The 72,089-nt window shown below is 34.8% G+C and overlaps 1 pseudogene; it reads right to left on the reverse strand.

Moving 5' to 3' along the window:
• Positions 1-34,972: 34,972 nt before the first annotated feature.
• LOC112923729 (U6 spliceosomal RNA) lies at positions 34,973-35,066 on the reverse strand (annotated as a pseudogene).
• Between the last annotated feature and the right edge of the window lie 37,023 nt (positions 35,067-72,089).

The raw sequence follows: 72,089 nt of genomic DNA on the forward strand, positions 1-72,089 counted from the left end.
CAAGCAAGAAGTCAGGAATATTTAGATAAGATCCTTTCTCATGGAAAACAGAAAAATATCGAATAAATCTCCCAACTTCAACCCCAAATATTTTATCCCTCTTGAACTCTATATAATCTTTGCAGGAATAAAACATGCAGTTGTTATATAACAATCATACATTGCTGTCAGTCACTTTGTCAGTTCCTTTCCAGGGTGGTCCTTGCTGATGCCCAGCAAGCAAACTGCAACTTTTGTAGTGTGTTTGTACCAGCAGCCAGACACCATTCTCTGTCTGGTTCTAAAACGCTGCTCCTACTCTTGTTCCATGAATCTCACCTTCTGTCCTACTGCATTCAGCTTTCCTGACTCCTCTCTTGTCATGGTGCCACCCATATTGGGGGATGTCTTCTCATCTGGTGTATTTAACAGCTAAAAAAGCTTTGGGAAGCAGGGAGAACATGAGCTCACTGGAGATAGAATTTCTATCATGAGAAAGGCATTGCCAGGGAAAATGGGAAAGAAACTGGAAGATGAGAGGAGAGAGATTCTGCTGCAAGCTCCTACTTAATTATTTGGCCTCATGGCCAATTTTTATGACATTAAATTATTTTGATTTGAAATCCAGATAGATGAGAACCCCATGAAAAAATTAAGAAGTGTGATGATAAGGATAACATGAATATGCTTCATTCTAGGTATCAGTTATTGTGAATAATGGACAGTCAATAACTGTGAACAAAATGGTTTAATATGAAAATATGCATACTTAGCAGATATATCTATATCTATATCTATCTATCTATATCATCTATATTTATATCTATATATTTATCGTTTTCTTTTTTCAAATGTAAGTAGGCTGAGAAGATCCATGAGCCTATTTACCTAACATAGAATTCTGGAATAATACACTTTTCAACTTTTTTCTTCTAATGTCATTAAAATGATTATGTATTTTGTTCTCTGTGATACTATTAATGACTTGAGCAGTACGATATTTATATAAAGAAGTGAACACAGCTAGAGAGAAAGAGAGTGGGAGAGAAAGGAAATGTTGAGGGAAACTGCTTGTTTTTTTTTTTTAATATTTGAGCTGAAAGTATTCTATATGTTACAGCTTTCTCTATCATATACAAATGCAGACTGTCCTACATTTGCAAACTCATCTCCCCCTCTTGGAGGTTTGGCTGGTATTTTCATTTCATTTTAGCTGGGCATTAGCTTGAGCCATCTGCTGCCAGGGTTTCCCAGTGGTCTACAGCCATGACAATGTTTGAAGTTATGCTTCAGGGATTCTTTAAAAACATTTTGCTTCTAATCTCTGTTTGTAGGTACCCTACTTTGCTCCTCATCCATACGCTGTTTGGATATCCTGTGCACATCTATCCTGTGCACTGCTTCAACTCAGTAGATCAACAAAGTAGTCCATGTAGATTGAGCTCCAATTAAGTGCAAAACACAGAGCGGTGGCTATATTGTATTTAGTCTCAAGGTAGGTTGACTGGGTGCATTCCAGATCTTCCTTCTTGCTAATTCTAACTTGCCATTTAACAGTAGGTAGAACTTTTAGATGTTGCTAATGAACAGTTCAAAACAGAATGGTTTATCTAGAAGAGATATATGAAAATTATAGAAAATAATTAAACATAAGATTTTTCTTTCCCTAGAAAAAGCAGAAGAGTGTTTTGATGAGAGTCAGAATTATCAAAACTATTACAGTAGTGAAGTGAACTTAATCCTTTTCCATTTCAAGTTTCTCCAAATAATGTTAAGGCTAGATAATTATGATGAAGCTTATGGCTTAAGTATGCAAAAAGCACATCATAATTATGATTTGAGGTATAAAGATAAATAATAAACATTTAAATAGCCTACTATTAGGATGTGTTTTCTTAAAGTTTTGTATGAGTTAACTTCCTGGGGTGTTACAGACAGATCAATAATTAAAGATGTTTTGATATCTTTTATTGATCTCAAATTTCATCTATATGGCATAGAGTTAAAATCATGGATGTCAGAACCTGACACATATGCATTGATACTGCCTCTAATACTCAATAGCCTTGGCAAAGTCACTTCAAGTTTCTAAACCTTATCTGTAAAATGGGAATAATAATACCATCACCTCATTCAATTGTTTTGAAGCTTTCATCAGACAATATAAGTGCTTCATATAGTTCTTGACACATAAATGTTAGGTACTGTCCCTATGGATATTATTCTTACCTTTTTAAAAAATTACCATAAAAACAATAATAGGTATATAAGCACATCATGCCAAGTAGTCAAAGTGAACAGATTAAAAAATAAGCACTATTCATTACAAAATGACTGATAATCTTCAGATGAGGGTCAGATAATGCCTGAAGCTGTTAGTGACAATAAGAGTGGTGATAAAAGACACCTGGGTGGTTAAGTCAGTTAAGGGACTGTCTTTGCCCCAGGTCATGATCTCAGGGTCCTGGAATCAAGCCCCATGTCAGGCTTCCTGCTCAGCAGAGAGTCTGCTTCTTCTTCTCCCTCTATTCTTACCCCACCCCATGTTCTCTCTCTCTCTCTCAAATAAATAAGGTCTTTAAAAAAAAAAAAAGAAAAAAAAAAGAGTGGAAATGAAAAGAGCAAATTCTCTGCTCTTGGAAAGGTTATTAAGCCTTGGTCGCCTCAATTTTTCATGTGAGACTAATTATAGCTTTATCTCATATATTTATATGACAATGCGGCGGCTAATACATGTAAATCAGTTATGGATGTCATAATGTTTGGCACATGGTAGGTCTCAGAACATGCGGCATCACCATGATCATTACTGGCGTCATTATCACCAGGCTAAATCTTGTGAATGAGGCATCTTTTTAATTGACTTAAACTTTGATAGGACACTCGATAGAGATTTTGAAGTGCCCCTCATGCTTCTCCTTCTATATTCTGAGCCAGTTGAAGCGGATGATCGAAACAACAGCTTTATAACTAATAAAGCTAGGTTGGATGATCCTACTTAAACGTGCAACTGAAATCAGGATTTCTGCTCTTTGCCCAGCTGAATCGACCTCTCCACTCTACAGTCCAGATTTCTCTCCTTTGTAGGCAGAGCCTACTCTAATAGACTTATCATGTGGAGCAGAGCAGAGTGTTTGTATACAGAGGCAAGCTAGAGGGGAGAGTGCATCAAGAGGAGTTTGAGCTACACCTCAAGAGCTTCTGAGCTTTTTCTCAGTCTCATCCCTAAAATGAACCATTCTTCTTCTCCAGTAAAAAGATGAATGAGAGAATGTGGATCTCTTTCCCCTAAATCCATTCCCTCTTGGGGAGGGCAGTGTAAATTCCTCCTTCTCAGTGAGATTGCAAGATGTAAGGAGGTAAAGCCACACCTATCAATCTGGACTGACATGACACACTTTAGACCCAGCAAGCCTCTCCTAACCCTACTTTTTTTCTGGATCATTAAATAAGACTTAAATTTCTTGTGCTTGAAAATTTACTATCTGGAAAATGGGGTTTTGATGGACAGCACTTCTCTCTTGCCGCAATAGTTTGAAGATTAAGGAATATAACTGCCTTGGAGATGCTCCAGGAACTTCACATAAAAGGGGCCATTATGTTCAGGTATCATGGACTAGATTATGGGTCTTGTAGAATGCTAACAATTTTAATAGCTAGTTTGTTTTTCTTTAGCAATGATTCCTTCTGATATTTTCCATTTTTAATCAGGCAGAATGTTATCTCCAAATTTCCTTTGTTTGTCAGAACCTTGCTTTCTCCAAAAAACGTTGAGGCATCTTTCAAGATTAGAAAAATATAGTCTTTAAGATTTTCTTGACATTTATACCAAAATAGCAATGTAGTGAAATCAAATGGGAACACTTGGAAAGCTAAAATGATAATTGCAAAAAAAGAAAAGGGAGGGAACGAAACAATTTTCATTGCTTTTGTTAAAAAGTTTATACTTGTCATACTATGCTACATCTTATTTTTGAAATGCATTGAAAGTTGTCGCTGGTTTGATCTCAGATAGTGTGGCTGCCAATTCCCTCCCCAGCACTCTGCCACTTGGCTTCTTTCCAACGATGCCATGTGTGGTTTTCCCTTCCCTCCTCCCTTTTCTAAACAGAGAGGAAAACAAGTCCATTCGGCATTAGCCTGCAAGCTGTATAATTGGAATTAAAATTCAAGACATGAATATCTTTTTAACTCAGAGGGCCAACTGCATTCACAATTCCTCAAGTTTCCATTTTGAAAAATATAACTTTATCTTTAAATGCAATAGTCATAAAGTTTACAAACGAATGTGGTCTGAGGCCAAGCCAAAATTGGAGTGATTTTTCTTTATCAATTTTTGGCATATTATTTTATTTTTTCTTAGATGTTTTAAAAGTGAGATGTTATTGCACTCTTCACTGGTTTCTAATTTGTCAAGTTCCCTTTTTTTAAAAAAATATTTTATCGACTTACCACATGATCTTTATATATTGTATTTTATAAAAGTTATTTTCTAGTATGTGAAACTTAGAGAGGGAACTCAGATTTTCTGTGTCTTGATAGCATCCACATAAATCTTTCCTCCAGTGAACAGAGCATTGATTACTAGGATATTAGGAGACAAGAGTGTTTCATATTATTTTTCTTCTAACCTTGTCATTTATTCTTCATGTTAGTGAGCAATCCATCTAATCTATGTGTCAATAGCTATATCCACATATTAAGGGTTGGGTCATTAGCGACCTGCTAACTTCTAAGGAAAATTAATGTACTTATTTCACAGGTTCTTCCTTCTAAGGAACTTGAATTGATCTATACATATGTCATTGGTCCTCCCCAAAGCTTGGAGGGAGAGTTGGCAGATGTCTTTATGTTACAAATGGTTCCTCATATGGCCTCACTCTGTTCACCTGGAAAGCTTGCAGTGGACACAGTGGATCTGTCACCAAGACAGGTGGCACTGTCTATAAACCTTTGGGGATGGTGGAGTGCTATGTACACAATGGGGACACATTTTCCCTGGGTCTTGCAATCCTTTTGTGGCATCTGTTCTTATTTAATGAACTGTGACCACTGATACACTCACTAATGTTCATTATAGGAAGAATTTTTGAGAAAAGAGGTATAAGCAGCTTCTGGCCTTTTCCTCTCTCATTTCTTATTTGCCTCCTCCTCCCTAAGGGTAAAGGCAAAGAGAGTGAGCAAAGTAAATGGACATTCAGTCTCGGACACTGTAGAATGTACAAGAGCAACGACAATGGCGGAGGTTTAGATCTGTAAGGAGTTAGCCTTTTTCTTTTTAATGCTTTCTTTATATTGATTCCAGTATAAATTCATGTATTACTTGTGCTAATCTTAAGTGCAGTGAGTCAGAGTACATAACACATCTCCTTGAGCATGAAGATGTCAGAAATTCAGTCCACAGTAGCTGATCTAATAGGCTGATGATCAATAAGCATATTAGCCAAGTAGACTCATCCTAGACAGTTCATATCGGAGACTGGATGCTCCTGCTGCCACTCGTTGAATAAGTTTATGGATGTTTTGGCTCCAAATTTTTGAAAATAAACCTCTCTGGATGCCAGAATTGCTGGTCTGCCCCTGCATGTTACAGGTAGGAGACAGGCTGTCTATAGATGTAAGTGAATTTGAGAAGCAGTGAAGTGGAAGGGACTCAAGGACTGTACCAGCTTGCTGCTTGGAAAGTCTCCAACACAGTGTCAAAACGGCAGGGATTCTCTGTGCACCTGCCCAAGCTGCACTTAAAATTAATGATTATTTGTGGGAACAGACAAGGAGGAAAATCTACTTCGTTCACAAGTTTGTGGTGTGGATTAGCTTCATTGGTATCTAATGGCTGACTGCCACTGAGCTGATCTTTTTTTGTACTTTCTGGCTCCTTCCTCAGGATGCCAGAAGCTCTTTGTTTAGCTAGTGCTTTATCTAATTCCGGCACAATCAATTCCAGCTCATTCTCTCTCAGAACAATTGGCAGGACACTATTGTTTATAGGGAAGGTATTTTCCCTCTAATTTAATACCTGGAATCTTTCTATGTTCCTTCCATTAAAAAAAAAATCTTTCTTTGTCCCTTTCCTATGTTCTTTTTTTTCCCCTCTCTCTCCTCTTTCAAGCTGTATAACAATCTATCATGTAACTGTATTCCCAACTCTATTATTCTTTACTTTTTAGGTCTATCTTCTTACTTATTTTTCAAGGTAAAATTTAAAAAAAAATCTCTCATCTCAATAAGTTTCTTTTGCTTTAAAATGCACTGTGAAACAGTGATTTATTCATAAGCATACAGATTTTTTTCATTGTATGGCAATAAATACCTACCTATATTGTATAATGAGGCTGGTGTATAGAACATTTTAGTGATAGAAATTAAAGGCCCCATAGTAAGTAAGTATAAAGGTATTTATTAAAATGTCCTATAAACATACATTTATTGCAAGTCCAATGGGATTCCTGCTCATCATTGTCATTTTCAGAATTATGTTTGTGTTTAGTGAGTACCTGTGTGATTCAGAAGACCAGATAATAATCTGTCTCAGTAACCTGTAGGGCAATTGCCTCCAAAAGCCTTGGCTTACAGTATCCCTTCAGTTAGTTTTGAAAGTATGCCTCCTACCAGTCAGAATGGCTAAAATTAACAACACAGGAAACAACAGATGTTGACAAGGATGCGGAGAAAAGGGGAACCCTTTTACACTGTTGGTGGGAACGCAAACTTGTGCAGCCACTCTGGAAAATGAAATGAAAGTTTCTCAAAAATTTAAAAGTAAAATTACTATACAATCTAACAATTGCACTACTTGGGTATTTACCCAAAGGTTACAAATGTACTAGTTTGAAGGGATACATGCACCCCAATGTTTATAGCAGCGTTATCTGCAATAGCCAAGTTATGGAAAGAACCCAGATGTCCATCAAGTGCTGAATGGATGAAGAAGATGTGGTGTGTGTATGTACTTTATGTGTGTGTCTATGTGGAATGGAATATTACTCAGCCACAAAAAAGAACAAAATCTTGCATTTGCAGTGACATAGATAGAGCTAGAAAGTATTATGCTAAGCAAAATTATTTAATTGGAGAAAGACAAATATGATTTCACTCATATGTAAAACTTAAGAAACAAATCAAATGATCACAGGGGTAAAAAGAGAGGCAAACCAAGCAACAGACACTTAACTTTGGAGAACAAACTGATGGTTACCAGAGCAGAGATGGGTAGATGGGCCAGTTAAATAGGTTTCCCTTATAAAAATGGGAAATTTTGATACAGAAGCAAACATATACACAGACACCATGTGAAGATTGCAAATAAGTTACTGCAAACCAAGGAACTACCAGAACACATTTTTCTCTACCACCCTCAGAAGGAACATGCTTTACTGCCACCTTGATCTTGGATGTTTAGCTTCCAAAATTGCGAGACAGTAAACTTTTGGTGTTTGAACTACCTAGTTGTGCTACTTTGTTATGGTAGCCCAGGGAAACTGATGCAGAAGGGAAAGAACCATTTGCTGCCAAACCAACCAAAATAGCTCAAACCAAAATAGGCCAAGAATGTCTAACTGCTTTACTCTCTAGATTTTTCTATTCTTTTTCATGTCTCTTTCCAATATGAAAACATGAGAGAGTATGTACTTTTAGGATGAATATTATAAGTTTAAAATATTCTAATCTAATTGTGCCTTAAGGAAACAAAATATAAATTATATTTCAGCATAAAAGGAAACATGCACAACCTCAAAAATGTAAGAAGAAATAAAAATGAAAAAAGAAAAAAAAATGAAAAAAGAAAAGCACCTATACCAATACAACCACATTTGGTATATTCCCATAACCTCTTCTTTTTATGTAATATTTTAAAAATCTATTGAAGAACTTAATCAGCATAGCATATTTTATATGGGGGGGATAGATTTAAATGATGTTATCTCTCTTCCTATATTTAAAAAAAAAGTCTTTGACTTTGACTAAGCATATCTATCTATGCTACCTGAGTGTAATAGAAAAGAAAATAAATCCACATGGGCAAAATGAATGAGAGACGATAACAGCAGAAAAAAAAAAAAAAAAACGTGTCCATAAGATAGTAGAAGGGACAAAGTAAAGACCAAATGATAACTGACTTAACAGATCAGAGGAAAGGGAAATATGACTATACCTTCACTAGAGGAGTACCGTGCAATGAAGTGAGTCATTTCCTTCTGAGAACACCTTGAAACACCATGAATTGGAGCCAGCAGGTGCTTCTAAAATTGGAAGGGCTTAAAATGGGAAAATACATTGAAAATTCCTATTCTTTCCAGATTCCACATAGGTAAAGTAATACTCTCATTTTTTTTTTTAAAGGCACTGGTTCTGACAAAATGAAATCCTGACTTAACTGAAGTAATTCATAATCAGGGCAGTCGAATATCTTAGAAAATGCCCATAATTTTTTCCTGATTCTAGTTCTCCCTGCTTTTAAAGTTAATTTTTGCCCCTTCATCTGTTGAAATGTATTAATATGCAGTGATTTTATAATAATTTTCCTCTTAGATGTTAAAGAAAGAAATGCAGATGAAATTTCATTTTATCAGAAAGAACTTTTATAAAAAATAAAATAATAAAATATTTTTATAGGATAAACTGTGCCTCAAAACCCTGAAATGTACTTGTTAGAATAATTGAATGCAAAGTACAATATGACCTATCTATGTGAGTTTGGTAAACTTAATTCTGTCCTAAAAATAGTATTACTCCTATTACCTTTATTTAGAATAAGGTAATAAGGCTTTTAGGTAAATAATGACCTATTAAACAAAGGATGTTTATATGTGCACATTAAAATATCTTAATGCCAGTATTTAACAATAATTCAATACAGATAATGCTCAGTTGGTTTTTGTCACTCTTGATTTAACCTAAAGACATTCTTTGGGAGAATGGTATTTTGGTCATTATAATTTCAATTCTGTGTTAGAATCATTAATTCACAGATCTTGGGTGAAATTCCTCCAGTTTTTTCTATCTGATCTTACAGAGATGGGGTTGCAGTACCATCTATCATATTCAAGGATATAGTTAATATGCTTATAATGATTATTATTTGTCATTAAAAAGTTTGGAATGGGATTTTATTTTATTTTTTTAAGATTTTATGTATTTATTTGACAGAGAGAGAGAGAGAGAGCACAAGCAGAGGGAGCATCAGGCAGTGGGAGAGGGAGAAGCAAGCTCTTCATTGACTAGGGAGCCCAACATGGGGCTCAATCCAGAACCCTAGAATCATGACCTGAGTAGAAAGCAGACATTTAATTGACTGAGACACCAAGGCGCCCCTGGATTGGGATTTAAAAAAAAATGAATCTACATGATTCAGTGTATCCAAAGTTCAACTACTCCTTAGAGGTAGAGACTCCATTAATTCTGAATTTAACAAATATTTTTTTAGCATCAAATATGTACAGTGCTTTTCTAAGAGCCTTGGGGTGTCTAGGAGTGACCTGCATAACGTGTAATGAATGTCAAAGAGTGAATTAAACCAACTAACACTATGAGCTTACTTTCAAATAATTCAATTCAAAAGAAATGGATGATCTTGTATTTCCCTGATAGTCTTTTTCTTTTTTTTAAGAGAGAGAGAGTGTGTGTGTGTGTGCAAACTTGGGGGGAGGGGTAGGGGAGAGGGAGAGAGAATCTCAAGCAGTTTCCATACCCAGTGCAAAGCCCCATGCAAGGTTTGATCTTGCAACCTTAGATCATGACCTGAGCCAACATCAAGAGTCAGAGCCCTAACAGACTGAGCTGCCCAAGTGCCCCTATTTCCTTGGTATTCTTAATGATCTTTTAGAGCAGGGCTATCGGAAGCTGATGAATTTTTAAATTGTTGAGTATCTGAGTTACAGATGAGAACTTAAGCAGGCAATGATTATGAAATATAAATGGCTTCTCCTATGGATTATATGGGTTTTGGATTCCTCAAATGACTAAAATTGTTGGAGATATCACAAATGACATCGGAATTTGCCTAGAGGAAATATCTGTTACAAAAAGTAAGAATCCATCATTTCCTTAGAAATACTAGCTCCTCTTCCTTTTTATTTAAAATTAATTTTTTTTTCAAAAAATGATCAGGGATGTCTGCTTAGATTAATTTTGTATTGATACACCTCTCTTTTATACTTCTGTTGTAGCATTCAAGATCTTTTAATGGGTAACTGATTCCTAGCAAAAAATCATTGATATTTGGCACCATTCTTATTTTAAGATACTTTGTGACCTGTAATTTTCTGTCCTTTCCTTTTTTCTTACTCATCATCTAGATAAAATATGTATATTATTACATCAGAATTCAAGCAGGTTTGCAGCTTTTTAGTAAAAACTCAATGCTTTTATTTAAGAAAGTATACTAATTTCATTGTTTTCTTCTATTCAAAGAATGCACTAAAAAACATGGTCCTGGTTATTGTAGTCCTAAGATATTTTAAGTGGATTATTTGGAAAGCACAATATAAGAAAAATGATTGATCAAATAGTAGAACCAAATTTTATATTTGAGTGTAGTTTGCACATATTTTATAATTTCAATGAATTAAAATTATTGGGGGAAGAGTACATGGTTAAAAGGAGCTATTTAAACCTTCTCAAAGCCAATTGCCTTGAACCTTTTCACCAAGTATGCCATTTATCATTCATACTGAGTGAGTAGAAGGGTAGAAAATTGTTACATTGGTGCCAGCACTGAAGGGAGAAGTTAAAACAATTATTCAGCAAAGAAAATCTAAGATGGCAGGTTAATACATAAACATATTCAAAGAGAGAGAATAGGTTTCTAAATATTGAAAATTCATTTAAAAATATTTAGTTATTGGGATGCCTGGGTAGCTCAGTGGTTGAGCATCTGCCTTTGGCTCAGGGTGTGATCCGGGGTCCTGGGATGGAGTCCCGTGTCAAGCTCCCTATTCAGCAGAGAGCCTGCTTCTCCCTCTGCCTATGTCTCTGCCTCTATGTGTCTCTCATGAATAAATAAATAAAATCTTAAAAAAAATTAGTTATGACCATTCAGGGCTATTCTGCTGTGGCTCAAAAATGAACAAAATAGACGTGATATCTGGCCTTTTGTCGTATTCTAGTGAGAGAAACAGACAATAAAACAGGGAAACAAAAAAAATTAATGAATTGCAAATTGTAATCAAGCACTATTAAAAAAAACAGGTGAGGTGAATGTTAACAGGGAGGATTTTTTTATTCTTCCTTTCTTAAAACTTGACCTTCACTTTAAATAAGGGCAAGGAAGATAGATCTTTGATAGTGGCATTTCAAAGACTGACTCATGAAATGGAACTAGATATGTGAAGAGAAGGGGGAAGTATTTTCAGCAGAAGGAGCATTCTGTCCAAAGACTCCAAGTCTGGAAAGATCTTGGTGGAGAGAAGAAGCACATAGCTGTAGTTGAAAGAGAAATGTGATGTTCTAGGGGATTGAAAACTGAGGACAAGTTAGTGGTTAGAACAGATGGATCCTATAGGCCAAAAAGGAGGCCTTGGATTTTATTCTAAACTCAAAGAAAAAAAATTGAAAGGAGTGACATTATCTAATATTAGTTTTAAGAACACTCTTTCTGCTTTTTGGAAAACAAATTTGTGGGGAATAAGAATGGAAGTACGGATTTTTTTTTTTTTTTAAATTAATTTTTATTGGTGTTCAATTTACCAACATACAGAAAAACACCCAGTGCTCATCCCGTCAAGTGTCCACCTCAGTGCCCGTCACCCATTCCCCTCCAACACCCGCCCTCCTCCCCCCTTCCACCACCCCTAGTTCGTTTCCCCGAGTTACGGATTTAATTGAGAGTCGTTTGCTGAAGTTTGGCCAGAGCTTTTGGTAATCTGGATTAGGGAGGTGTGATTGGAAATAAAGAGAAGAAAATAAAACAGAGACATGTTTTAGAGTTATAATCATATACAGAAATCATTGATGTGCTTGGTGTGACACAAAGGGGATGAAGTAAAAAAGAGGAACCAAGGGTGATTTATGCTTCAGACTTGTCAAATTAAAGTTTGATGATGTGAATTTCTAAATTTGGAAAATATTGAGAGGCAGGTTTTAAGGAGGGAAGAATAAAAAAAATCCATTTGGAGCATGCCATGTTTGAGATATATGAAACCTTTGAATAGAAATTCAAGGAAGATGGTGAATATGCACATCTGGATCTCAGTGATGGGTTTGTCTCAAAGTCTTGTGAATTAATGCATTTGCTTAAGGAAGTCGATAGCAGGAGAAGATAAGAAAGTCTAGGATCAAGGACTTTCTCAATATTTTAAGATTGTGAAGAGGAGAAGGAGAGAGCAAATGGACTGAACTGGAGTAGGCAGTGCAGGAGAAGAACCCTTGGAGAAGAGATTATCCAAGAAGGAAGTGGCAGCCATTTCTGATGAGAAGACTGAAGATAGAACAAGGAGATAAAGAGTATTTGGCTACATCAAAGTAATTTTGACAAGAGCTGTTCTGGTGCCATATATTTTTGCCATTCCACCAAGTCAGCTTTAGTCATCACCTTACTAAAAATGATAGTAAATAGTAACCTCAAGTGAGCATATAGAAATGCCATGGGAAGCTACAGATTTGTGTGAAAGAGAAATAGACTTTATTTAAACATAACTAATTTGATTTCAGAAAGATGGATGGAAACAACTTATGAGACTTTAACTCAATTGCTTGTTTGCTAAAATATTTGAGATTGTTACTAATACCATGTTGATTCCTCTTTTAGATATAGAGATGGCAAAGAGTCAAGAAATAGTCGATGCTTGGTTGGCTTATGTTTGTGTCCTATATCTGTTCAATTGGTTGCAATGAGAAGTAGAATTTATCCCAAATAGTTCAAATCAAGATAGCTTTAGTGACAAAATTATTTGCAGGAAACACATATTAATAGCAAGATACACAAAGACCTACAAGAATGGGAAATTTTTCTACCTCTAGACCTCATGGGACAAGAAGAGGAAAAGTGTTATTGGTACCCAGAGAGCTGGTACTGTGGACAAAGACAGCTCAGTGGAAACAACAGTTCTGGAAAGCTGAACTGCCAGGGACATTGCCATGAAAAGGAGGGGGATCCAGGAAAGAAATAGCCCCTCCTGCCTCATTCTCTAATCTCCCAACTATGCCCTCTCTTTGACCAAACCCAAGCAGAGACAAAGGTGATATAGTCTGTGGAGATCAGCCACTTAGAATTCAGCTCAAAAGAGAAAAAAATAAAGAAGGAATGTGGGTGGCTTCCAGTTTCTGGTCAGCATGTAAGGTCTGTGGAAGTCACCACGCCATCCTAACAATAAGTGAGCAGCAGAGCAAACTGATAATTAACAACTCTTCTTAGATCCAACGGAAAATTGAGGTCACAGGGCAAGCCCCTGGTCCAAAAATTGTAAACGCATATAGATATAGAGAATAATAAGTTACCAAAGCAGAGACCCATGAGCAGAAATCTATGTGGGAACCTCTGCTGGGGTGGGAAAGTGTCAACTGTAATGGACAAATTGTTGGACACTCAGTAGGGACACATCGGAGAGTTAAAACTCCAGGAGGGCAAGTCTTAGGAGGGAACACCTACACTTTTTGTGAGTTTTATTTCCAGGATGTCTGGCTGGTTACAACAATGAAGACTGGAGAAAAGTCCTCTTGGGCTTCCAGCAGAGGAAGGGGAAAGTAACCATTTGAAATATGTCAGACCAGTCTTTTCTGAACAAAGCCAGCATTCAAGATAGCTATTCTGCCAGAGCCCAACCTATTGGGATTTAATCAGAGCCTGACTGACCAAAGGAAAGGGAAATATTCAACTCTAGCTCCTCTGGCCATCCTGTTTCATGTTAAGGAGTGGCTGAAAACTGAGAAGCACTTTGAAGTACAGTCCAGGAGTATAGGCTCTCTACATGTCTGAGACCTAATCAAAGCGTTATAGGATCCTTCCCTCCTCCACACCTCACCAGCATACTGCTATTTACCACAATGCCTTTCACCCACTATGTCTTGTCGTTTTCAAAAATAAAATACAAGCCATGTTAAAAGGCAAAAATCATACTTTGAAGAGACAAATGAACCATCTGAACTAAACTCCAATATGAAAGGAATGTTAAAATGACTAGACTATAAAACAAGTATGATTTATATACTAATAGCTCTAGTGGGAAAAGTAGGCAACTTGCAAGACAGTTGGATAATGTAAAGAGAGAGATGGAAATTCTTTAAGAAGAATCAAAAAGAAATACTAGAGATAAAAAAATACTGTGACAGAAATGAAGGAAGCTTTTGATGGGCTAATTAGTAGACTGGACATGGCTGAGGAAAGGGTCTCTGAACTTGAGGCCATGTCAACAGAAACTACCAAAACTGAAAAGTAAAGAAAAAAAAAAAAAGCTTAAAAAAAAATAAAACAATATCTAAGAACTATGAGACAGCTATGAAAGGTATAACATACACACAATGGGAGTATGAGAAGGCAAAGAAAGAAAGAAAACAGAAGAAACGTTTGAAAAAAGAATTTTTGGATGGGAGGGCAGCAAATTGAGAATAACCAGAATACTGGGTTATTTTACTCGTAGTTTTTCATAAAAGAAAAATAGTAAAAATGGATTCTGCCTTTGACTGCTTGTGGCTTGTGGGGGAAAATAAAAGGAAATCAATACAATTTCTGTATGATATAAGGTAGAGAATTATTTGCTACACTTGGTGGTAGTAGAGAAATGGAAAGAAAGAGAAAGGGCAATAAAAGTAATGTGATAGTGAAGGATGGGGCAATGTCCTATGTCATCTTTTGCCATATCCCCTTAAATCATCAATAAAAATATGAAATTCTGGAAGGTTTTGGTGTTAGGGGGTCATTTCTGTATAACTATGACAAGATTGAGCCATGCACCTGGGTTAGCACTAGGTAAACACAATTTGTAAATGCAGACTTTAAGAGAACTGGAACCATAAGAAAGTTAGATATAGGGAATGAACCAAAATCATGGATCAGTCTGGAATCCTTCAGTTGGCAAATTGCAGGTTAGAATTTCATTTACCTAACACAATTACTTAAGTGTTACAACTTTTCTAGATCCTATTCCCCTCTATAAATTGAGTATTTACAAGCATATTTGTTTGTTTATCTTAAATAAGAAGTTAAGAATCCATGGAGAATTAGGAAATTAAGTTGGGTCCTGGTACCATATAATCAATGGGAAACATTTTAATCCAAAAAAACAAAAAAACAAGAAAACAAAAAAACAAACAAAAAAATGGTTTGGTGAAGCTGATTATTATTGATATTTTTGTGAATCTATATCAGTAGATTCTCAAACCTTTGATTAAACTTTGACTAGAAAAATATTCAGGTTTTTTTTTCATAATTACTTTGTTCTTTCATATTGGTTTGGTGGGTTGGGGTGAGGAGGAAGGAATATTATTCAGCTGAGTTTTATCATTCCGGTCTTACAAGTTTTACTTTGTGCTTCCCAATATTTATATTAATTATATGGCTGTAAATACAGCATTCATTCTTGGCAGTCACTTCGAACAACCCATTTACGAGATTGCCTATCTGTATTTATTATGTAATTGTACCATTGCATTAGCTTCTTAAGGACAGTTCTGGCACTTTGTGCTCATTCATCTAGATACTCTTTCCATAAATATTTATTACATCCCTACAGTGTCTGAGGCACAATTTTCATGGCCATATTGCCATGGCAATATATGCCAGATTCATCCCTATATCACAATACAAAAATTAAAGGGAAGTACTGGAAGACATGTCAGGGACGCCTGGGTGGCTCAGTGGTTGAGCGTCTGCCTTTGGCTCAGGGTGTGATCCTGGAGTCCTGGGATCGAGTCCCGCATCGGGCTCCGTGCAGGGAGCCTGCTTCTCCTCCCTCAGCCTGTGTCTCTGCCTCTCTCTCTCTGTGTCTCATGAATGAATAAATAAATAAAACTAAAAAAAAAAAAAAAAAAAAAAAGAATGGAAGACATGTCAGTGAAAGAGAAAGGAAAAAAAAAAAGGGATTAATGAATTTCTCATCTATTTTCCTGTGAAGTTGACTCCTAAAGAAATTTCCAAATTGTGTTTGTGTTAATTCAATTTTTTATTTACAGTGAGGTTATTGATGACTTGCATTTGTCTAACTAAATTATGGTCTTTAATATTAATGGCTATATTTATTTTTTCTGATCTACATAAAATAATAAATTCATTATAAGAAGATACAAACATTAAGAAAATACATAAATCAAATGCAGCAGTTCACATATTCTCCCTTTGTAGATTTAACATTTAGCTAAATGGAATTTTAATAATACATCAGTTAGTAACACATTGAATATTTGAGTTAAATTATTGTGGTATAGTTTTATTATTAGCTTTTTTTCTTTTGTTTCTATGATAGTAATGGTGTTGCAGACTTCTAATTCTCCAAGGATATGTGTTTATGCTGCTGGATACTTGCTTTTCTGCAGAGAACAGAGGCTTGTTGACAATGTTAAAATTTCAGTGAGTACTTTGAGACTGGACCTGGCCTATATACTTTATCTCCTTTAGGGCTTTTACTGCTAAGATTTGGCATGCCAGTCCACGGTAATAATGCTCAATTCACGTCTAGTTGGCAAATTAACATATCAACTAATTACACCAGGGCTTTGGGCTACAGCTCATGTTGCAAATTTATACAGATTTTCATGATCTCAAATGGTAAGATAGGGACAGACACGATTAGGGGCACCAAGGTCATCTCCTATTTGATGCTTGGAAACATGAGAAATTATGATTTACTTCTGTCAATTGATTTCTCCAGAGTAACTCACGTATGCAAATTTTCCTTTATTAACCATTCGTTCTATAGTTTGAAAAAGGTCATTTAAAATTTCTTTTTTATTTTTTTTTACATTCTCTAAATTAATCTAACACAGTGCTATATTTGCTTAATGGTCTATCATCTTCTCTCTTTTAAAATGTTAAATAAATGAAAAACACGAAGTGAATTCTTCTCCCTAAAGTAATTCATATACATGCAGTTTTTACCTATGTTGTTAGCACCCCTCAATATTTCTATGATTTAGAACTTATAATATTATTGTTCAGTTGAGAATTACTTATTTTCCTAATACCCTCTTTATTTCTAGAGAATGTTATAAAATATAAATATGTAAAAATAAAAATAAAATATAAAAATAACAATAAATAGGTATATATATTATATAAATAAATAATTACTGAGAGGGCTTAAATATCAAGTTATAATTCCAAAATCAATTTTTTTCTTTAATTAGCTTTGAAATTTCTGGATTTCTGTTGAGAGAAATCATGGCATCTTATGCTTTTTTTTGTCTGTACTCACTTCAAATAAATTTCTTAAACTTGTATTTCAGACTGTATGTTAGACTATGAGTTCTGTGGAATCAGAAACTATATTTTATTCTTCATATCTTCCCCAGAATTTTGGTCAGTGTCTGCACATGGCTTAATATTGGAAAGCATAAGAAGTATACCTAAGCCTAATCATGGAGTTGTTTCTACTATACTTACTTACTTACTTACTTAATTAATTAATTAAAAAAGTACTCTTAAGCTAGACTGGATTTGAAATGCATCAGAAAAGATGCCCTGAAGTAGGCCACACTAGAATTACTCTTAATTAATGAGTTAATTCAAAGAAAGAGAATGTGGGAGGAGATTTTAGGCACTTAGGACAAATTATTTGAAAATATTGATGTAAAGGAAGTATTCTGTGAAAATGTGAATAGATGAGGCTTGAAATATTTGTTGAAGAAAGTTTACAGACAGCTTGTATGCCATGCTCATAGAATTTGATTTTTATCCTGAAAGCAATGTACAATCACTATTTGATTTTAAGCAGATTGGTGATAATCAATATTCATTCCTCCTTCCCTCCTTCCTTCCTTCCTTCCTTCCTTCCTTCCTTCCTTCCTTCCTTCCTCTCTCTTTTTTTTTAATGATCAATGTCAAGCTAGGGTGTATATATTAGAGCTGTATAAGATTGAAGGAGATAAATAAGGAAGATAAATAAGGAAGATAAATAAGGAAAGATAAATAAGGAGATAAATAAGGAAATAAATAAAGAAGATAAATAAGGAAAGATAAATAAGGAGATAAATAAGGAGATAAGGAAGATAAATAAGGGGTTAAAGGAAGCCTTTACAGATGACCAACTTCTGCAATTCATGAGATAATGATTAGAACCTAAAATAAGATATAGATCATGGTATTACAGAAAAATTGGCATATTTACGATTGTTGTTAAGGAGTTAAAATTGAAAGATTTTGGTGAAAAGATACGGAGAGTAAGGGAAAGGGTAAAATCTAAAATGATACTTGAGCATTTTTTTTCCCAGTGTGGATGCTAGCACTTCATTTTGATATCAGGAATATTAAAGCTAGATAGCTGGAGAGTGTGAGTTTGGTTTTGTGCATTTTTAATTTTAGTTGCTTATGGAACATCCAGATATAGAGGCCCAATAAATAGATATTTAATTGAAACTTGGATTGGAGTACCTGGAGTATATTAAAGGATTATTATTTCATTGGTAAATATTTGATTTATGAATTTTAAAGTGTTTAAGTAATTTATTTGGGAATTAACCTCAGGAAGCACTGATAGAGAAGTGAGAAGAAAAGGAAGTAAATTAATAGAGTGTGCTATTAGCAAGTTCCCCGTGTGCCACAACTGAGATTTTGTAGCACTGGAATCCTATTGTGTAGAATATGCCTCAGAGTGGTTCCACCTGAAAGGGGAGGCTGCTGGATTATTTATCTAATAACTCTGGTCTGTGTCTGACAGAAGCTGTTTCCTGGGGAGCTAGCTTATGTATAGCTTGCCACACTTGTGTCCTATCTTGCATGCAGAATTCTAGCACACTCCTACAAATAAAGTACTCCCTTAGACAGAGCCACAGGTCCCGGTATTAAGCTATCCAAAGGTATTCAGCTGTTGGAGGCATCAACAGCTCATCCTTATGGGGAGGTAGATCTTGTCTGGAAAGATGGTTCTGAAAGCCATCAGCATTAATAATGAAAGCTAATACAATATCATAAGACTGATCAGAGAAGAGGGTCTAGAATGGAAGCCTGAAGAACACTAAAATTTAAGGGAGAACATAGGGAAAGATAAATCTATGAAAGAGAATGTCTACTATCTTTATGTGGTTAATATGTCCAAGAGACTTGCCTTGAATATACTTAAAAAAACAGGATAAGCAAACCAAAAACTAGTGGAGTCATCATTTATTCACTTATTTTTTTTTTTTGGATTGACCTACCGACAAATTCATTTGTTTTGTAGTAGCAGTGTCCACATTTAATTCATCAATTCATCTTTAGTACCTTGTATGTATCTTTAGTCCTTGACATAGAATATATACCAAGCATTTTTTCTTATAAACAAGTTATTTAGGGGTACCAAATTTTTGTAATACATATTTTAAAATAAGATGAGAAAATGTCATTTAGGAAATGTTTGTATTATCAAAACCTAAATATTTTAAAAAGAATATTTTAACTCTGTATCTCCTTGCTTGTGTTCTCCCTCTTTCTCTCCTCCTTACTCTTTATCTCTTAAATAAATAAATAAAATCTTAAAAAAAAAGTACAGAGGATTTCCATATACCTGCTGTCTCCAACGCACATAACCTCTACTACTATGGCCATCCTATACTTCAGTGGTACATTTGCTACAATTAATGTGTCTGGATTGACACACCAGTATTATCCAGATTCTATAGTTTACAATTGAGGTTTAATTTTGGAGTTTTACATTCTATGGGTTTGCACAAATGTATAATGACAAACCACCCTTATAATATTATACAGAATAGTTATATTGCCTAAAAATCTTCCTTGCTTTATTCATCCCTCCATTCCCCCTTCAATTACTTTTCAGAAGACAGAAACTGATGAGCAGAAACTTATAGGGATTTATTCACCTATTCCCCTTCCATAGATTTATTTCATGGTCTTGAGGATTTGTTCCAAACTGAGAGCACAAAAATGAAGACATAAGAAGAAAACATATGTTTAACCTGTAATGAAGTGTTGGTTTCCTCAGTTCACTTTTATGTTTTTGATATAATTTGATTCAAGATATTTCTCCAAGCCAACATATGTAAGTCAAAAAACTGCAGAGAATGTTTCCAAATATTTCTGGAACAATTTATTATGGCTTTTCTGCCAAAATGTTTCTTTTCCTTAGTTGTGTATCCTTTGTCTCATTTCTCTTGCATTCTACTTCAAGTCAAGTTGTATTTATGTGTAAGGTCTTTCTGCTGATTTGCTTAGTAGCAATTGGTGAAAAGGAAATCCCTAATGATGATTTCTGTTATAATTTTTTAAAATGACTCAGAAAAGAAAAATATGTACTGGTACAAGACATGATTCAAATTAATTCTTTCTTTTTCTTTTTCTTTTCTTTTCTTTTCTTTTTTTTTTTTTTTTAAGAGCTTCTCATAATTGTTGTTACATTATCAGCACACTTGCAAATATGTTCCATTCAGGGGGAGAATTGGCTGTGGGATATCAGCAAATGTAGGCAGAAAATTTAGAAGAGGATTGCAGTTTTGAAAGGAATTACATCTTAATTTTTATTGAGGGTGAAATGAAAAGTGACATTGATAGATTGGAGCAAAAATCATTTTTGAATGTTTGTGGCATTTTTAGATGCACTGGACATTCGGTGTCCCCATTTTCTTTGTTCCTATTCTGAGTGTTCTTTATAGTGTACTCTTATGTATTCTAGATACATCTTTTTAAAGGAACAATTAATCTGCACCTGCTGTTTGACAAAACAAACAAACAAACAAAAAAACCCCCAAAACTTAAAAGTTTTTGAGTTTTTTCTTTTACCTAACAGACTTGTTGGGTATTCTCATTTCATTATCTTTTACCTTTCACTAAGAATGAAGATGATCATGTTAAGCAAGCATTATTCCTATTGGCTTCTAATGAGGCAGTTTGATTCTTAATTTCTCTACTGTCCTTCACAATGGTGTACCATTAGGTTGACACTTGACTACAAAAATTTAACAATCCCAAAAAATTCTTCTGAGAGCATATTAGCATTAGCAAAGAAAAATTCTTTTTCTTCTTCTCCTATTCTTCTAACATGCTTGATCTAGATCAATAGTTCTCAAACTTTAATGTCAATCTAAATCACATAAAGAGCTTATGAACACACAGATTGCTGAACCCTGCCCAGAGAGTTACTGATCTAGTAGGTAGGGGGTTCACTTGAAGGTGTTTCTTTTTAAGAAGTTCAGTCTTGTTGAGTGAAGAAACAAAACTTTGAGAGCCACTGACCTTGAAAAATAATGCAACTGTAGTGAATTAGAGCTTTGTGGCTGTCAATAGTTTTTTCTGTGGTTATCTCCAATAAATATTGTCACTTTATATTTTAAAAATGTGTGCCCGTGTACTATAAAATATTAACTTGTCTATTTATAAATCACTCTCCCAGTGTCCCAATTTACATAGACAATAGTGTCAAGGTTGCTTTTCTGAAGTTACGCAATATATTGGTGAATGTCAGATTTCAGATCAAGTTATTTATTTATTTATTTATTTTTAAGATTTGATTTATTTATTCATGAGACACACACACACACACACACACACACACAGAGGCAGAGACATAGGCAGAGAGAGAAGCAGGCTCCATGCAAGGAGCCTGATGTGGGACTCAATCCCTAGACTCCAGGACCACACCCTGGGCCGAAGGCAGGCACTAAACCACTGAGCCATCCAGGGGATCTCCCTGGTCAAGTAATTAAAAAAAAAAGTCTTTCCTCAGTTGGGCATGTCTGAGACAAAATGAGAATGGTGGAGTCTATTTGTTTTGAGTGAACAAGAAGACTGAAGACTGCCTGAAACTCGAAAAATCTGTTATCTGTGTTTCATTATGATGTAAGGGGACTTGCTTAACACTGTAGGTATTGTTACTATACTTGGATATAACTTAGAGAATATTTATTTGGATTGAATGATACTTGTATTTTCATTTTATCTGCCAGATTTATCTTCTTTGTGACCTATCATGTCATTGGTTAAAAGGATGTAGATAACAAATTTACCACCATAACTAGCAAAAAGGAAAGATCTCCTCTTTAAAATCTCCTCCACATTTAATCAGAAATATCCTGAGTCATGAGTTAATAAAACCCTTCACTCTTTATATTCAGCCAACAACATTTCCGAGTGTCCAAAATCTAAATGCATGTAGTACATGACATATACACAGTGCAGCTGCAAATAAGAATAATTCCTGAAGAAAAAATAGGTATCTAAAATATGAGTTTTAACTTGTTTCTTTGATATCTTCTGAGTCAGCTTTTATGTGGTGTCAATGCAATCTCAAGCTACATATTAAAATATGGTTATAGTTACAAAATAGCATTTAAAACTATCACAATGTGGCTGTGGGACAGATTTTCCCACATCAGGGACAGATTTTCAGAATTCCTGTTTTCTCTATACTTACACTGGGTGATCTCATACTATTCTATCATTTTGGATACCGTGTATAGGTTAAATCCATATGTATGGCTTGGATTAGATCGTGGTCCTAAAATCCAGATTCTCAGAACTGTGTACTCAGCATTTCCAATTGATAATTTAAAAGGAATCTCAATATAACATGCCATAATCTGCTCTTTCTGAATACTTTCCCAGACACTTAATGGTAGCTACTTTATTTAAACCATTCAAATTACAAACAATGACTGCCACCTTTGTCTGTGTATTTTTCTTCTACCCTACATCATCTCCACAAATATCAGTTCTGCTTCAAACATGTAACCAGAATCTATGTCACTCATCCATTGTTACCACCTGAGTCCAAGCCTCATCATCTCTCACCTAGATTATTATAATAACCTCTCCACTTATCTGTATTTTTATATCATGTCCTCCATATTATAACTTCCCAAGAGCTGTAGAGTGAATGTTTGAAAACATATGGCAGATCATGTACTTCTCTTCTCAAAACCCTACAGTTGATTTCCATCTTTCTCAGAGTAAAAGTTAATATTTTTATAAAGGCTTACACATAATTGAGGCCACCACTAAATATGTGAGCTCAGCTCCAGATACTATGATAGTCTAGAAGTTCTGATATAAAAATCATATAAAGACATTACAGAAAAAGGTAACTGTGGAACACTATACAACAGCACACAGATGCAAATATTTTAAACCAAATTTTAGGAAATAAAATCCAATAATATATGAAAGGATATTAACTGATGACCAAGTAGAATTTATCCCTCAAATGCAAAGTCATTTTAATAGTTAAAATAACCAATCAATATAACTTAACCGGTCAATAAAAGAGAAGAACATATTATCACCTCAATAGGTGCAGAATAATATTTGACCAAATATAACATCCATTCCTGACAAAAACACTCAGCAAACCAGAAATAGAAGGAAACCTCCTATACTGGTAAAAGGCAGTAATGAAAAACCTATAGCTAAAAAATACTTAATGGTAAAAGACTGAGTGCTTTCCCCCTAAAATTAAGAAAGATATTTCTGATCTTACCACTTCTATTCAACATTGTACAGTCATTCAAGTAAAAGGATGAAAAAACACCTAGATTGGAAAGAAAGAAATAAAAACTGTCTTTATCTGGAGATGACATGATTGTGTATAGAAAAAAGTGAATGGAATATACAAAGAGGCTATAACTGATAATTGAGTTTGCAAGGTTGCAGGATATGTAATCAATATACAAAATTAACTGTATCTATCTACGAGTAATGAACAATTAGAAACTGAAATAATAAAATAATGTCATTTACCATAGCATCAAAAATAAATACTTAGTGATAAATCTGAAAAGATGTGGAATCCATGTGCACTGAAAACTTTAAGTTAATCTTGAGAAAAACTAGTGAAGACCTATATAAAAAGAGAGGCATATCCCGTTCATGGGTTAGATGATCTTTAGATTTAATACAATCTCAGTAAAAATTCCAGAAGTCGTTATTTGGAGGGTAACAATTCGTAAGTTGATTTTAAAATCATATCAGAATGCAAAGCATGTGGAATGCCAAAAGGCCTTCGAAAACAGACCTTAAAGCTGGAATAAGATTCTTCGATTTCAGGACTCATTATAAAGGTACATTAATCAAGACAGTATGAGATTGGCATGAAGGCAAGCTGATAGATCAGTAGATCAGGGAAGAGAATCCAGAAATATACATATACGGACAATTGATTACTGACAAATATAAAAGCAATTCTGTGGAGGTGATAGTTTTTTCAAGTGATTCAGACAACTCGCATATCTATATGTGAAACAAAGAAGCACACTTCCTGCCTCACACTATAAGCAAAAATTGACCAGAATTACATTATACACTTTAATGTAGAACCTAAAACTAAAAGGTTCCAGAAGAAAATCTTTGTGATCTTTATTTAGTCTAAGATTTCTTAGATACCATATAACAATATATAGCAGTAAAAATTGATACGTTGAACTTCATCAAAACTGAAAATGTCTCCTCTTTGAAAGACACTGTTAGGAGAGTGAAAACACAAGTCGTGGACTCAGAGAAAACATTTGCAAATTATGCATCTGACAAAGGCCTATGTCCAGGTTATATAAGGAGTTCCCAAACTCAATAAGATAGCAGCAACCCAATAAAGATATGGGCTAAAGGTTTGAACACACACTTCAAAAAAAGAAGATCTGTAGAAAGTAAACAATCACAGGAAAAGATGTTTAATCTCATTCATCAATAGAGAAAGGCAAATTAAAATCACAACGAGATACCACCCTAGAATTAAAAAGCTATCTCAAACTTCGGAAAAGATAAGGAGGAACAGTAATTCTCATCCACTGCTGGTGGGAATGCAAAAAGGTACAAACAACCTTAATAGAGCTTGGCACTTTGTAAAAGTTAAACATGCATGTGTCATATGATTGAGTCGTGTCATTCCTAGATGTTTACTCAGGATATGTGAAGGCAGGTATCTATTCAAAGACATAAGTAAAAATGTTTATAGAACTTTACTGGCAATAGCCAAAAATCTGGAAATTACCCAAAAGCTTATCCACAAATCAATGCTGGAATAAGTTGTCATATTTCTGTGCAATGGAATACACTCAACAATAAAAACATATAAACCACTGATACATGTAAATATATAGGTACGTCTCAATATAATTATGCAGAACAAAGCCAGATAAAAGAGTACATGCTATATTATTGCATTTATGTAAAATTCTATAAAATGCAAAATAATCTGTAGTGGCATAAAGTAGGTCAGCGGTTGGCTAGCAGTGGAGAGGGGATCAGGAATGGCAGTGAGGGCATACAAAAGCACGCAGGGAACTTTTGGGGGTGGTGGATACATTGATTTCTTTGATTATTTTGATGAATTCACTGTATATTTGACATCTGTATTTACAAATTGTAAACTTTAAATACGTACAGTTGCTCTATGTCAATTGTATCTACTACACGTTGTTAAAAAACAGTGTTTGAATTTATTTTTTGCTCTGATGGTCAAACGTAAAAAATGAAAAATTACTTACGATTATTTATATACATGGTTTCTTTCCAGTTCCAATCTCAACTTTAATGTTTTTAACATTTTGGTTTTAAGAAGCACGTTTTCCTCATGATTATAAGTAGGTCATAAGCAAAAAGATTTTCTAGAATTTTCCTTTAAATGTGTTTTTTTTCCTCTACAATGAAATATAATTTTAACAAAACCAATGTGTTTGCTCCAGTAAATGAAGCATTATGACTATCTACAAAGCATAGCCATGTCCAAAACCACCAGTGTAAGAGGCAGGACACAAACTTCTAGTTCACCATCACTGGTGACTAGTCACTCCAATAACCGTGTAACCTGAGGAGGGCCATTTAACAGTGTCCCTCGAGATTTAATAGGGGTAGCAGGGCTATATATTACTGTGAGGACAAATGTGATAACAACAGATGAGCCTTCGGCCATCCCTTTACTTAAAGGTAAATTTACTAAGGAGCTTATTGGATGCTAGCTATTTTCTGCTGCAAGTCTGTCTAAAGTTCTAGTGGCTGCAAGTTCGGCTAATTTAACCCAAGAAACTAAACCTAGGCATCGACAGCTGCTGTCTTTGAGATAGAATGCATACACTCATATTTGAATGGACTTAGTTTGCCCCGTATCACCTTTAGGTGAAACTACTATGGCATAGATAACTAACCTAAGAGATTCTTTATACAATAATGAGGGAGAAATGGAAAAAGAAAATAAAATCACTCAAAAAAAGTAAACTCAATATTGACTTCAAAGTCATTTTGATTCCTTTTATGATTGCTTAAAAAAAAAACAAACTATCCTATAACATGGACACTGTGCCTCGAACTAGTCCAGCCCTGCTACTGGAGTTCTAAGCTGATGTGACAGATGTAGAACACTGCGGTTTTCTCTAACTCTTCTTTCTCCTCAGGCTCGACATCTGGTAGAGAGGGTCAGGTTCCAATTTGCCCTGCATGTGTATTTAACCCTTTTGCTACTCCTCCATGAATTGTTTTGTTATTATTATCAAGGTATAATTGACATATAATATTATGTTAGTTTCAAGTTTACGATATAATGATTTGATATTTGCATGTATTGCAAAATAATAATCACAATAAGTCTAATTAACGTTGTTACCATGCGTAATGGCAAATTTTTTTTCTTGTGATGAGAACTTTCAGGTTTGCAACTTACAAACATGCAATATAGTATTATTAACTACAGTCATCCCTGTGACATCTTTATTTTATAACTGGAAATCTGTATCTTTTGACCTTTTTCATCCATTTCTCCCACCTGCTATCTTCCACCTCTGGCAACAACCAATCTGTATCCACAAGTGTTTCTTTTCTTATTTGTTTTTTGTTTATGTTTCTGCTTTCTTCAGATTCCACATATAAATGAGGTCATGCAGCATTCGTCTTTCTCTAACTTATTTCACTTAGCATAATGCTCTCAAGATCCATCCATGTTGTTGCAAATGGCTAACATTTCATTGTGTATTTATATCGTGTTTTCTTTATCCATTCATTCATCGATGGACACTTAGGTTGCTACCATGTCTTGGCAATTGTAAATAATGCTGCAATGAACATATAAGTGCAGATATCTTTGTAAATTAGTATTTTCTTTCTTCTCTCTTTTTTTAAAAGGATTTTATATATTTGAGAAGGAAAGATGGGCACAAGTGGTTGAGGGAGGGTAGAGGGAGAAGCAGATTCCCCACTGAGCAGGAAGCCTGACAACATGGGGCTGGATCCTAGGACCCTGAGATCATGACCTGAGCCAAAAGCAGATGCTGAACCAACTGAGCCACCCTGGTGGCCCTAAGTTAGAATTTTCATTTCCTTTGGATAAATCCCCAAAAGTGGAATTGTCGGGTTGGATGGTAGTTCTACTTTTACTTTTTTGAGAAACTTCCATACAATTTTCTATAGTAGCTATGCCAATTTACATTCTCAGCAACAGTGCACGAAGTTTCCCTGGTCTCCACATCCTTGCCAACATTTCTTTCTTGTCTGACAAGCTTCTTAATGAATGTATATTTTTAGTCTGAATTTCTCTTGTATGGTATTTTTCTTTTTAAGTTTTTACCTGTAGTTCCTATTCAATACTTATCACTCCACAAATTGGTCAGAAATAGGCCATTTCTAAAATATTTAGATCGAATTATATTCTATTAGTTGACATCTTCAAGCCCCAGAGTATTAGATCAATTCTGCTTACTGGAGCTGCTAATTTTGAAAATGTCTTCTTATGATTACAGTTATTTCATGTAGTGCTGAATATGCATTGGAATAGTTACTGTGTTTGATGATAATGGAAGGACTCTAACATTTGTATAGTGAGGCTGTTTAGGCCAATCAGCTCAAATTCTTCCATTTTGACCTACATTTGAATCCTGCTTTCAATTCTGGTCTATTTAGGGCAGTAGTAAAACCCAATCAGCTTAGTATAAGGTGCTTTATGTTTATAGTTTTCAGTGATGAAGAAGTGTTGATTAGCTTTATGGTGTGTATGTGTGTGTATGTGTGCATGCAATAATGTGCTACCTTATTGCAGGATTTATAGGATCAGTCTGTGGGTTTGGCAAAGATTGTGGGATAGAAGTACAAAAGTGTTTTTATTTTCAAAAAAGATTTTATCTTATTTAATGGGTTTTGAAATTTTTAAAAATTCTGAAGTTCGTTCGAACAGTGGCTAATCCTTATGAGTGTCAAAGATGTGGAAATTGAAGCAAGTCCCATCAGTGCCTTCATTCTGAGAATAATTTTCCATGCTGGTTGCTATTCTGTGCCCTGCATGAGTGACTCAGTGTGCACCTAAGGACCATTTTAATGTGTGGCATCTGGATGGACACCTGGAAGCTGTGAAGCTTTGAACTAAGGAGCCATTAATGCTAAAAAAAAATTAACATTAATGTTGATTATCCTCTTTAACTTGTTTCACCCACAACTGCTCAATCATTCTGCAACCAGATTACTGCCAGGTCCATATGCTTCTGTGTCACTTAGGCTTGACTAATTAAAATATTCTGTTGTAGGTGCTGCATAAATTTTAAAAGTCTGAAATGTCCCTTTAACCAATTGAAGAGACTTTTAACGTTTTATGAGAATTAATGTATAAATTTCTTTTAACCTGCCAACTACCAAATATATGACATAAAATTTTATGTTCTGCTTGGTTTTGATTCACAACAAAAACAAATCTATGCATATCAGCTGTGTTCTAAACTTTGCCAAATTGAAATACTCTTTATAATCTTGATAGAGTTTCTTTAATGTTTTCCTTTAAATTTACGGTTACTAATGAATATAAAAATATTTTTAGCCAAAGAATCTATGAGAAAAGAAGCAATCTTCATTGGGAAGGAAAGGAATGCAAACTAAAACATCAATCAAATACCATTCCCTTCTTTCAAATTGTCACTGATATGAAAAGATAATAATCAGTGTTGGCATTCTCAAACACCGCTAATGTGAGTGCAAATTGGCAAAATATTTAAAACACAATTTGGCAGTAAATGCCTTTATATTTTCATTTTGTTGTTTCAGTTTCATTCAAAAAGTATTAAGAGGAAATAATCAGATATGTACAAATATTCATTAAAAATATTTATCATAGTGTTATTTTTTATCACAGTGTTATTTAAAACAGCAGAACTTAAACATTTAAATGAGTAATGATACAAAAATTGTTCAATAAATTCGTTCTTCCATGTGGTAGACAAATACCTTGTTTATAATGTTTTTGAAGTCTCATGCCAAAGGAAATTTTCTTTTTTTAAATTTATTTTGTTTTTAATTTTTTAATTTATAATTTAAATATAGTAAACATATAGTATGGGTTTTAGGTGTACAGCATGATGATTTCACAATTGTATACATTGCAAAATGCTTACCACAATGAGTGTAGTTACCATCTGTCACCATACAAAGTTATTACAATATTAACTGTATTCCTTAGAGCTGTACTTTTCATCCCTATGATTTATTTATTTTATAGCTGAAAGTTTGTGTCTCTTTATCCCCGTCACCTATTTCACCTGTTCCCCCACCCTCATAACTACCAGTTTGTTCTCTGTATTTATGAGTTTCTGTCCTTTTTTGTTTATGTACTTGTGTGTTTTGTTTTTTAAAATTGCACATATAAGTGACATCACATGGCATTTGCCTTTCTCTGACTTATTTTACTCAGCATCATATCTACTAAGTCCAACTATGTTATCAAAAATGGCAAGATTTCAATCTTTTTTATGGGTCAGTATTATTACATTGTGTGTGTATATATATATATATATATCACATCTTTATTCATTCATTTATTGATGGGTAGTTAGGTTACTTCCGTATTTTAGCTATTGTAATTAATGTGGTAACGAACACAAGGATGCATATATCTCTTCAAATTAATATTTTATGGCAAAGGAAATTTTCTTGATATGATAATATAATGTTAAGGGAGAAAAATCTTCCAGGAAAATCAAGCCATCACATATGTATTTCCAGAAATACTGAAGGACAGTGCATTAACATTCCTTATCTCCAGTACTATTTCTACTTGTTCATTAATTTATTTAATCCATTATACATTTCAATAAGGATCATTTCTTTATAATCAGGAAAGGGTTATCGGAAATAAACAAGCATAACAAACAATTGTCATTTAAAAATAGCTTTAAAATTTATCTCTTAGTGAATGAATATAATACATTTATATGGCCCTATTTAATTTTTAAAAATATTTTTAAAATTCTTTCTCCAACAAAATTCTCGACTTCTTGAAGTTGAACCTATGCCATTTATTTCATTTTTATCTTGTGTAGCATCTTTCAGAATGCATACCAATCAACTCTGTGAAGTTTTGGTAAAATACATATGCCCAGCCCTATTTCTAAAGATTCTCATTTAATGTGCCTATTGTGCCACGAGGGATTCTGAGGTACATAAAATCTCAGAGTTAGGAGCTCACTTTTTAAATTTAATTAATAATGTTAGTGAAAGATATAATGCTAGTACTTGCTACCTCATTAAGGGAAAATATGTATTAGAACTTAGTTTGAGTTGGTTCAAATAGGTTCATTGGATGTTGATTCACATTGTAGCAATATGTTGGTATAGAGATTAATTTAAAAATAATTGTCTCAGTTCCTTTTGGTGGCTAGCAGGGTATAAATAGATACACAATAAAATTAATATTTCTCCATCTTTAGATTCCAAGTCAGGAATCTCTATGTAGATACTAGTTGGGAAATAAAAGAACTGATAAATTAAATCAAGTCAGGTCACATGTAATCTGTTTCTTTAAGAAATATGCATTATTTTCATTTTCTGTTGTGGAGTGAGGCCACATATTTCTGAATTTTTTTTTTTTTTTTTTTTTTTACTTTTCATCTACTTCCAGCATCACTAAAGAAAATAATTTTCAATCTATTCTCTGATACTTCATAAAATAGAGCAGCAACAAGGATCACAACACAGTAACAACAATAACAACACAATAACACAAACACTGAGTAATTCAGTTATGTAATTGTTTGAAACCATACTCCCCAAACACACACACACACACGCCAGTAGTAAAATATTTTTCACTTTTGGTTATTATTTTAACTGATTTATATAACAATTGTCCGCTTATAGTTTCTGAACAGTCAGGCTCTGCTTCAGAGTCAAGCTTAAAAGACAGTGCCCTGTTGACACAGTTATAAGTGGCTTAAGGAGATTAAAGAAGTGATCCCCCTAGCCCTAATTTGATCCCATGGGAACATATTCTTGTTAATTTTGGTGCTCTTCACCTTTAGCTATGGAAATGAGCAAACTATTTTTAGTTAATGTAAGGACATAAAACCCGAATGCTTGTAAAGGGTGATTAAAATTTAAAATGTTACTGCTAGTTCTGCCTTAAATTCATTGCACTGTAACTATTAATTTATTAGTTTTTAGGCATGAGTGCTGTTAAAATAACTAAACAAGGAGGCCGTTATACCATGGTAGCTCTGAGGCGGCATTGGCAGTCTACCTAAGCAAAACAAAACCTAAGCTGGAATCAATGTGCTTTGATCTGAGAAAATGAAATTTAAGAGCAACCAATGAGAGACAAGTAGACTTTCCCACAGAAAACAGCTGTTCAAGTCATAGCCAATCAGTTTCCTCACGTTGCTTCTGCATCTTTTCTATAAAAACCTCTCCTGCAGCTCCTGTTCTGTCTGGGAGTGCTCCTGACCACTTGTGGTTTGGCACCGACTAGTTATAATCTGTGTACACTCAAATAAATGCTTGAAATTTTAATATGCCTCAGTTTATCTTTTAACAGAGCTTAACATAGCCAGAAGTTGCTCAGCAAGACTTTTGATGCTGAATTGATACTTACAAACTCATTGATAAACAAAGAAAAATATTTTGAGAAATGTTTTTTTTAAATAATTCCAGAGATACTTCTTTCATAAATTTCTTCAATGTTTAAAATACTATGGTTTTCAAATTCTTCCTTGAGTCTACTTAAAAAGCCTGCTGACTTGATCTAAAGCCTGCTAACCTCAACTTCTTTTTTTCCTGTGTGGTAGGAACCTATCTAGTTATCACTTTTATCAGGATATTTTAGAATATAAATATCAAAGAAAATATGGAGAATGGAGAGTTGTTCTCAATAAACTGAAGGGGAATAGACTTAGCAGGTAAATAGTCTTTAGAAACAGACTGAATTCACACCGACACATCATGGTAGTTAATTTAGAATCTCTGGGTGAGAAGAAAAACAATTTGAGGTCTGATCACATTTACTGTGTGGTAGGAAGCACAAAGTGAAGTTCGAAGGCGCATGGTGGACACTGGGAAAGCTTATTTAGTTCACCCTCTTCCAGTGAAATTTAGAGCAAAGACCATGGTTCCTTCAGCAGAGAAAACTATTTCCGTGTTAGTTCATAATTTTTAAATAAAAATAATGACTTTTTGTAATAATTATTTTTTTTTGATATCCAAAATTGAGAAAAATGCTCCAATATCTTTTTTTTTTTTTTTTTTTTTTTACGAGAGAGTGTGAGCAGAGGTTGGGAGGGTGCAAAGGAGGAAGGGAAAAGAGAATTTTTAAGCAGGCTTCACACCAAGCACTCAGAACCCACCTCGGGGCTCAGTCTCATGACCCTGAGATCATGACCTGAGCCAAAATCAAGAGCCGGCCACTTAACTAAGCACCCGGAGGCCCTTAAATGCTCCAGTATCTTGAAGACACATCTGTTGACTTTGTGTAGGTGATTTTTACCTTGAAGCAAATATCTGCTTCTAACTATCATGTATGTGAGAGGTATGCAGGTGGTCCTCACTTTTCACAGTAGTGCAGAACCATATAAAATGATCGTACAAGCTGAAAGTGGGAAAGTGATTCTGAAACAATGGAGAAAGTGATTGTTTCATGACTTTTATTTCTTTTTGCAAAAATATTTCTAAATTCTCTTATTTGGTTATAAATCTATAGAGAAATGAACAAAATATTAAAACTATTATTCAGTGCATTGTTGCTAAAAAATTAGAAACAGAAAATTGTTGTTTTGGGTATTTTTTTGTAAAAATCTTATCAAGAACAGTTTGAACAGTGCTTGCCTTCTTTTTATTGTATGACTTATGATATAGAGTATTTTTTAATGGCTTAGTAATTATTATACTCTTTTCTAAGTTTAGGTCAGCTTTCAGGACAATATTATTTGTGTTGTCAATGTTGTGAAATATCTTCGAGGATTTCTTTAGTGTGAAGTGTTTATGCCCACATCACTTCCTCTGGGGCATCTTTATCTTCCTCACCAGCACCCTCCTCATTGATGCCAGTAGGCTCACCTTCACTGTGTTCCTCTGGATGTAAGTAAATGCATAGTCTGTTAGCAGCATTGTCGACATTTCTGTGGTCAGCTCTTCCATCTAAAATGTCATTTATGTACTATTCAAACCTGGCAAAGTTATTTCCACAGTGAAGTAAAAGTTTCTACCATATCGCATGCATTTTGCTCCCTGCCATGATGCCTGAGTATTCTCAGTTGCATGCTTTATGTCTTCTATCTTCCCAAACTCAGCTAAAGAAATGACATGATCTCCAGTTATAGCTTCAGGAGTCTGTCCAAAAGTCCATTTAAGATAAAAAGCTTTAAAAGTTGAAATACCTCCTCAGTCCAGAAGCTAGATTAATCAAGTTGTGTTTGGGGACACTTGGGTTGCTCAGTCGGTTAAGTGCCTGCCTTTGGCTGAGGTCATTATCCCAGCACCCTGGGATCCAGCTCCACATTGGCCTCCCTCCTCAGTAGGGAGTCTGCTTCTCCCTCTCCCTCTGCCTCTCATCCCCGCATCCCTGCTGTGTTACTCTCTCTCTCACTCTGCTCTCTCTCAAATAAACTAAATCTTTTTAAAAAAAAAATCAAGTCATATTTTGTTGCTAGAAAGGCGATTTTCACATTTTCATGCAAGTACCCTAGAAAATTAGAGTGATCCAAAGTATTGCCCACCAGTATTAGTGCTTTAAATGTTCTAGATTATTTTGCCTTTTGCATCTCTCTACCACTGGTAGTTAAGGAGGCAGCACAACTGCTTGTTTTGTTGTCTATGCATGAGTAGCAGATATACAGTGACCAATCACAAAAGGACTTTGAAAGAAATGACATGATTTGTCACTGATCATGATTTGCATCTGTTATTGGTGGTGATTTGCGGCGGGAAGAGATAAGAACTGACTGTTCTTCATGCAGTCATTCACAGCTCATATATGCTGGTAGCTGAAATGTGAACAGTGTTTTTGGGGAACTGCTGTTATTTAGTTAAACCAGATTAACTAAAATACTGTTAAAAATGAGAGCTTAACAAATCTATCTGAGGAATCTGTACGTAATTTTTCTCTTCGTAAAAATGTGCTTAGCTGCTCATTTTTTTCCCAGCAAATGATGGCAGCGAGCTTTAAAATGTAAGAAATAATTTTGGTGAACTTTTATTTTTTTTTATTTTTATTTTTTGGTGAACTTTTAAAGTAGAAATTATTTTAACTTCCTTACACTAGTAAGAAGGATGGTAGGTGGACTCTGCCTTCCATCCTTATATGCAGCTCAGGAAGGCACCATGAACGGAAGATTTATTTCCATCTCCCCTTGCATATGGCCAGCCAAGCAGCCACTGAAGATCGCATCTGTAGTGCTCTTGTATGTGTAACAGACGACCGCACATTGGACTAAACACAGCCCTTCACTAGAGTGGAGTCCCGAAGAGAAGATATGTCCATAATCAACATGTATCTCATCCTTGAGAAATCATGGATTTTGGGGGAACAGCTGATAGGCCCAGGAAAAGCCCTTTGTCTGGCAAATCAACCAAAAGGCAAGTTTTCCTCAGGTACTTTTAACTTAAAACATTTTTAAAGACAGGTTTGCTGAGATGTAATTTGCATAAAATAAAATTTCCCCATTGTAAGTGTACAGTTCAATGAGTTTTAAAAACAAGGAACACTTGATAAATTTGCATGTCATTCTTGTGCAAAGCCATGCTAATCTTCACTGAGTTGTTCCAATTTTCATTCCAATAAATACTGCCAAATCAAGCACTCTCAGAATTTTAATTTTTGGCAGAATATTGCCACCTAATATTTTTCTGAACATAGGGGAAGGAAATGTTATAATTTATTTTTATGATGGACATTGCATGCATATTTAATCTTTATTTTGGAAGAATTTAAGATAATATATAGATAGATAAATAACCAGATTCAACTAAAGTGTACTGAATTTTCATATTAGTTTTAGTATGTAGTTGTAATACAAATTTTATAAGTGAAAGAAGACATTTCCTAAGGTTTAAGAAACTCGACTGGTACATTTTGGAGCTGGGATGTGATCTCACATCTTCTGACTCACATCGTATTGAGATAGGAGTTTCTCTGTGTAGTGATGGTCCGTCAACTATGGTAATAATAGGTATTATTTATTGTGGTCTCACATAAGCCATTCTAAGTTCTCTGCATGTGGCATTTCATGTAGTCCTTATGAGAGCTCTATAAGGTAAATGCTATTATTTTCAGTAGTGCATAGATGAAGAAATTGAGGTACAGTGATTTTAGGCATACTATCTGTCCACAGTCATAAAAATAATAGGGGACACAGGTGGGGTCCTAGTTCCAGAGTCCATTATACTCACTTCGCATTGTCTCTCCTAACATTCACTGACCATCAAGGGAAAAGACAAAGACTGGGGTCCCTTGTTAGAATTTTCCTTCTGAAGTAGAAGGTGCAAAAGAATGAATTAAAAGGAAAAAATTCCCTTACTTTCTGGACAGGTTTTTTCCAAGTATCTTACAAAGCACATTCTAATAGTGAATCTTTTCCATGTCAAGATATCTATTTCTAAACTTTCATATTTTCAGATTTGAGGTCTTGATTTATGAACTTTAAAAAAATTGAAATAATTTTCTAGTCTGCGAAAGGAGAATGGGAATTAGAGACAGAAGCAATGTGCCCAACATTGAGCTTCAAGATCGTTTTCCCTGTCGCTCTCTCTGCTTGAGATTGCTCTGTTCCCGGATATGACATGGCTCATACCCTATCATCATTCCACAGCTTTCCAAGAGTCATCTTCTTATACCTTCCTCTTTACAGGAGTAATCCTCCATATTCTGCCTTGATTCTATTTTATTTTTCTCTCTTGTACTACCTAACCTAAGTTCAGACTGATACTTCCAACTCAAATTCCAGACTTCAGGGCTCTTGCTTAACCTCTTTTTAAAAATTGTGTCCGCATCTTTATCACTGAAAACAGTGGTTTTTAAGGGCAGGGAGAAGAATAGAAAATCTCATAATCGCTCATTTTTCTCCTATCTGTGGCTGCCCATGCAATAGTGTTAGAATAACAATCACTGATAACTGAATTATTAGCATTGTCTTGCTTTTGCTCTCTGGGTTATTTCCCATTTTTAAATAATTGTTCCATACCTACATTGTCTGAGAATATAGCCATTTCATACCATATTCTCTGGCCCAGTCCCTCACTTAAGTCTTCATGTGCAGGTCATTGTGTGTTTATGTGCTACCAGTCCTTATATCAGTGTCTCTCTAGCCAGTTTGCTTATTGTGAAGGTTATTCTCCAGTAGATCCTCAGGAAGGGCTCAAGGGAACAATATTAGTGGAATTTTTGCACACTGGTAAGAATTCACCTATGCCCTTTGAACTTGAAAATCTCTTTTGTTAGATAAAAATAATTCTTGGCTTTTCTTTTGCTTGAATATCTTAAATATGTTACTGCATTTTCTTTCCCTTATAAGTCATGTACTCTCTTACCTTTAGCAGGTACCTAAAGGATTTTTTCCTCCCTCCCTTTCTTTCTTTTCAAAGTCACTTAATTTTACTGGAATGTCTTTGTTGTTATGGCTCATTTTCTCAGTGATGCTATGTACAGTTTCAATATGCCGTTTTACATCTTTTATTTTAAGAAACTTTTCTGCAACGGCTGGATTTAGTATTTGTTCTGTTTCCTTACTTTTGGTTTCATCTCCTTTCTTCTCCTACTATCCATATGCTCAACTTTTTTTTTTTTTTTTTTTTGCCTGTCTTCAATATTTTTAACTTTTTCTGGATTCCTTCTTTTCTTTCATTACTTGTTGAGTTCTAAAGTTTTTCTCTCTCACTTTTTTATTTTGCTAATGCTATCATCTGCTGCTTTTATTCCCTATTTATGTTATTTCTCATTTTTGGAATTCTTTCTTTTCTTATTTCTAATCATATTCAGAGTTTTGGAACATTGTTTCTGAGCTTTTCTAGTTCTGATTTATGTTGTTTTTCTTTCATGTTTTATAGCATTTTCTTAATGTTTCTTAGCTAGTTTTGAAATAGTAGGTTACAATTTTGTTCTGTTTTGTGGGCATATTTTTCGGCAGGCTTTTATTGTCTGCAGTACATTATTCTGTTTTTTTTCACTCTTTTTTCTTATGATAACTTTCTATGGGATATGACCGTGATACTTATGTTGCTCAAGTTTATATGAAATGAATTTTTCTAAGGCAGGGTTTAGGAAAGTTTATATAACTTTACAGAGCTCCTTCTTATGTGGTTCTTACCTTGTTTAAAAAATGTGGTAATATGCTTTCTTTGATTTGATCTGGACTCTCCCCACTTCCCCCTTTCCTTGTTGTTTCTATCCTGTTTGGTTTTGATTCCCCTTCCAGCAGTTTCTTGTCAGTGTGAGTTCCTATCCTAGAAGGGCCACTTCTGAGAGTTAGCAGGTGTTCCCTGCTCCTGCTTGTTCAGTATTGCTTGGAAGGGGGGACATTACATTCAGAAACTCCTCCTACTCTCAGCTGCTGTTCCCACATTGCTCCCCGCTTTCTCGTGAATATCTGTTGGCAGTTTGTGTCCTGTTCTCAGACTCTGAAGACACCACTCTGTTGCTTTTTTCCTCTTCCACCTTTAGAGATGAAGATATCATGAAGTTTTAAAGTTGTAGGTGGTTTGCCTCTGCCCCATATATTTTGGAGCTTATGGGGATAACTATTTATCTAGTTTCATTTTATTTATTTATTAGAAAGAGAGCGAGCAAGCAAGAGAGAGAGAGAGAGAGAGGGAGAGAGAGATGGAGAGCAGGAGAGCCTGCAAGAGCTGGAGGAGGGGCAAAGGGTGAGGGAAAAGCTGACTCCCCACTGAGCAGGGAGCCTGACCACTCAGGGCTGGATCCAGGGACTCCAGGATCAACCCCTGAGCTGAAGGCAGATACTTCAACTGAACCAGCCAGGTGCCCCTTATCCAATTTTATTTTAAATGTTGTCCTGGTTTACTGGTTTTGCCATCTAAGTACTTTGTTTTTATGTGGGGATTTGGTGGATTAAAAGATTGTATAGCCGCCACTACTATCTTCCCCAAATCCTCCACATATGTAGATTTTCAATATGTACCTTTAATTACATGGCAGCTATTGCCTATCCTCAGTAAATTTTTTAAAATATTCATTCGGTTGTATAGTATGTACATATATATTAGTATAGTAAAGCTAAAAATTACCAGTCACTTAACCTCAGACTGTTAATGGTCTTTTTTGATAGTATTGTTCTGGGAGACTCACATTTATCTTGAAATAAATTGATATGTATTTTACCTCAGAGTAAGCAGTAAATTCTTTTTCTTTCTTTTTTTTTTTTTTTTTTTTTTAAATTTTATAGTGATACAGCTTTCAGAGTCATACGCTTCCTGGTAGAAACAATTTTCTGGGGAAAAAAAACTCCATCTTCACTGATTGAATGCTCAGGTTTCCCTTCAAACGATCAAGTTTGAAGTGTTTTAAAGGACAGTTTTACTCAGATGATGGAAATATGAAAAAGAATAAAAAGGAAAGCATTGCACTTACTTGGAGGCAATTTTTTTCCTTAGAGGTAGGGTGTTTGTTGTAGGCTATAGGAGACTATTGGCCTATTCATGGCATTAGTGGTAGCCATTTCTAGACAAGGAAAGGCTTTCACAGATAACTCTTAGAGTGCTGTGAAATGATCCAAATTGGAAGGCAAGGAAATGAAAACGTGTACTTGCTTGAAAGACCGTGTATGCTCATAAAAATGAGCTGTTATGGTGGTCTTTCATCCCAATCCCTGCAGATAAAAAGCTATCTCCACATGATTTGCTAAAGCCCTCTTACCTCACTTTCACAGAGCAAGAAATCATGATTCAAAACAGGGTAGGTTTTCTTTTCTTTTCTTTCTTTCTTTTCTTTTTTTTTTTTGGTGTCAAGTTGCTATGGTGAAAGGAAAAAAAAGAACTCTAAATGTTCATGCACTTGGAATATTTCTTTTATCATGCCTTCTGATAAACTACATATATGCTTTTTATTTCTTTTTTTTTGTTTTTTTTTTTTAATTTTTATTTATTTATGATAGTCACAGAGAGAGAGAGAGGCAGAGACACAGGCGGAGGGAGAAGCAGGCTCCATGCACCGGGAGCCTGATGTGGGATTCGATCCCGGGTCTCCAGGATCGCGCCCTGGGCCAAAGGCAGGCGCCAAACCACTGCGCCACCCAGGGATCCCTGCTTTTTATTTCTTAAAAGGAAATGCTTAATTGAATTCCTACTCCTTTAAGAGATTGTCCCCCTCCTTGGTGGCTGGACAGCTTTCCAATGTATAGTCTGGACACATTTCCAATGTAAAACTGGTTTTCAAAAATAAATAAATTAATTAATTAAATAAAATAAAAATAAAACTGGTTTTCTTCTTTTTTTGTTTTTTGAATAATAAGCAATGTAAAAAATTCTTTATCTGTTATTTTATAAAAGCATACATAAATTTTGTCTTGTTGGCTAAGGGTCTTTATTTAACACAATCACAATGAACAGAGAAATTCTCCTATGTGCCACCAAGTGTTCCTCATCCCAGGTACTCTCCAGTGTTAAGTCATTTTTCCTCTAAATCAATTTGGATTCCTTTGGAGGGGGAAAACGGACTTTAACTTTTACTTTTTTACTTATTTATGTAGAGCTATTTAAGATACCTATGTTCATTGAATTTTTTCTCTGCAATTCCATGCAGACATTTTGGGGGTGAGGGAGAAATTTTCATTTTGTAGTTGCTATTAAGCATTAGTAACTGAGAATTTTACATGAGGAATAAGAGATATGGTGTATCTGGGCTTTTCTCAGGCTGAAATTATCACTGAAAAATAGACTCATGGAAATAATAGCATTCAGTATTTAACCCGATATGCAGATTGTTGGACAATATTATCCTGATTGGATGCATGTTTTTTGATACTCAAATCAAACATTTCTTAAGATTGAACAGGCTTAGGATGAGACCATTTACTCTATAGATTTAACCAAAGTATAAAAGCAACACAATATATTCATTTATTCATCCATTAATACATTCACTAATAAGTAAGCACTTATTAACCATGAGTGTTTCAGGTTTGTTGCAATATTCTTCAAGTTTTGTTTATAGAGATATTTATTTTTACCTAGAGTGTGTATTGTTTTGTTTTTGTTTTTGTTTTTTTGTAACTAATGAGATGATAGTTACGGTGCCTGGTTCTAGATCTGTATTCTGCAGTGAAATTTCAATGTAATCTATCATCAAATATTAATCTATTTTCATCTTTGTGGATAAAGGTGGGGGGGAACTGCTCTTACTATCTGATGTTTCTGGAAATGAGATTAGAACAAGTTAGCCAGAGCTTGGGAAGCATCTCACATTACTCAAATGGATGATGCGAAGGAATGACAATTATTATGAGGACCAGTATCTTATTTTAGACAATGAAATTGAGAAAAATAACTAGTTGGCTTTTTGACTTTGAGTATGTACAAAAATTTACCTCAAAACAAGAGTTAGGTAATAGAAGCATATGATAACTGTGAAGTTTTGCTAGGGATTAGCAGGATAAGCATGAGAAGCCTTTCTCATGTAAACCTTAAAACTTGGCTCTAACCTTAGTTTTGCCCACAAAACCAGGTGCTAGAGCTAAGTGCTCTCTTTTCCAAATTAGAGGAAACATTTCAAGGGAAAAGTGGAGGATGGGAGACACACACATGATGGGTGTACCTTATGACTGGCTAGGAAAGGAAGAAATGATGACCATTTCTTCCTGACAATGGCCTTGTAGGGACATGAAGCAAAATAATATCACAAGGAAGGGGTTGCTCTCTAGTTTGGTCAGAGAAAAGTTAGGGATTCTGCCTAAAATATGAATTCCTAGAGGAAAAACTGTATTAACCTAGAAAGCTAATTATAGAATTGAAGTTATCCTTTGATAGATGTCCGCCTTGCTTATATATTTGCAGTGAGGTAGTAAATTGTGAGCAATGTCCCATACTGGCATTGTAAAAATGCGGATGTTGTAATTAATTAAGATGATATATTGAAACATTGGCAAAATTTAGCGTTTGCTAACACATGTGGCACAATTTCAGCCAGGGTTATTGTTGTTGTTATCTAATCTTACAACATAATGCTTTTTTAGGACTGTCATCTTTTTTAAAATTTACAAAGGAAATAAAAAATCAGGCTATTATCTAACTTTTGTTTCTGAGAAACTAATGAGCGAGAGTCATTACTCATAACAGAATAATTAATTGGGTTTCCACTCTGTGCCAGACAGTGAGCTGGGATCTGGGCTCACTTAGATAGGAAACAGTTCTTTTTCTCATGGCACTCACAGTGTAGGGAGAGACAGGTAAACAAATCATTGCCATATAAGTTGATAAATGCTATAATAAATGTATGAACAGATGCCATGAACATAGAGGAGGGTGTATTTAAGTGCCTCCAGCAGAAAGCAAGGGCTATCAGATGAGCTAGTACATGCCTTGTATCAAGACTTCACAAAGTTGAAGAAGGAGGGATGGGAAAAGCAGCTTAAAAGCATTAGCATTGGTAAAGACCCACAAAGTTTGAATGAAGACAGGGTCAACTTGAGAAACAGCCTTGCTATGATGCCAAAGAGTTAGAATTTTATAGAAGAACATAAGAAGATGTTCTAGTTTATTGGGGATCCCTGGGTGGCTCAGTGACTTAGCGCCTGCCTTCGGCCCAGGGCGTGATCCTGGAGTCCCCGGATCAAGTCCCAAATAGGGCTCCCTACATGGAGCCTGCTTCTCCCTCTGCCTGTGTCTCTGCCTCTCTCTCTCTCTGTGTCTCTCATGAATAAATAAATAAATAAATCTTAAAAAAGAAGATATCCTAGCTTACAGATACAATCCACACAAATTAGTCAAATTTTAAAATCTCATCTACTATGTGCCAGCTACCATATACATTTTATGTGCCATGTAGCATATTAAAATTGGAGCTGAAGAATTAAACTGGTTTGATGGTTAAATGGGGAAGAAGACAACGTGACCAGTAATAGAAAACTAAGAGAGGCTTAAGCAAAAGAATGTGTTTTCTTGTTTGGTTTGGTTTGGTTTGGTTTATTCTTCTGTTTTTTTTTTTTTTTTTTTTTAGCAAAAGAGTGCTTATTCCCACAGATCAATGAATCAGCAGGTGAGCAATGCCAGGGTTGATTTAGGAGCTTACACTATCATCAGCACCAAGGATCTTTCCATCTTTTTTCTTTAGCTTATGACTTTATTGTCAAAAAGTGACTCCCAAAGCTGCAAGTATCATCCATTTGTACAACCAGTTCACATAACAGGAAGGAATAAGAGAAAGGTTGAGAGTTTTAGTCATCCATTGGTGAGGCATGTCTTGAGGGGAGGACTCCTAGAAGGTTCTTCTCTGTTTCATCTGTCTTATTGAAGATAATTTACTACACAGACATCAAAATTTTCAAGGGAGATTGGGAAAGGGAATAATATTTATTATCAGCCTTTATTATAGGTAGTAAGATCTTCCAGTGAGGGAAAGGAAGTAGAAAATGGTTGTTTAATTAGCAACCAATGGTGTTTACTCTTCTTAGGTAAAACTCATATTTGAGGGTTGAGAGGAAGAAGAGGTGGTGTTGAAGTAGATGCAGAAATAAGGGGGAGAAGGCCAGATGATAGTGGTGGATTTGACCAACAGGATGTCACTGCTGACTTTTAATCTGGAAATTTCAGTGGAGCCAAAATTCAGTGTGCTAGGAAGTGAATGAAAGTTGAGAAACTATTATACTAATAGATATAGAAACTATTTTCCTAAAAGCAAACAAACAACTTCTAGTAGAGAAGACAGAAAGAAGCAGCTTATGTTGGAGGAATATTAAGGACAAACTTTTTATTCAGGGGATGGGAGATAATTGATCATATTTACATGCTACGGCAGAGGGAGCACAGAGATAGGGAAAAAATAAGATAGAAGTCAGTATGATATCTGATAGTTTAGAGTTCTAGAGTAGGTTAGAATAGATGAATGCAGGGAGGAGGAATTATTTTTAAATTCAGGAGGAGAAGGAAGCTAAAATATGGAGTAGACATAATTAGCCTATAGATGGTCATTAAAATCTAGCCTAAGACTAGAGCAGAGGTCAAGTCATAGATGAATTTGGAAATTAAGGGAACTGAGGAGTTGCTGCATGATGACCTCTGTTTCTGCTGAAAATTTGGAGGTAATGTCTGATACTGAATCTGTATATGTTGAAGAGGAGAGGGTGTGAGGAGTGATAATAGTGGGCTAGAATAGTTTAAGGGGTAGATATAAATTTGGAATAGTCAAAGCATGAAATTAGAAATAGCTTTATTAGAGATCAGTGAAAGGACTGTTGGAATGTATGCAATACCAGACTGTCGTTAAAAACATATCTTTAATAATGCATATTTATAGGAGTATATTTTCTTCCATAGTGCTCAATAGCCAGTAAGCACAAGAAGATCAAGCCATTACTTTGAATGAGTTGAATGATAATTTAAAGATTATCAGCGAATAGAAGATGTGAATATAATAGAGCAACCTAGAATATCATTAAAGAGAGATCAGGAAGTTGAGTGTAAAATGAGAAAAACGAATCTATGAGGAATGCTACTAGGCTGGAAAAATAGAAAAGTTCTGTACTTTTATACTGTGTCTATATTCCTTACAAAACCTTGTTTCTTTGGTACTTAGTAGTCATCTTTATATGGCTCTGTAGTCAATCTCCAGCCATAGTTAATTAGCCCAAGGGAGGAGGGTCAACAGTTGGTGGTTTTCATTGGCCTGTGAATCAACAGTAGATTGTTGAGAAATAAGGTGGTTTCTTCCACAAACCGGAATTCAGAAACAGTCATTAAGTCTGGGTTGGGCTGGCATTGAGGTAATGCAAATAAAGAAGATTTATAGTCAGATTCTGCTGCTAGTACATAGCAAAGCAGAGAACGCTGATTTCCAGTAAGAAAAGAAACACACAGAGAGAACAGAGATGAACAAATAAAGAAAATAGCACTTTGGGACCCTGATGCCTTTGCAATTTCTAATTCTCATACTTTTGAAGTTTGGCTTTATTCATACCATTCATTTGATTCTGTGAGATATGCCTGCATTTTAGATTAAGATTCCCTTTTATGCTTGAGCTAGTTTAAGTTGGCATTATTTAAATCCCAAAGGGTCTTATGAAGGACTAGATCAAACGACTGGAGGTCTTCACTAGTCAAAGAAGAGATTTAGTGCTAATGGGTGTTCTGGGGAGGTAAAATGATAGGAAAACTTTTTTTTTTAAAGATTTATTTATTTATTTATGAGAGAGAGAGAGAGAGAGAGAGAGAGAGAGGCAGAGACACGACACAGGCAGAGGGAGAAGCAGGCTCCATGCAGGGAGCCCGACGTGGGACTCTATCCCGGGACCTCAGGATCCCGCCCTGGGCCAAAGGCAGGCGCTAAACCGCTGAGCCACCCAGGGATCCCCCAATGATAGGAAACTTTATGAGAGTTGTTAGAAGGATGGCGTGAAGTTTTTTTTTTTTTTTTAAGATTTATTTATTTGTTCATGAGAGACACATAGAGACAAAGACATAGGCAGAAGGAGAAGCAGGGTTCCCCCAGAGAGTGCGATGCAGAACTCGATCCCAGATCCCAGAATCATGCCCTGAGCTGAAGGTAGATGCTCAACCACTGAGCCACCCAGGTATCCCAAGGATGGCATGAAGTTAAATGTTTTTTTCATTTTACAAATTTCACAAGTCAGTTAAGTAGCTATGGGTGATGACACTCCATTGTAGGGTGGAAGAAGAAGGCACTGAAGAGGAGTAGAGGTCAAGTGTTTGAGTCAAAGGAGCCAAGGAACTATTAGGAGAGGTTTTGAAATTAGCTAGGAGTTGTAGTGAAAGAGTGTGAGTTGGTTGACAAACAGTTCACTGAATATGGAAGTGTGATCTACAATTTGGCAGATAATTTCAGGTATCGTGGAAGGTGAACTAAGATGGCATGCACCTCAAAAGATGAGTCCTGGTACAAAATCACAATGGTATAGAAAGAACAGTAAGGAAAAGAAAAAAGTCTTCCTGCATTCTATCTGTGAGCTGCTTGGCCACTAAAGAGTAAATAATCTCCGATGAATAAGTGATTTCCCACTCAGTGTATTTGAACATCGTTATTTACTCACAACAAATCCTAAGGGAATCTTATAAGATAAAGAAAAAAAAAAAAAAGAAAAGAGAAATCCTCAAAAAGGAGAAATCACAAAGAAAGATAACCAACTATTAATACTAACATGATGCTTGGCTACAGAATCACATATAAAGATTCTATTTATATAGAATCATATAAATTTCGGTGAACATGCTTATCTGTGCACTTTCTGGAATGAGAATGATAATGTTGGTTCTCAGAGTACAAATTCTGAAGGAGTCCCACCTGGCTATCAAATGCCAGGCATCATGGCATGACCACTCACATAAATTACATTGTCCAAGAAGGAGGGGACAACATTTTAAGACCATGCAGCCAATGCAACTATATTTACTTCTCTAATTCTAGCAGTTGCCTGGTGGTGTTGTCCTTTAAGTAGGGTGGTCAAAGAGAACAAGAGGACAAGAGGAAAGAAAAAAGAGTTTTCAAAAATAGTACCTTAGGCTTTAAATGTAGATTCAGATCTTTGGATATTTTCAAAACTTGCTTTCACAACACTTGTGATTTATTCTGCTTCATTGGCACTCCTCCATCATTTTGTATAATTGGCTTTGATTTGTCAACCTCCGCATCCTGTGCTCTATGCAATTAAGAAAATTCATTTTAAGTTTGGGTTGTTTTTGTGAACGTATACCTTGCTTTACTAATGGAGCTGTAAGATCCTCAAAAGTGGAGCATTTTACTTTTATATTCACAGTTTCTAAAACAGTGTTTGAGCATGTAGTAGGTGTGCAGCAAATGGATATTGCCTAAGGGATTGACTGATGGGATTGTTGAGTGCAAGGCAAAGATGTCTAAGGAATCTATGAGGAGAAAATAAAGGAAAGGTTATTGTTGCTAATTGTGTTTCTGTATCAGTTCTACTTCCAACGAGATTCATTAATACATTCCCTGAGAAGGGAAGAATTTTAAGCAAATCTGATATTGCTAACACATCCTTGTTCTGGTAACTAAAGTGTAAGCAGCATGAGTGCAGGAAGTACATTTTGGGAAGGGTAGGACATATTTTTGCTTGTTTTTATTTTTATTTATACATTTATTTATTTTTGTTGGCGCTTTCTTTTTTCAAACTCTGCCTCAAGTAAATGCTTGAGAGAGGAGTGTCCCTGTGACTTACACTCATCGTGCTAATCATTTAGAAACTATCACATTAAAATGAGCCCCCCAAAAGACAAAAAAAGCCATTTTTATTCTACATGTGTAACATTATAGGCCAATTGTTAATAAATGATAGTATTTATATATTACATTCAATTTCATAACATCCTTATAATAATGTTGTGAAATATAATTATGAATACTTTAAGGGCAAAGAAAGATAAGTTGCAGACATTATTAGCTCTGCCAGAAGCACACAAGTAAATGATAAAGATAGATGTCTAATTTAGATCTCCCGATTTCAAGGTGGATTATTTTGTTGCTTTGTCTTGTTATAGAAAATTTTGTATTCTCCTCCAGAAATGTACTAAGTTTTTAGCCAGTAGCAGTGCTGGTAGTAGCCATAGTAGCAGTAGGAGTAGCAGTTGCAGCAGCAACAATAGCAGTGTAACAGATATTTATAAAATGCTTGCTGTGTGCCAAGAAGGATTCTGCATGCTTGACATGCATTAGCAGAGGGGGAACATGATAGGAAAGGAGGCTATGATATTCCAGGTTCATTGCTTAGTTTATCCACATGTGGGCTTTGTTTACCTAATACACCTTTCTTAGCTTTCACAAGTAAATTAATAGTAGGCCATGTAGTCCAATGTGTAATTTCCAGGCTTTACTTTCCTCTAGCCTCTTAAGCATCTTCCCACTCTTCGTATATGTGGGAGAAAAAGCAAAAGCATGTCTTTGTCCCATATATATTGCCTGTTGGAAAGCAGTTTGCCAGGGTCTGTTCATAATAGTTAAGGGCACAGATTTCATTTTCATGCCCATTATGCATCAATAGCTCAAATCAGATATATTATGAGTCACGGCTGCCTTACCTTTCCTTTTTTTTTTTTATTTTTTGCCTTACATTTCCTAAGCTGCTGTGTTAATGTTCCTTTGCTTAAGATTGCTACGTGCTTATTAGTGCCCAATGGTAACTGGTTCCTACTGAGTCAATGCATCTCTAAAGAATTATCAAGGATGTTATATACTGAGTTAAAAATGAACACTATTTTGGGCTGCAACAAATGTCATAAAAAGACAATCATGTATAAACTTAAGAGCCTCACAAGGTGTACAAAATAAGAAAACTCAAAATTACATGAAGAGTTACACATATTTACAGAAATCTTTCTCCTTTGCCATTTCTAAAGTCCTCGATTTCCTTCTGCTTTCTACCTTGAAATTACTTCAACACCAACATATGCCAGATAAAACCATCTTTCCCCCGTCTCCCTGAAATTTTAAAAAAAAAATGTTATTTATTTATTCATGAGAGACACACTGAGAGAGAGAGGCAGAGACACAGGCAGAGGGAAAAGCAGGCTCCATGCAGGGAGCCCGATGTGGGATGTTGATCCGGGGTCTCCAGGATCACACCCTGGGCTGAAGGTGGTGCTGAACCGCTGAGCCACCTGGGCTGTATAGGTTTGAAGGAGAAAATTAATTCACCTGAAAGGTTTTGATAAATTTAATTGAAAAGCAATTAGCAAAAGTTGAAGTCATTGTGGGATGCCAATAAATGCTACAGACAACATCTCCCATTTTATATTTTATTGGAATAATACGCTTTTATCTATCACCATTTGTTCATTAAAATTTGTCAGTTTCCTGAACCTAAAAAGATAGTTGAAAACTTAATTTTTATGTTTAAAGACTGATAACATTTCACCTATATCCATTCTGAAACCATGTAGAGGTATAAGAGTAAATAGTAGTGATATGGGAAACATTTTATATAGTAATTTAAAATCACTTAATTTCCATTTAGCGTAATATTTAAAGTACAGATCAGACTACGGTTTGAACTTATTTCTGTATGAACACCTTGTAAAAATTATTGTACTCAATTTTTTATATTACTAATATTTACTAAGCTACTATTTTATACAATTTCTTGCCTAACTACCCATAGTATTGGAAGTTCTACAGTAGTGTATTTCCATGTTCCTTAGTTTGATTATTTCAGGCAAAATGTATAATGGGGGAAATGATATTTGGTATAAATATTAAGAAGGGCATGTGTTCCCTGAACAGCATTAAGTATAAAAAGTCTAAAGAAGGGAATGCTGATTTCAAGCTTTAGTGGTTTGGATCCTGAAATTGCCCCTAAAAAAAATAGGAATATCTGAACCGAAGTCATGTTAGAAATCAAAAGTTATATATATTCCATATATTTTTCTCTACATAATAGGAATAATAGCATAATGTGTACTATACCAAAGCTTATTGAACACTTCCCTATACAAGATCTGTGTTAATAGACAATTACTGACAAACAAGATCTACTAATTGGTGTAAACATTCTTTCTAGATTTATCATGTCAACTTCATCATAAGAAGAAAGGATAATTGCTGCTTATGATGTCAAACAGAACCATTCTCCAAAATAATAAATATTCTCTTATTGTTGGTTTTAAGGGATCAATTGTACCCAATTATAATTCTGTGCCTCAATTTGCAGATGAAGTTATAGACTTGTGGTATTCTTTTAGTATCAGCTCTATGAGGTATAGAGTAGATCTAAGAAACAGACAACTCATGGATGGTAGCGTTAACCCTGTTAAAACCTTTGTGAACTTTCTTCCAATCTTTTCCTTCTTTCTCTATTTTTATAAAATTGTGATAAGAATGTTTACATAATATTTCATCTGATTATTTTTGCTTTATATTAAGATGTTTTTCATAATAAGGCAATTTTTGTAATAACTGTCATGTCTGCATAATATTTTATCTAATAGATGTATAATAATTTATATGAATTTATGTATGTAATGATAAATATCTTTATATAAAAACATATTTCCCTACTTTATATTAGATCATTGAATTAAATAAATGAACATGTTTTGACTTGTGATATATCATTCCCAACATTTTTCTAAAATACAGTATCACCTTACTATTTTTTTTAAGGATTTATTTATTTATTCATGAGAGACAGAGAGAGAGAGACAGGCAGAGATACAGGCAGAGGGAGAAGCAGGCTCCATGCAGGGAGCCTGACGTGGGACTCGATCCCGGGTCTCCAGGATCACACCCTGGGCGCAAGGCAGCGCTAAACCGCTGAGCCACCGGGGCTGCCCACCTTCTTATTTCTTAAGCAAAGTAGAAATGAACATAGCTTTAGGTATTAATATTTTAAGTCAATACTTGTTTGTCAAGTAAGTATATTATGATTATTTAGATTTATATTTCATTTATCCCATGTGTAGAAGTGTTCCTTATGTTCATACACTAGTTTCCATGTTTGTGAATTATCTATTCTCATATTTCATCCATAAATGGGATGTTGTAGAGTGCTGCTGGAATGAAGACAGGCTTAGAAGCTTGTATGTAATTTAATACCCCATTGACTATGTGCTGTTTGACAAATAACATAGCTTTTTTGATTCTCCATCCCTTATCTGCAGGAAGGAAATAATAATACCCATTTTATAAGGCTGTGTTGAGGGTTAAGAATATAACATTTAAGTGCCCAGCACAGCAACAAGCAGATGTTTAGTAAATGTTGACTCCTTTTTTCTGATAAAATTACTCTTGGACTTTACTTTCACGACTACTAAAGGAGCTATAATAATAACCAACTGATGTTTTGATTGTAAATACTAAGAAATTCATTATTAATTTTTATGCTTATTTACCTGTGTTATGGCCCTTTCACATATACAGAGTGTTAAAATACTCAGCATCCAGCCTTAGGGGAAAAAGAAAACATAAACACATTTTATTACTTTTGTTGGCTAAGCATTATTTTAATGTGTTAGTAGAGCCTAATGAAGACAGCAGCAATAGCAAAATTTAAAAGGCATACAATGAAAGAGATATATTAAACATGACACAGTTTACTAATTTAGCAATTATTGATGGACATTAGTGGGTTGATGGATTTTTTAAGCATTAATATATACCAAGATTATAAAAGATGATATCCTGTGAAAAATTCAGGCAACAGTTGCACTGAATTTACAAACTGGTTTCTTGCAGGCAGCTAGTTAACTGTAATCATTCTCAAGCTTAAAAATACTCAGGGTTAAAATGACAGGCACTAATTAATTTTCCAATTAGTTAAGGATTGATTCAGGATGTCATTCTTAAACTGTTCTGCCATTTAAAGAGCCAATCATTTATGTTGACAGAACTTGCTTTGTGTTTAACATTTCCATTAGGTATGCAGCCTCACCCTAGAGCTATCAATCATCATAGTTTTGACCCAGCCTGTCCTCAGTGAAGTAGTAAATGGTTGGTCAGCCTTCATACATATATCATTCTCTTAAAAGGGGGACAGTTTAAATTAACAATTTTGATCAAGTTCTAATTACTAAGAAGGGTTTTAAAAATGTAGGTTTTAGATGTTCAAATAACACTGTGGGACTGACTACGAAGATTACGGAAACTCATCATATAGTGTGTGATTTTCAGAAAAAAAAACAACCTCATATCTCAAATTTTCTGAACATAATTTTTTCTCATCTATAAAAATGGAATAGTAACATATTTTTCTATTTAGAAAGATTATTTCTTATTTTGAAATGTATAATGTGTAATAATCCTACTCTTACTACCTGACACAAACTACGCCTTCAGTAAAAGTTCTAAATGAATGGTTGGTTCTTGAATCATTTCTTTAAACATAGTTTCCTGTAGAAAAGAACTGAAGTAAAATGTAAGATTCTCATTTGTCATATAGACTTGTGTCATGAGGTACCAACAGTATCAAATTTTCTATTTAAATTAAAAGCTGCACATCAGTTTTGAATGTTTCTTTTACATTCAGTTATTGACAGTTTGTTACTCCCAAATGGTCCAAAACACTTTAAGTTATATATTACTTTTATAAAACATTTCTTTAGTTTTGAGATCTAAAATATTGTACATCATATTGGGAATACATTAATGAGCCCAGCCAAAATTTTTACTTGCCAGATAACTTTTCCATTGGCACAGAAATAAAAGTTTAAGGAAGGATGATGTTTATTTACACAGTTTTCACATGAACATCAACATTATCCACATAAGTGCCTAAATCATGAACATGAGCCCTGCATTTTATCCTTTATTTAAAAAAAAAAAGTTTTATTGGTGTATAAGTCTCCAACATAAAATTCACTCATGGTAAATGTCATTTCCCTATTGGAAGTGATCTCCACTCTTTTACCTAAGTGTGACTATCATTTATTATTATTTTTTAAAGATTTTATTTATTTATTCATGAGAGACACACACAGAGGCAGAGACATAGGCAGAGGGAGAAGCAGGCTCCCTGTGGGGAGCCTGATGTGGGGAATCAATCCTAGGACTCTGGGATCACACCCTGAGCGCCAGGCAGATGGCTCAACCAACCACTGAGCCACCCAGGTGTCCCTATTATTTCTTACCTGGATCTTTGAAAGGTCTTTCAGGTGCTTTCCTATCCCTAGTTTTGCCTTTCTCAGTCTTACTTCCATATCGCAAATATCAAAGCCATCTTTGCAAAAGCAAATCTTATTGTTCTAGTAATCCATTGCTACATCAGAAACCACCTCAAAATTCATGGACTTAGCATCAATCATAATTTACTTAGCTTACGAGTCTGCAATTTGCTCAAGGATGGGAGAGAAAGACCCATCTCTGCTTCAAGCAGTACTGGTGGAAACCTCAATTAAAAGCTGGAGCATAACTTCCAAGTGGCTATTTCACATGGCTGGTAAGCTGGTTCTAGTTGGAAGTCCAGCAGAGGGCTGGGGACTTTAGTTTCTCTCCTAGTGGGTCTTTCTGGGTCACTTGGAGCTCTTTCAAGATCGTGCTCTTTTCTAAGTACATTTGTCCCCAGAAACAGGAAGTAACTTGATTACAAAGGCAACTGGCACAGCAGTATTTCTGCTGAATTTTATTGGTCACAGTCACAGAGTTTTGACTCAATGGGACTAGTGTCCAAGATTTTGGGACCATGTTTTAAAACTGTCACAACAGGTCAATTCTCTGTTTCAAATTCAGCAGTGCCTCCCTGTATTATTTCGGTTAAGTATTTTGACCAATCACAGAAGCATGATTTATCATGCTCTTTATACAGTTTACCCCTGCAGCCTCATTCCTTTCTCCTTCTATGTTTTCCACTCATGTTCTTATTTCATTCTTGTCAATATTTGGTGCCCGGCTTACTAGCTGCCATCCCTTTACACTCCACTGTTCAATCACTGCCTTTCTCACTCTCTCTTTAGAACTTAGCTCAGATGTCTGTTCTTCTGGAAACATTTATGCAACCTCTATCTCTGTGCTTTCCACTCTATGTCCTCCAAGTCTGAAATAGATCTCTCCTCTATAGATCCTTCTGCATGTAAATCAATAAAATATTTTTATTATATTTTATTTATTTGACTTTTATCACTAGATTCTGTGATGGTATGATGTCTTATGTGTCATGGTATCCTCAAAGTTTTTTGAATGAATAAATGGGAAAATGATAAAATATATACAGCATAGAGTATAGAAATTACTTGCTTACATGTAGGCAAGCCTGTTATATGTTACACATGCACTTCTGGAGACCTTCCATAGTTGAAAAAAAATGAATTATTCAAGATTAGTTTTCAAGTAGAAATTAATATAAACTTGGGTTGATGTAGTCTCAGAAATGTAAGTATAAAAACTATGATAGCAAGTTTACTTAAGTACTTTTTAAATGATCTCAATTATATCTAGCACTTTATAAAGTGTTTTCTCCTAAATGAGCAGCAGGGTTGTTTTTACTTCCGTTTTATCACATTTAACATTTACTTCAAAGTTCGGGTAGGAGTTTTAGCACTAGCTCTAGCATTAGCGAGAGCACTTCATAAATGCTTGAATTGCATCATTATAGGGCGTAAAATACTTTTAATTATCATATACATGACTTACAAAAAGCACAAAAGTCACTAAAATCGCTTGCACAAGTCCCAATGTATAAACAGTCAATTCTCATTATTTATTGATTCTATATTTAGAATTTGCCTTCTGGCTACAAGTTGTTTATGACCCTCAAATCAATACTTGTAAGGGTAGGGCTTACCCCATCAGTTGCAGACATGTGCATATGCAGAGTGGCAAAAATCCAGTCATCTGATGGCATATATTCCAGCTAAAGTTGAACAATGTGATGCTCTGCCTTCTGGTTTCAGCTTGTATACTGTAAACAACTGTCCATTTGCAGTCTATTTAGTGCCATGTTTTTCACATTTTGTGTTTTATGTTAGTGACTTGGCTGTTTAAAATGGTGCCCAAGCATAGTGCTGCAATGCTTTTAGTGTTCCTAAGCATAAGAATGCTGTGATGTGTCCTGTGGAGAGTATATGTGTTTTAGATGAGTTTTGTTCAGGCATGAGTTATAGTACTGTTGGCCGTGAATTCAAAGTTAATTAATCAACAGTATATATTAAATAAGATGTCATTACACACAAATACAAATAAAACAATGTTATGTATTGCTCAGTTGATGAAATGTTGAGACCAGAGGCTCACAAGGAACCTAATCTTGTTATTTTCTCTATGAGCAATGATTCCAGTACTTACTGATTTGGTGCTTGTGGTGACTTTATTGAACATAACTAGAACAAATAACCAAAACATGGTTCACATTAAGGATACTGACAAAGGATGAGATTATTTCAGTTTAATCTATAAACTGCTTTGCCAAATTTCTGGAGTTAAAATACAATTTACATATCACTTGGTCTACCGATTTTAAAATGATGGATACTTGAAGATAATTTTCTGTCCAGTTCATAATGTTTCACATTTTGTACATAAAGCAGTATTTTATTAATACTATATATATCATGATAATTCAAAAGCACAGAAGATACAACTAACAAATTTTTAAAGTTCAAATATTTTATTAATTCAAACTATTTGTTGTAGTTCCAAAAAACTATTATTTTTCCTATAAGGGATGCTTAAAGAAGGCTATCTGTTTTCTTTGATGTAAATAGACATTTGCTAACTGGAGATGACTAGTTGGTGTACTTAAAAATTTTAAATTCAGCTTATATCTTTTTCTTTTTTTAAAAATTTATTTATTTATTAGACAGAGCATATGAGTGAGTGAGCATGCGTGAGTGAGCATGGTTGGGGAGAGGCAGAGGGAGATGGAGACAGAAACTCAAGCAGACCCTGTACTAAGCATGGAGCCTGGCCTGGGGCTCAATCAGACTTGAACCAAAACTAAGAGTTGGATGCTTAACTGACTGCACTAACCAGGCACTCCTGCAGCTTATTTCTTAAAGTGGAAAGATATCTGCAATAATACAAATTAGAGATGGAATCTGATGTTACTAAATCTGTTTTGTTATGAGTAAAAACACTGGTATATTACATTTTCCCAAGCAGATTGTGCTTCTAAGATGATTTTGAGTATAATTTGGGGGTACAGATAGAATTATATGACCCTTAGCTAGTTGTAAATGGGTTATATATATGCATCTACTTGACTGATATTTGCCCTATGAGCAATATGTTACAGAGTAGAGATTTAAAAAATGTTATACATCATTAGATCATATTGATGTGAATCATGGCAAAATTTCGAATTGGGATTTCCCTCAATACTTTTAAGCCTCCATTATTCAATGGGGGAAATGATTAGTGTATCTCTGCTCTGAGACTTAGGCTAGAAATAGTAGGTTGGCTTGGTGGGAATTGAAATTTACTGCCACTATGCTGTCGCAAAAAGATAACTTTTTATCCATTTCATAATAATGTTGCAATGAATATGGTATATCAGTCCAAACACATGATGTTTTGCTAGAATTTTTTAAAATTTATTTGGGATATATTTCACACACACACGATTACTTACTTATAGCAAGACAGGGATGATTGAGTAAGTTTGGACTTTTGGACTGGGAAAACTGAAAAATACATTCAGGTGCTGTAAATATAAAAATATAATAATCTAAATTATAATAAACATCTAATTTGGAAGACTTTCAGAGTCTTAAAAAAGAGTAATTTTGAAGAACTCTATTATTCTTACTTAAGACAAAGTTTTCAAAACTTAATGGAAAATTATTTCCTCATGTATAGCACAGCATTGGATTTAGTGTTGTGAGTACTAGTTTATCCTGGGATGCCTGTATAAGGTATGCCACTTAAGTCCCTTTTACAAAAAAAAAAAAAAAAGTCCCTTTACAATAAACCATAATGAATAAGCCCCAATACTTCATCTCTGTTAAACCATAAAATATACCCCATAGAAATCATATTAAAGCTACCTACAATCATTCTTAAATGTACTCTTAAACAGAAACATGAAAATTTAACTAGGCCTGAATCCTCCTTAATATGTTAAAGAAATGAAGAGATCCCCTGACTGGTGGGAAAAGATCTAACTTCAAAGTATAGTGGTGGAGGGAATCAACAAGGTAATAGGACACATTAAATTTTTCTGGTTGATGCAGTAGAATTTTATTTTCAATAATCACCAGTAGATTAATTTGGAAAATGTGTTACTGGTATGGGGGGAAAGACAGATAAGATCTGTGACTTCTAGACATTTCAAATACTGTGAGGCAAAAATTTATGCCTTTGTCACTGTCCATCCCCTGGGGATTGCATACAAAATAGTAAAAAATCTATAATTTTTCCAGAGAAAGGAAAGTATCTACTAACCAGCTAAGCACAATGGGTATAATAAAATCAGGGAATTTGTCTGGCTTTCATCTGATAAAATACTTCAGAAAGGCCAGTGATTCTTTTAATGAGTGGCCTTGAGCAATTCATTTAACATGTTTCAGCCTCCATTTTACTCTTTTCTAATCTAAAAGATTAAGACGCATCTACTTCCCAGCAGTGTGGAGGCTTAATTTCATTTGATTCAAAAGCCTTTGGGGTTTTTCCATGATCATCTGTGTTTGGTTTCAGAAAGTTTTGAACTGTCAAAATTAGTCACACAAAAGTGATGTCATAGCATATCTCCTTTCCTAAAAGCTCTGATTCCTGTATTATTGTTTAAATTTCATGCTGTGATAGGTACTCTAAATATCTTTAGTAATATACACATATCACATATCTCCTTTGATACAGTCTAACCTAGAAAGCTCTTCGTGACTAATGTGGTTTTTTCACCAGCTTGATTTGCAATTCAACCCACAATGAGGAAAACACCAGTGATTCAATTCCCTTTTGTCAAAGCCCTTGGGCATTACCTGTGAAGAATGAGTTTTCAAATATACTGAACCACATGTAAGAGAATATGTAATGTGCTATGTCATTTTTGAACACAGTTTCATTCAACCTCAATATAATGACTAAGCATACCATGTGTAATCAATATCCTCAGACAACAGGGTGAAAAAAGACAATGTGGTACAGATATTATGATTACAGAAAACTGTTAGTAGGAGAAAAAGATATGCATACTCTTAATCAGCATTCATCTATGCAAAAACCAATGGATTACGTATTAACTTCCTTCACTGAAGCTGCAGATCTATTTTTGACTACAAAGTGAGCAGCTTATAAATCTGTTTCTCCTGAATTGGTTTGTGTTATCGACTAAATGTTTGTGTCCACCACCCACTCTCAGTAATATGTTGAAGCCCTGACTCTCAATGTAATGGTATTTGAAGATGGAGCATTGGTGGATAATTAGGGTTAGATGAAGTCATGAGGGTGCGACACTAATGCTGAGATGAAAGGTTTTAGAGCATATGGTGAGATGGTAGCTGCCTACAAACCAAGGGAAGACCTCAAAATAAAACCTACCTTGCGAGTATCTTTCAATAGATATGAAGTGACTGATTCAAAGTAACTCATGACAGCATTTTCTTCTTTACAACCACTGTGATATCATTGTTTATTTCAGATATAGCTCATACATATAAAAATGGGTAGTATCACAAGGGTTGGAGACAAAACCTACACCTGAATTGAGCTCAATGATTTGAAATCATTAGGTAGTTATTTTCTAAATAAATGCTCATAGCTGAGTCCATATGTATTGTAAGCTGGCTGTATAACTGGGAACTTGCAAAATTAACTTGATGTAGAAGAAATGTTTATTAAAGGATAAATTAGTTTAAAATCCTTAATTTGACATCTATATCATTAAATCTCAATAGTAATCACAGCAATTGTTTGGAACATAAACTAAGAAAAAGCTTTTGTGGAGGATCATTCTATCAATGACATTTAGAATTGACAGGGCAGTGATAAAAAAGATAAATTTTAATAGAGTTTTAAATTGTTTTAAAATTTTCTACATGCAGTGCACTCCTTTCATGCTTACATTTGATTGGCAACACTTGCTTTTCAGGGTTTTATTTTTTAGTTATAATTAGATTACATAAATAAGTACATAGTATACTTCCAGATGTTTCCAATAGATGTCATCTGTCACTATTCAGTATTATTTGAAAAGAACATTCTTATACAAAACATTTTCTTCATCCCTGATTTTTGCTTTTGATAAATTTCTAGCATTGGAATTTTGGTACATGAAGTTTCCCTAGAAATATAGCAATGCTCTTAGAAGAAGTATATGTTCACAGATAGTGGAAACTATCCTTCAAGAATGTTTGCTAACATTGCAAATGAAAACTGTCATTTCCTTTGATTTACTTTTTTTTTGATCACTGGTGGAATTAAAGAAATATATATTTATCATCCTCTTACTTATTTTGAGAATGTATTTTTAATGTCTTTTGCCAAATCTTGTATTTGAGCATTACTCTTTTATTATTTTACAGTGTCTAGTCTATAGTGATCTTTACTAGGAATAGTAATAACCTACTTTTCCTTTGGACCAATTATAGAGCTTTTAAAGATTTTATTCTTTGAGTCTAAATTGAAGTGGATATAAAATAGGGTCCAATTATAATCTGTGGTAAAACTTTGTATTTGACACACACACACACACACACACACACACACACACATACTCATAAGACTTGTTTTAGAAATGGCTTCAGATAATAATTCTGTTAGCTAAAATTTATCCCCAAAGAACTCCTGTAATAGCACTTGTCATACTGGTATTATAATAAAGGTGAAAGCTTCATAAGTAATGGTAAAGACTTTAGTTTTGTATTAGATAAGATGAATGGACATAAAGAAGGACCTCGATCTAGTTGACATTTAGCAGATAAACTCTAAATTAATAATGGTTAAGTGAGGAGAAAAACTTCAGTAACAAGTCAGATAGACAATAGGCCCATTAATGCCTCTCATATTTGGACAATTTGTAGCATTCTGTTATACCTCACTTTCTGCATTCAGTTGTTATTATTTGTTTTTATGTCTGTTTTTCCTTCTCCCTGAATTATTACTATCTGCTACACATTTCTGAAGTGGAATTTTCCCAACAGTTATCATACAATAATTGATTAATAATGTTGAAAAATTGAATAAGTAATTGAATTCCAGGTCTACTGTTCTTCTAAATGAACTCTGTTGCTTTCTATGATTACAAGGGCATTGGGTGTTCTTTTTCTGATCTAGGGTTCAGAGGTGCTAGGAGCAGCAGACAAAAGTCACAGCAACATCAGTTTAGCCACAGATGCTGCCTAATGGTGTGTTAAAACTCTGCAGTGAAGAATAAGTTGCTGACATGATGCCTCCTGAAGGGACACACAAATGCTGACTCCTTTGTTTTTTTAATTGGTCAGTTGTGTCCTATAAAATTTGGCATGAGAAATACTTTGCCCTTTCAGGTTGCTATGGACAGAAAATCCCTAACCAAGCAAAATGTAGGTTGCTCATGTGTGATTGAATGCATCTCCTCCCTTTAGGGGGAAGATGTATTTGCCTTTTTTGAAGCCATGTTTAATGTTCTGTTTGGTAAACATGTACCAAGGTGATTCTTTCATGAACTAGACTGTTGAGATTACTAATTTGTATATAGGAAGGTGAAAAACATGATAATCCAAGCCACAGGGAATACAAAGAGGGGAGAAGTGAGGAGTCTGTTGACCTATGATGTCCTATAGAAAGATTTGCACTGGAAAAATGGAAATAACCCAGTGCCAATGTTAAAAATAAATACATAAATAAAGCTGTCTGGAGACAGAGGAAATCCTCAGCTTTTATAAAGACAAAGGAAATCATTCTGTTCTAAATGGCTGAGCTGTTGTGATACTTCTTGTAAATTTAATATAGAGGCTGCTAATTTATATATTTTCATGCAACAAACATCAAGAGTCTACAGTATAAAAACATGTTGTAGGTTATAAATTGAACTTCTAATGAAAGCAGATAAGTTTTTCTAAAATCAGTTTTTTAAAAAAATCTAATAGGTAAGGAAAATGAAATGAACCATTTACTGATCTGTCAAGTAGTATATGAAGCTTTAAGAGTATACTATTATGTTATCTATTTTTTAATGATAAAAATGGAGCCTTAGACAAATCTGTTTTTTACCTATGCTGTTATTCATATTGGCTTTGGGGTTTCATTACCAAAGTGAGACTTGAACAACCTTGGAGGATGTAGTAAATAAAGATCATAGTAAGTAAAGATCAGATAGAGGCACTTTAGGCAGAAGGAGAATTAAAAGCAGAAATAAAAAGAATGGCATTTACCAGTGAATATGGAGTAGTCCGGTTTTACTAGGAAAATGAGTTATAAAGAGATTAGCAGTGAAGTTCACATAGAAATTTAGACATAATTAGAGCATAGAGAACCTTGAATTCCTGGGAAAAAGGCAAACATTTGTTCTCTGGATATTTGAAATTTTCTGACAATTGCAATGCCATCCACAGAAGGCTCCTTTAAGAAAGCTAACTTGGCAATGGAGTGAAATATAGACAAGAATTGGGAGATACCAGAGGCAAATTTACCAAGTAGACATTCTTATAAAGATACTGCTTCGAGATATGTACGTACAGTAATATTAAAAGCCCTATGGGAAAAAGAAAGTAATTAGAATTGAAACCCTACTATGGACCAGCACTTTACTAGCCATCCTGGACAATTAAATATGTTATATCATTTACATTTCATTATTTCTTTATAATTATAGTACCTTTAGAAATTGATAGAAAGACATGAGAGGGATGCTGCAGAGAATGAACATAATCGACTGTGAGAGGCTATAGAAACTTTCCAGCATCAAAGATAATTTTGAAGGTTCAAATCCAAAGTTCTAAATAGAGCTATGTCAAGATGGTATCACTTGCAGATGACAAAACCACTTGTGGAAATTTTGAGTCTGAGCAGTCATCTTCTTTTTCTCAGGCATAGTGGCTGATTGCGATCTGTGTCTGGTCAGGGAGGTTAGGATCAGGAAGGACATTTGATTGGTGGGAAAACATTTAGTGATTACAAAGCAGCACGGGTATTGTGCAAAATGCTTTATCTCATGTACTTCCCACTACAGTCCAATAAAATATACAATATTATTTTTTAAATTTCCACACCTATTACACATGTATTAGTCAAGTTACAGAATAGAAACTAGGTATTTTAGAAGGAAGGGATTTGATATGTGATACACTTACAAAACTTTGGTAGAGCCGAGGATTAAAGCCCAGACAAAAACACTATAGATGTGAGGAAATTAGGAATTGCTAAAATGATAGAATAATGCTGGTGGTCTCTGTTGCCTGCAACACCAATGCATGTGATTTTTCAGAAGCACTTCTGAATCTATTAAGATTTTCATGATCCCTTCTTCCCCTCCACATATCTGCTACCATAATAATAGACAGTGGCTTCTCCTCTTCTGCCTTCTGACTCTTCTACAAGTTCTTGCATTGTTTGGAATGTGAACCTGACTTCTGATGACAAGTGTATCTGGGAAATGTATTTTCTAGGCTTGCAGTCTCTGAGGAAAAAAAATGGTGTTCAGTCTTGATGGAATGTACCAAACACACACATACACACATGCACACATACATGCATACACACACATACACACACACACACACACACACACACACATACCCATGGAGAGAGAAAAACCTGAACTTAGTAAATTAAATAATCTGCCTGAAGGTTCTAGTTGGCCAGTAATGGAAGCAAAATTTAAGACCAAGTTTAACATCAAAATTCATGGTCTAACTATTAGATGGTATAGCCATTGAGTTTGGGACAGAGCAACAGAGTAGGCATGGCCATCTTGGTAAATCAATACTTGGCCTGTGACATGAGAGAGCTAATGAGAGACTTCAGTAACAGGCTCTAAATGATCCTACATGATCCACAAAAGTTTCCCAAATAGAGTCAATTCTAACATCTTCAAGGCCTAGAAACTTCAGATTTACCCATCAAAGTTAGAACTATCTATTCTTTCACTCTTCCTGATGTGAGGGGATCTAAAATATCACCAAATGAATGGACGAAGAAGTTAGTGGGATAAAAGCTGAAACCTACCACATCTCTTCCCCTCACTGCAGGCAACAGTCATCTACAGGACAAAGTGGATGGGGTAAAGTCTTACCTTTGAGAATGAAAACTGAATCATAGAATAATACCTAATATTAGAATTAATGGATTAAAGTTGACCAGAAAGTTGCATTACCTAAGACTGGGAATAAAACTTAGGACATTGACCTTAGTTTCCTTTTAGGCCAAAAGAAGATTACCCTCACTGAATAAAGTTTAAGGAGAGAATGGAAGGTAAAAATACTGTTGCATTTAACCACATTGTACATGTTGTATGTACAAAAGACTGGTTACACCAACATTTAAGAACCTTAGACCAGCATAGAAGATAGGCATTGACTGAGAACTAAGGAAACTAAGCAATGATGGGGAAAATATTTTCCTGGATTCCACAGATTAAGTATAGATTAATCCACTTAAGTCATTTTGATGGACTTACAAGGCTATCTAAGACTTGGGGCAAAATATATAATGTGATCCAAGGTCTATGCTACTTCTGTTTAACATGATACAGAATATTCTATTCACTTGTAATTCTTCAAGAATAATATTATGCATTTAAAAATATAAAACAGAATTCTGTATACCTAGGAAAAAACTGAACTTTTTTCCTCATGAATGTTTCACTTGTACTGGTACTCAAATTACTAAAAATGTTGTTAAGCAAATATCATTTTTGCTATGTCTTGCCTTTTCTTGCTTAGACAAAACCTTATTTTTTCCTCTTATGTTTTCACAATATTATTCTATCACTGATAAAATTCCATCGACATGTTTTGTATTTGAGAAATTTTAGAGTCATGTTCACTATACATCTTTGCTATAAAACATGCTAATAAATGCATTCTGATTTATTTTTTTCTCCCAACAGGTTCTGACTAGTTTTAACTGAGAAATTATTGGAAACAAAAATGGGAAAATGTGAATATTTTCTAAAAGTTATGTAGCTCTTGCAGAAAGCAGCATGGGGATCACAATTTTGATTTAAAGCAGTTACATATATATTACACATGTATATGTGCTAAATAAGGAGCAACTATATGTGCATATATATGACACACACACATACATATACCAACAGATATATGTATATATATGTCTAGTAGCCATACACACACAGACTTCATTCATCAATAATTTGGATTAACCCATCCTCCAAACTTAAGAATTTAAATGAAGTTAACTCCAATTCCTGTTTTTTCTTTTTGCTACAAAGTGCTAAAAATTATGTTTAAAAATCAATTCTATTTAGTGATCATTGTCAATAAACAGATTTTATTTTGGCTGTTTCAGGAGATATGCACATATATTTAAAAGTTGCCTTTAACTACTATAATTATCAGCCAGGCTGTTGTTTAGCTGGGTATACATTGACACTATTATACTATTTAAATAATTCCATACTGGATACTAAAACACTATCTCTCTCTGAGAACCCTTCACTATCCCAGCTGCCATGAACTTTCCCCACACCTGGCTAGACTTCAGTGTAACTCAAGAACTAAAGGATTTACCAGCACAGCAGGGCCTGTAGAACTCTTCCCCTTTGTGTCTGCCTGGGTTATACTAGTTGTTAAGGGTAAGATCACCCCTTATTATTACAAGTAAAGATGAAGAAGAATACTTAGAACAAAATTATATGTGTTATACATTAAACTAAACATTTAATAATACATTCTAAAAGTCTGCAAAGGATATTAGCTGCTTTAAGATGTATTCCTTTTTTCTAAATACTGCAGTTCTCCCTGATGCTATTTTCTTTTCTTTTCTTTTCTTTTTTTTTTTTTTGAAATGACTATAAATATCTTTTGTAGGCCAAATAGCATATTACACATCTGTCAAAACCACACTTTGTTAGCATATAACTGTATTTACAAAGCCTCTCAAAACACTTTTGGATTGTTCTGGCTGTTTGCTTTATGTTCATTTCTTTCTCTAATGTGTTTATATTTTTCTAGTCATTTGTATAAATGAGAATGTACTAGAACGAATAGTTTCACTCCTCTGAGATCTAGCTTAAATTTCAAGGTTAATATTGAACTCTATTTTGTATTTCAATGTGATAACAAAGTTAAGTTTGAAACAAAACACTAATAATAAATATTTCGAATAAAAACACTGTATTTATGAAATCAATAATAAACAATGGAACATTAAAGAGATGGATGGCCCCACCATTAGAGAACCCCATGATCTTTATGGTGAATTTTACTTGTTTATTGGAATAATTGGACCAAATTTAAAAATTCTCTTTTAATGACAGTTGACAGTCTGCTTTGAGATTATTATTGGCCTCACCAAGTATTCACTTTGCAATCACAGAATTCAGAGATGTTATTTCAAGTGCTTGTACAGACTTTAAATTGATGACAAAATTACGGTCTCCAGGATAATTAGGCTACATGAGTCCGCTTTAGACTCCTGACTGCAGAGATGAATTAGAAGCAAGTGTGAAAAGGGAAAGGACGATCCGTGGTGATGTTTTGGTACCGAAAGAAATTCAAATTGTGTAACCACCCACACTCCACTGCTGTTCTCCCAGTCACCACCTGGCGTTGTTATCCCTTCCTTTTTTCAACAGAATTGAGATGTTCACTTAAGTTTGCCTAATCTGAAAGGTGGGGAATATCACACACACACACAAATGGCAATGTTTATACAGATATTCAGATATTCAGAGAATTATAGATTATCCTCTCATCTCAAGCTGCCTAGATGGTTTAAAGTTCATTTATTAAAAAAAATTCATTTATTTATTGTTTTTAATGAAGTTAGAAGTTTGGGAAAGGTTAAGGTAAACACATAAGATGGGATTAATGAAGAATTAGTAAAATAGGCAAATCATTAGCCATGACTATTTGTATACCTAAGAGAGGGACAGTAAAATAATAATGATAATGATGACAAAGCAGAAGGAGTCTTTAAATTTAGAAAGCATGGAAAGATGTCATATTTTCATAAAACTATATTTAGGGATATTTCAAAAGGAAAAATGGCAGAAACTTTATTTTTATTATAAATTAGGTAAAAATAATTTCTTTAATCACAAAAATCAGTGGATAAAAAGTGTTCAAGGGAAGATGATCAATAAAAATTACAAAACCAGAAAGATTCTCCCAAGATACAGACTTTAGAACATGGTCTAAAGGTTTGAAATAGATAAGACACTTAAATAATATGTAACTTAGTCCAACACAGAAGTTTACAACCCTGAGAATCAGTTTCAAATGATGAAAAACAAGCTCACCTAGAAGAATAATATTTAAATTCCACACATACTGCTTTCTAATTTTAAATCCCTTAAAAGATGAACTATAATGTCCAATAAACAGTTAGATTCAGGAAGATAAATAGGAAAGTGATTAATTTAAGAAAGGCTGAATAAATTGCTGAAAAAAAAAACATTTCAGAACTCTAATATAGAAGACCAAATACAAAGTGTAGGTTAATGGAACTCAGTATGATCAGAGAATGGTTGGAGATGGTAAGACATATTATGCTTTTCCTGTAGATCATCAAAACCATTTGAAAGTTAAATTTATGTAAAATATAAACCACTGGTTCAATATTAAATTTTTCATCTGAAAGAACCTATTGGTTGAACTAACTCAATTTTAGTAGAAATGAATGAATTATCTGGTTGCATTTATGCTGGTTGGCCCTCACGAATGTCACCAGTAGATCACTGTCAAGAATCTCATATCTATTGCTTAATTTATTCACATAAGTAAAGTTTTCTATATTATAATTTTGTCTTGTTTCCCCAAAATTTTGGGCAAGAAAATGAAATACTGTGCTATCATAATACCATTAATTCTTTTACTTCTAAAATAACTATACCTTGAGATTTTAATAAGATAGAAATAATTATCTTCTAGAAATCATACTAATAGTCAACAGATAAAGCACTTACAATCTGGAGAAAAGTCACTCTTCTCTCCATATATAAATGTTCTTATGCTTTACATCAGCCTTAAGAGTTAGATACGACTGTTACTGTCTTCATGTTACAGAGGGGAAAACTGAGGCAGAAAGTAGTAGCTTGCCTGATCACATTGCTAGTAGGTCTCAAACCCAGGTAATCTGATCCAGCAGCAGATTCTAAAATGACTCTTAACAATCCCCATTTCCTGGTATACATGTGTATTAGTTTTGTATTGATTCCTTAACAAATTCCTAAAATTTTAGCAGCTTAGAAGTACACAGATTTATTGTGTTATAATTTCTTTGGACTAAAAGTTTGGACACAATGAATCTTACAAGGTTGAAGTCATGATATCACCAGAGTTATATTCTTTCTGGAGGCTCCAGGAGAGAATGTTTCTAAACTCTTTGAGGTTTGTAGCCAAAGTTATTTCCTGTGATTATAGGACTGAGGTTCCCATTTTTTAGCCAGGTCTAAGTCAGGAATCATTTTGATTTGTCTGCGCCCCTTAGCATGTGGCTCACTTTCTTAATTATCAAAGCCAGCAAGAGCAGATAGAGTCCTAAATCTCTATGCCCTTCTCTTCAGCCTCATTTCTCTGCTTTCCTTTTCTACCTCATGTCTCTGACAAAAGCCAGAAAAAATTATTGCCTTGAATCCTAGAAGGGTTTATGTAATTAGCTTGAGCCCACCTAGATAACCCAGATGTATAACCTTCTTACTAATTAAGCCAGTTGATTACTATAATTCTATTTTTTAAAAGATTTTATTTATGTATTTGAGAGACAGAGAGAGAGAGAGAGAGAGAGAGAGAGAGAACACAAACAGAGGCAGAGGGAGAAGCAGGCTCCCCACAGAGCAGGGAGCCTGATGAGGGCCTGGATCACAGGACTCTGGGATCATGACCTGGGCCAAAGGCAGATGCTTAACCACTAAGCCAGCCAAGTGCCCTATAATTCCATTTTCAAAGATTCTTCACAGTAGTGTCTAGGTTAGTTTGGTTGAATACCTAGGGGATGAGAATTTTGCACAAAGATTTTAAAAATCCTGTTGGCTACACAATCTCTTGTGAAATCTCCTCTCTTTAAGGATGGGTTGGCCTAGTGGCTCACATAACTAATACTACAAATGTGATAGGATGCCACTTCCATAATAATATTTATGACTTTCATCTAGTAGCAGGCACTAGGTGGCTTTGATAAAAAAGAGTTATGTTTGATAAAACAAAGTGTCAAAGAACTAAAGGTGGCTGCTGATCTTTAGGCAACAAAAAATTGATGCCCTTAGTCTAGCATCCTGCATGGAACTAAACCTGCCAACTAACCACAGAAATTTGGAAATGAATCCTTTCCCAGCTAAACCTTCAGCCCCATTTCTGACCAACACATTAACTGCAGCCTTTTGAGAGTATCTGATGCAGAGGACACAAAGAGGTCATGATGAAGTCCTGACCCAAGGATCAGGATTTGGGAAAATAATAAATGGATAATAATGAATGTAAGTGGATAATGTGATATCCACCATAATAATAAATGTAAGTAAGTGGGTAATAATAAATGTGTATTGTGGGATCCCTGGGTGGCGCAGCGGTTTAGCGCCTGCCTTTGGCCCAGGGCGCGATCCTGGAGACCCAGGATTGAATCCCACGTCGGGCTCCCGGTGCATGGAGCCTGCTTCTCCCTCTGCCTATGTCTCTGCCTCTCTCTCTCTCTCTCTGTGACTATCATAAATAAATAAAAAAAAATTAAAAAAAATAAATGTGTATTGTTTAAAGCCACTAAGTTTGTTATGCAGCAATAGATAACTAATGTATCTGGTTTTAGAGGTTATTCTGTTTATTGCTAAGCTGTATTTCCAGTGTGAGATGCAATTCAGTCCACATAAAAAGGTTTAGATGCCTTTCCACTTCCATTTCTACTCCTATATGCATTCATCAGTATATGTGGCAAGTATTAAAGGCCATAATAGGAAATTCCCTGTGTATTTTGCAAATAAAAAAAACAATAACACCAGCTTGCAGCATAGTGGTGGAAATAGACGAAAAGAATAGCATGTGTTACAGTGAAGACTTGTACAAAGGGTTGTGGGAAGAAAAATGAGAAAATGCTTAACCCTGTTTGTTCATCTCAAAGAAAGCTTTCTGAAACAGATGACATTTTAATTTGGCCTTAAAGGATGCTTAGTCATTCCATACACTGATAAGGGCAGTACTGATTCACACAGGAAGAATAGAACACAGAAGAAAAGACTGCTCTGGGCAACTCTAGTCAATGGAATATCCACAGTAAAGTGGCCCGAGGTGGGAAAGGGCCAGATCATAAAGGAGCTCTTTGAGTTTTCACCTTTAACAGTCACTGAAGTATTTTAACCAGAGAATAAGCAAAATGAGATCTCAGTTTTGAGATCCTTGAGAATAACACAAGGAATAGATTGACAAGGTTGGGGTGGGAATGAATAAGCTGAAAGTAGAGAGCCTAAGTGACTGTGGTCATGATCCTAAGTAAGAAGTATCAGATGGCCTCATGGGGTGATATTTAAAAAGAGAGAAAATCAAGAAACTTTGACTTCAGGAGTCAGTAGGCATAGATTAATTTAGCAACTAATTGGTTGTGGTATGCGAGAGAGGCAGAAATCTCAGAGAATTCTATTTTATGGCTTGAGCAACTATAAGTATGACATGCAATTAAAACAGGAAAAATAAGAGGGGAACAGGGTTTTCAGCTTGAGGTTGTAGCTTAGTGAGGGATAATTTCAGTTTAGGAATAGTTGAGAGGCATATGGGCTAATGGATATTTAGTAGGCATTTGTTATCATAGGCTAAGTCAGAAGCTTGGAAAAATAACAAATCAGAATTGTAGCTATAGATTTAAAAAGTAGTATATTGAAATGATAGGTGTCCATAAAACCTCTTAGAGGCGTTTCAGAGAGAGGAGAGAAGATAGATGGATACAGAATTCAGTGTAATAGCAACATATGAAACTCAAACACCAAAATAAGAGCGTGTAATAAGGGGCCCTATACTGTGATAGGTATAGAGAACATCAGGAAGGAATGGTCCAGCAAAGGTTGAAAGGGAGACATTTTCAAGAAATTGTACTGTCTCATCAATTTATCACATTTTTTGGTGCAGTTCTTTATGTTAATTTTGAAAAGATGGTGTTAGAGTTGATTTATCCAGGGTTATAAAATTGTGACATAAATAATGCAAAAAGAAATAATAATACACATATATTTTATTTTTATATTGGAATATTGGAATGAATGTTTATTCATTTTAAATATGAGGTAGTATACCCTAGTTTAGAGCTTGGGTGCTATAGCCATATAGCCTGCTTAGAACAGAAACTCACTAATTTCTAGTCATATGAATTAGACAAGTTTATCTGGTTGAGTCTCAGTTTCTCCATCTTATAAAGAGTGAATCATAATATGCATTGCAGGTTAGAAAAGATTCAATATAAAATACTTAGGACAGGGACAACTGGGTGGCTTAGCGGTTGACCATTTGCCTTCAGCTCAGGGCATGGTCCCAAGGTCCATGATCAAGTCCCACATTGGGTTCCTTGTGGGGAGCCTGCTTCTTCCTCTGCCTGTGGCTCTGCCTCTCTCTCTCTCTCTCTCTCTGTGTATCTCTCATGAATAAATAAATAATCTTTTAAAAAATACTTGGGACAGTGCCTATAACACAGTTATTACTTTTAACTATTATAATTATACATCTAGTAAAAATCATATATTAAAACAGTGAGTCCATACAGTTTCATAAATGTTTGGAACCATTCTGGCTTTATTATACTATACTTTTCTCATTGGCTGTATCAAAAATTACATTTTAAATTTTGATTTATAGTGGTAAGTTAAATTGAAGCTAAGAATCAGCAAAGAGTAAGAGATACAGTGTTGATGGTTGGTTTCCAAGGTCTTACTGGAAGAATACAAGATAAAGAAAGAAAGTCAATGGGGGGATCCCTGGGTGGCTCAGTGGTTCAGAACCTGTCTTTGGCCCACGGTGTGATCCTGGAGTCTGGGGATGGAGTCCCACACCAGGCTCTCGGCATGGAGCCTGTTTCTCTCTCTCTCTCTCTCTCTCTCTCTTTCGATCTCTATCATGAATAATACATAAAATCTTTAAAAAAAATAAAAGAAAGTCAATGAAAAAAGCAACTAAGTACAAGTGCATACTGTCAGCTTATTAGTATAATTTTCCAGAGTCAGCATTGAGACAATCTCCATGTGAATATTCAAGATGATTGAAAATCATGTTTGAAAACTCTAGTAAATATCTCAATATTTATATAAGATTGTAGAAAAATATTTGTGGAAACTTAAATTTTTTTTGGAAACATAATTTCTTTAAAAATCTTGTATTACAGAGAGTTAAGATGGCAGAGTAGTAGGAGGACCTTATGCTTGTATCGTCAGAGCTAGATAAATATCAAAACATTCTGAAAACCTGGGAAATCAATCTGAGGACTGAGAAAACAAACTGGACAACTGGAGGGAGAAAAGAGGCCACATTGTGAAACATAGAAGGTGTAGTGATATAATTTTGGGGAGAAAAGAATAGTGGGTGCTATGGATGGGAGGGAGCCCTGTTCACAAGGTGAAAATTGTGGGAGATTAAGCAGGAAATGGGATTGCAGAGAAAAACACTTCCCTAAAATCATTGACTGGGAAAATGAGAGGGGCTTATTATTTCAAGTTTTTGCAAGCAGCAGAGCTGAAAGTCTGAAGTTTTAGAAGTTCATGCCATTGTCAGAGTTGAGACTGGTGGGCAGAGTGGTGCTTCTATGGAGAAGGGGGGCAAAGGCCAAGAGTAGACAGCATGCTCTTAAGATCCCCCAAATCACACTGGGAAAGAAAGGGGTTGCTTGATATATTCAATGTGCTCAGTGGGAAAGCTATGCAGCCAAGAATACTTTATCCAGAAGATTGTCATTCAGGATAGAAATAAATAGAGTTTCCCAGGCAAACAAAAACTAAAAAAGTTTTGACCACTAAATCAGCCCTGCAAGAGTTACTAAAGGGGACTCTGAATGGGAAAGAATGATCAAAAACAAAACAAAACAAAAGACTAGAAAAGAACAGAGGAAATCTCCAGAAACATTAACTTTATAGGTAATAACAGGTGGCACTAAATTCATATCTATCAATAATCACTCTGAATGTAAATGGATTAAATGCTCCAATCAGACATAGGGTATCAGAATGGATAAAAAAACAAGACCCATCTATATGCTGTCTACAAGAGACTTATATTATACCTAAAGACACCTGAAGATTGAAAGTGAGGGGATGGAGAACAATCTATCATGCTAATGGACATCAAAAGAAATCCAGAATAGCCATAATTATATCAGACAAACTAGATTTTAAACCAAAGACTGTAACAGGAGATGAAGAAGGGCAGTATATCATAATAAAGGCATATATTCAAAAAGAAGATCTAACAATTGTAAATGTTTATGCCCCCCACATGGGAGCACTCAAATATGTGAATCAATTAATTACAAACATAAAAAAAGTTCATTGACAACAATACAATAACAGTAGGGAACTTTAACATTCCACTTATAGCAATGGGAAGATCATCTAAGCAGAAAATCAAAAAGGAAACAATGGCTATGAATGACACCCTGGACCAGAAAGACTTAACAGATATATTCAGAACATTTCATTGTAAAGCAGCAGAGTACACATTGTTTCAAGTGTTCATGGAACATTCTCCAGAATAGATCACATCCAAGATTGTAAGTCTGGCCTCAACAAGTATAAAAGTATTCAGATCATATTGTGCATATTTTTAGACCAAGAGGTTGTCAAACGTAAAGTCAAACATAAGAGGGGTATCTGGGTGGCTCAGTCAGTTAAGTATCTGACTCTTGGTTTCAGCTCAAGTTATGATGTCATGGGTCATGTGATTGAGCCCCATGTCCGGGGTTTGCACTCAGTGGGGAGTCTGCTTCAAGATTCTTTCCCCTTGCCCCCCCCAAAATAAATAAATCTTAAAAAAATAATAAAGTTAACCACAAGAAAAAATTTGGAAATGAGGTTAAAGAACATCCTACTCAAGAATGAATACTTTAACAAGGAAATTAAAGAAGAAATAAAGAAATACATGGAAACAAATGAAAATGGAAACAGGACCTCTGGAATTATTATACAACCTCTGG

The sequence above is a fragment of the Vulpes vulpes genome, chromosome 2, assembly GCF_048418805.1.
Source record: "Vulpes vulpes isolate BD-2025 chromosome 2, VulVul3, whole genome shotgun sequence".
Lineage (NCBI taxonomy): Eukaryota > Metazoa > Chordata > Mammalia > Carnivora > Canidae > Vulpes > Vulpes vulpes.